The 72,089-nt window shown below is 41.1% G+C and overlaps 1 protein-coding gene across 2 annotated transcripts; it reads right to left on the reverse strand.

Annotated features, from left to right (window-relative positions):
- Positions 1-16,475: 16,475 nt before the first annotated feature.
- Positions 16,476-39,521, reverse strand: LOC110497545 (uncharacterized). Of its 2 annotated transcripts, XM_021573697.3 has the most exons (4): positions 39,438-39,521; positions 39,234-39,306; positions 20,216-20,953; positions 16,476-19,815 (listed from the first exon to the last, which is right to left on the reverse strand). In XM_021573697.3, the coding sequence occupies exons 3-4, from the start codon at positions 20,784-20,786 to the stop codon at positions 16,985-16,987; spliced, it is 3,402 nt and encodes a 1,133-aa protein (XP_021429372.3). In that variant the 5' UTR covers positions 20,787-20,953; positions 39,234-39,306; positions 39,438-39,521; the 3' UTR covers positions 16,476-16,984. The 2 variants fall into 2 exon arrangements, with proteins under 2 accessions (XP_021429372.3, XP_021429373.3); XM_021573698.3 differs by lacking the exon at positions 39,438-39,521 and having other exon boundaries at positions 20,888-20,953; positions 39,234-39,372.
- Between the last annotated feature and the right edge of the window lie 32,568 nt (positions 39,522-72,089).

Here is a 72,089-nt window from a genome sequence, read left to right on the forward strand (position 1 = left end):
TTTTTGATAAGGGGGGACTTTACCTAGCAGGGTCTTGTAGATGACCTGGAGCCAGTGGGTTTGGCGACGAGTATGAAGCGAGGGCCAGCCAACGAGAGCGTACAGGTTGCAGCGGTGGGTAGTATATGGGACTTTGGTGACAAAACGGATGGCACTGTGATAGACTGCATCCAATTTATTGAGTAGGGTATTGGAGGCCATTTTGTAAATGACATCGCCGAAGTCGAGGATCGGTAGGATGGTCAGTTTTCCAAGGGTATGTTTGGCAGCATGAGTGAAGGATGCTTTGTTGCGAAATAGGAAGCCAATTCTAGATTTAACTTTGGATTGGAGATGTTTGATGTGAGTCTGGAAGGAGAGTTTACAGTCTAACCAGACACCTAGGTATTTGTAGTTGTCCACATATTCTAAGTCAGAACCGTCCAGAGTACTGATGTTGGACGGGCGGGCAGATGCAGGCAGCGATCGGTTGAAGAGCATGCATTTAGTTTTACTTGTATTTAAGAGCAATTGGAGGCCACCGAAGGAGAGTTGTATGGCATTGTAGCTCGTCTGGAGGGTTGTTAACATTGTCCAAAGAAGGGCCAGAAGTATACAGAATGGTGTCGTCTGCATAGAGGTGGATCAGAGACTCACCAGCAGCAAGAGCGACATCATTGATGTATACAGAGAAAAGTCGGTCCAAGAATTGGACCCTGTATATAAAGTAAAGGTAAAATAAAGGTGAAATAAAACAAGACAAGAAAACGTATAATTGTCTGTGTTATTAGTTTAAGCAGACTGTGTTTGTCTATTGTTGTGACCTAGATGAAGATCAGATCAAATTTGATGCCCAATTTATGCAGAAATACAGCTATTTCTATTCCAGTCTAGTCAGCATGTTATACAGACGTGCACACACCAAGGGCCAAAATGACTGACGCACCTCCTAACCCATTCTTCAGGAGAAGCCAATATAAAGCAAATACTTGGCCTATATTTTCCCTTTCCGACAAAAGCCCCTCCAACGCTAAACCACTCCAGAGTTCATAAACACTTGACTGACATGCCAAAGAGAGAGAGGGTAAAAAAATAATGGATTTCTCCAGTTTAACAAGATAACTCTTCCTGAGCAGATCTGAATGTGGGAGGACGGGAGATAGAGTATGGAGTCAGAGGGGCATATTTAATAACCCAGTCAGTATAGAATCAGCCTGGTGAATGGTTATTTATGACTGGGTCCTGGTCTATCAAACCCAGACAGAGTACAATGCTGTCTACTGTATCTGGTCAGATATTCATCTTCTCCACTCCTCACTGGTCCCCCCTCTCTCATAACCATAATGGAGACGGGTCTGATCCAGAACATCCCACACATATACACACACAGGCAAGCATGTACGCACACACACCACAGTGGAAATCCAGTCTGGTCCTCCATCTTGCCATCTTTCTTGGGTAAAGCTTTTCTCCAGACACGGTTTGTCTGCCTGGGTCGAATGCTCTATAGGTCTGGAGAAGTCAATGCAGACTACAGGAATAAGCTAATGGAGGTTGAATACATTAGTCATTGGCATTGCCTTCATAGGTCATAAGTGTACCTTTCTGTCTTGTCTCTGATGAATCATTTGAAACTCACAAGTGAAAGTCTACTGACATAAGGATTCAAATATTAAAATAGCTGAAAACGGACACATGCAGGGAACTTCCTCTCTCTTCTCAACACTTCTACATATAAAAGAGTAGTCAGAGAATGAGGAAATCATGTATGAAACAATTTAGCTAAGTTGACTTGGAAGAATATCGGTTTTGTACTACCCAGCCGAAAACTGACATTTAAAAAAAAAAAAGGCAGTTTAGTCACTGCATTCTCCACGGCTGAGTTTCCTGTATCTGTGAGTCTGCTGTGGAAATTGAATACACTCCGGAAAAAAACTGTAAGTCTCAGGGTACCTTAGAAAACCACAACACAGTTTTGGAAAGAAATAAGACAGTTAAGTCGGTCACTGCCATCCACCGGAATGGTAGAAAAGTCGGAAGGCTGGACGGAAGGAAGGGTAAGTCCTGTTGGACATAATGCCATAGGGGTCTAATTACATAGAAAACAGAGTGAGCAGTGTGAGTGTGGGACTTCACTATGCCCTGGGTAGCAAAGGAGAAAGGGAGGAAGAGGAGGGGGGGAAAAGAAGACAAAAGGAAAGAGAGGGGGAGTGGAGAGTGAGACAAAATAAATAAAAAGAAAGCAAGAGTGGGAGAGAAAGGGAGAGATAGAGGCTAAGAGGCTAGGATAATCTGCTTTCCATTACATATCATCTCCCAGGTCAATATCCAACTCAATCATGCAAGCCTCCATTCATCAACACAATGGAACTCAAAATGAGCCTGAAACCCTGCCATAAGTACATCAATGGGGGAGTGTGTGTTAATATCTATGTGCAGGGTAATAAGTATGTGTGTGCAGGCTTGGGAACGGAGTGCATTTTGAGGAGTACAGGACCTATTCAGACCCCTTGACTTTTTCCATGTTACAACCTTATTCTAAAATTGATAAAGTCATTTTTTCCCCTCATCAATCTACACACAATAACCCATGATGACAAAGCAAGAACAGGTTTTTGCAAATATATTACAAATAAAAAACTGAAATATCACATTTACGGAAGTATTTAGACCATTTACTCAATACTTTGTTGCAATACCTTTGCAGTGATTACAGCATTGAGTCTTCTTGGGTATGACGCTACAAGCTTGGCACACTTCTATTTGGGGAGTTTATCCCATTGTTCTCTGCAGATCCTCTCAAGCTCTGTCAGTTTGGTCGGGCGGCCAGCTCTAGGAAGAGTCTTGGTGGTTACAATACTCTTCCATTTAAGAATGACGGAGGCCACTGTGTTCTTGGGGACCTTCAATGCTACAGAAATATTTTGGTACCCTTCCCCAAATATGTGCCTCGACACGATTCTTTCGATCTCATGGCTTGGTTTTTGCTCTGACATGCCCTGTCAACTGTGAGACCTTATATAGACAGGTATGTGCCTTTCCAAATCATGTCCAACAATTGAATTGATCACAGATGGTCTCCAATTAAGTTGTAAAAACATCTCAAGGATGATCAATGGAAACAGGGTGCATCTGAGCTCAATTTCGAGTCTCATAGCAAAGGGTCAGAATACCTATGTAAATATCTGTTAAAGTTCTGTTCTTCATTTTTAATAAATATGCCCCCCAAAATTTTTAAACTGTTTTTACATTGTGATTTTGGGGTATTGTGTGTAGAACAAGGCTGTAACATAATAAAATGTGGAAAAAGTCAACGGGTCTGAATAATTTCTGAAGGCACTGTATGGGTGGATGTGTGTGTGTAGTGTGCAAGTCGGCCATGTTTCCATCTACGTATCATTCCAGTTCTTCAGTGAAGGATACTTGGCTAACCACAACATGTTTTCAGGTATGGTATGACTGTTCTCTTCAATTAGAGAAGGTTCCTCCTTTACACCAGTGTTTTATTGTTTTATGTCACTATCAGAGCGGTATCAACAATCAGAGTTTTCTTTCCAGGACCCTGCTTTCCAGATTTTCTTTTTGGCTGTAGCTCACACACTCCATGCCATTGACAAGGTGAGGTGGGGAGGTGGAAGGAAACAAAGAAAGAATGAATGAAAGAAAGAAAAAGAGAGAAACAGGAGTGTAGTTTAAATAGAGTCCTCTTGGTGTGGGAGCGGAGGGATTTCCTCCACCCCTAAAAAATGGGAACACCAGGGAGAGTCAATGACATCATAGCCTTAGCGGTGGGTAGCCAAGCAGTTAAGAGTGTTGGGCCAGTAACTGAAAGGTCGCTGGTTTGAGAAAAACGTGGCAATGTTACTGTTATTAATTATAAAGTTTTTGCCAAGCTCTTATTCGCACAATTTTACATCTAACTAAGCTGTTGGGTGCTATATTTCTTAAGTGAAGAAAATGCCATGAAAACTAGTCGTCCAACTGTTTTGACTGGGAAGCATAAGGCAAACTTAAGTCTCACTGGATAAGAGCGTCTGCTAAATGACAAAAATGTTTTAAAAAAGAAGACAGAGAGAGAAGAACCTTCAGCTACGAGGCCTTGGCAGCATTCAGTCATCTAAGTTCACATGGGGGAGCTGACCAGGGCAAACATCATGGCTGAGGTGTTACAATATTCACTGCTCCGTCTACAGCATCCAGCAAAGGAAGCTTGATAAACACAGGCCAAGGGTCTCTGGGTCTGTAAATCACCTCTGTGTGTGTGTCTGGCATTTGGCAGTCCTATTAACCTTGACGCCTCAGCAGCTCGGTCCTCCTTGGGTTATGAGACCCACAAAACGGATACAGCAACATAACTTTGACTGTGTGCCATGTCAACATCTGCTAGAAGCTAGTGAACGGCAGCTGGAGGGTCTACCCTAGCATGACCTGTGATATGATTATGTTGTAATTGATGTCACATGGCCGAGCGGAACCAATCAATAATGCCTCTCGTTATAAACAGGAAGTGTTACGTTGTACACTGTATCCTGCCGGCAGTGTTCTACCAGATAAAACCTGGCTCAAAAACAGCATTATCTGGGTTTCATTCAAAATCACATGCAGTCTTCCTCCCTGCCCTGAAGGAACACGATACAGAGGAAACACACTTTGAGATCTCTTTTCTTGTTGTTAGGGCATCCTTTGACGTCCTCTCCCCCTTTCTCCTTTTTTTAACCCAAGGAAATTTTGGTTCAGGGCTGTTTCAGTGCCCGATGGAGTTCTGGGGAGTACGAACTGACCTGGATGTCTGTTCCCAGTGGTGTTGCCTCCCCACACTCCTGGCATCGTCAGGAAGGTCACCAAGGTTACCGCTCTGCAGAGAAGAATGTTGTGCATGTTTTACATCGCAGCAGCCATTGCTTCCAGAGTCCCCCTGGCAGGCAGCAGGAAGATCAATTTGTATTTTAGATCATAATGAATAAGATTATATGCACAGGGAGGTCCGGATCCTAGATCAGCACTCCAACTCCGAGCCACTGAATATGGGCCCAGAAAACTGAATAACACAATTCCAAATACCATCTATTGTTTACTGTATGACTTCTCAAAGACATTCCCAGCCCATTGAGAGAGCAATATGACAGTGATGATAAAGTTAATATTCACTTTACATATACATCATTTGTTAAAAAACAATTCATTTAGCACACTTATGCAGAGCGATTTATAGTTTGTGCATGAATCTTCAGCCTGGTCTCATAGACTAGACGTAACATAGTAAAAGTAAATCCGGGATAAAATTACTCAAATTAGTATGATATGTTATGTTTGGTATGGTTACATAAGACAGATGGTTACTTAAGGCAAAATCGAAAGTAGGGTTGTTGGCCAGAGTGGATAGGTTGGCATATAACCCGAATGTCTAGCAACCCAAAGGTTGCGAGTTCGAATCTCATCACGGACAACTTTTGAATTTTTGCTAATTAGCAACTTTAACTACTTACTACTTTTTAACTACTTTGCAACTACTTAGTATCCCTTCCCCAAATAATAGCCTTAACCCTTTTAGCTAACCCTTCAAATTGGAACTGACAGCATTTTAACTACTTTGCAGATATGAAAGAAACAATGATATATCTGTAACAAATATACAATCCCAGTTTATGCTACGAAACCAACTTTATAAGAGGTTTTAAAAGTAGGTTAAATTTGACTAAATATTCCATGGCGTACACTAAAACATTGTTGGCAGAACGGATGGATGCAGTTCAATGCATGATTAATATAATTCACCAATACATTTCTTGGTAGTACAAAAAAATATTTTTATCAGGTTGTAAATCATAGCTGGCCTGGTACATTGTCTGCTGCCTCCATTCAGGATGCACTGTTTCAGTTTCAATGCCTCAATATTTTTGAAAAAAACAGACGAATGTAACCAGGGCTGGGGATGTCAATTCAATCCAACTAGCAAGGGCATTGATCACAAGTCAGTCATAACTTGGCTAATATCTTAGCGCATCTAATTAGGTAGCAAGCTAAAAACACAGAGCCTAACGTTAGCTAGATAAGCTAGCTGCTACGAAGACATCATGTCATTGGATGAGTGGTTGAGTGACTGACTTTTTCCCCTCATATAATTTTTCAGTGGCTACACAGCTAGAGATGCACATGCCACTTGGGTAGCTAGCAAGAAATGTGAAACACTAGTTGAACGACTGTTATCCAGTTAGCATATCGCTTGCATTCGCAAATTCACTCTGGCTAGCTGTCTACTCTGATTTCAGAGCACTCTTGTCTGTGTGCCAGAGCGCAGAATAACTGATGAATTTACAAACGCACAACACCAACTGAATATGACCGGTGTCAGTAAACATAGGCAAAAAAAAAAAAAGTTAGTCACGAATGCTATATACAACATGTTAACAGCCTAACCAGCTCTGTTAGGGTGAGTAAAATGGTCAGTGAGGTGTTCTCTCATTTGTGTCTGGACGTAGCTGGCTAGCCAACTTTACCCAGTTAGCTTGGGTGCTTGGTTGGGACAGCGCATGCATTGGCAGGCAAGCTGCTGAAGGACGAGTAGGCTATTCCCCATAATTTATCAGTGCAATTTCGACAACCAACTAGCTGAAAATATTTGAGAGGGTTTATTTAATGTTTCTTTGTTAGATTTTAGCTCATTTTGCTCTGGCTAGCATTAGTTGTTGATCTGGTTGTTGATGTGCATATAGGGAAAGATATCCTACCTTATGGTTGTTTGATCAATAGGACTACAAATGTAAGAAGACTCCTGTGGTATTTAGCTGCATAGTTGCAGAAATCCATTCAAGTGTATTTTGTTGCTTTTGCCGAATGTGTTCTAATGATCTAAAGTTGCACTGTTGCAACTTCCTGTAAACACAGAGTCCAGTTCAAAGTGAATTATGGCAGGCCTTTGTGGTAAATGGCTTGTTTGTCTATAGGCCTACTGCTCCTCTGATTGGGAAAGACCCTGGTCAAGACATGTTTTATTAGGTTTTATTTACTGCAGTGTCTATTAATTGTCCAAACGCAGGCCACTTTCTCGCTCTATATTGCTTTATGCCTTAGTACACAAAATTCAAAGAATTTATGAAAATGTGAAAATGACCATGCTCACTTGTCAGAAAATGTAAAAAAAATTTTTTTTTTAATATTTAAAAAAATAATCCTGTCATATTCTTCCTGGGGGTATATGAACAGAATTAAATAAGATTTCATGTTGCTATAATACTTTCAGTTCCACTTTAAACAAACTCCTAAACTTAACCCCTAATCCCTAGCCTAGCTAACATTGGCCAGCTAGCTAACGTTAGCCACCTAGCTAGAATTCGTAACATCATACGTTTTTCAAATTCATAAGATTTTGTAAATTGTTAACATTCTCCATTTTGAAAATGTGGAACATATAATACAACTTGTAATTTGTAACATATATGAAATGGGTGATGGACATCCACAAATTAATATATATCATACAAAATATATCATACATATGAGTATCCAGTACCTCGGATTTCCGTAGAGAATAATAAGAAATGCTCTGAGACCAGGTTGGAATCATTTATTAGCTAGGTGAGACAACCACATATCACAGACATAGTAAGTACATGTTTCCCTCAATAAAGTAGCTATCAGCAAAGTCATTGCTAGTACAAAAATACAAGTACAAATTCAAGAAAGTCAAGGGGGTTACTTTAAACGCTCTCTCTGGTCCCTCTATGTCATGGCTGTGGGAGGTGGGAGAGTGTGTAGAAGTGTAATCACATGATATAGAGATTGAACCCAGTCTTGGCCTGACCTCATGGGTCAGGTTGGAGATTTCATGGTCGATAACTCAGGAAGTACAGTTAAAAATCCTATATAGGATTTTTTAACTATGTACGGGATTCTCCAACACTTTGGCCATCTGTTGTCCCCTGCACCATCGAAAGACAAGTCAAAAGACAAGTCAAAGTCCTACCAGACTTTAAAGCTGTTACTTTCCCCATTTTCTTTAAAATATGAGGAAACTCCCTGTAAAACAGCTGTGAAGAAATACCCTGGTTTTATCAAACGGCTCTCTGCTGTTTCAAGTGCATGTCCCGGCTCGGACAGCGTGGCGGTCCCGTCTGTTTGGATAGCGCTGAGTGTTTCCTGGTTGTGATTGGGACCAAACGGCTCAGGGTGAGAAACAGCAGCCATGGAAGGAGGAGGAGGGGATATGAGGGGAATGGGGGGGGAGAAGTGTGGAGATGACTGAGGCCTCTGGGGGTTTGGCAGGAGTAAGGGGGGGAGGCAGGTCCATCATCACTCTCAGAGCATCTAAATGGGTCACAATGTGTTTCTGTAGTACCTTATTTGAACAGTACCTACATAAAAATGGCCTTATAACACATTTATAAGCCACGCACAATCCTTGCATAAAGAGTTCTAGGTTGCTCAAGTAAACCTCCAACTAGACTGAAAAAGCAGTTAGTGGGGGAAGGGAGGGAGCAGTGTAGAGTTTTCTATACTTTTGCATATTTTATCAGATTTTCAACCAAAACCTAATATTTGATCACTCAGGTTACCTTTAATAACACAAGAATGACACTCTTATTTATTTAATAAACAAAGTTATGCAACACCCAATGCCCCTGTGTGAAAAGGTAATTGCCCTCTTACACTCAATAGCTGGTTGTGCCACCTGTAGTTGCAATGACTCCAACCCAACACTCCCTGTAGTTGATGATCAGTCTCTCACATTGCTATGGAGGAATTTTGGCCCTCTCTTCCTTGCAGAACTGCTTTAACTCAGCAACATTTGTGGGATTTTAAGCATGAACTGCTCATTTCAAGTCCTGCCAAAATATCTCAATTGGGATTAGATCTAGACTTTAACAAAACTTAACTCAAGTAAGGCCATTCCAAAACTTAAAATACAAAAAGTTACACTTTTAAATCATCTGTCCATAGAACATTCTTCCAAGAGTCTTGATGATCATCCAGGTGCTTCTTGGCAATCTTGAGGCACATTTTTGGACGACATGTGTCCCATTATGCCTGGCGAAAACCAAAGATTGCATTCCACAGTAAGAAACTCATACCAACAGTCCAGCATGGTGGTTTGGGGATGCTTTGCTGTCTCAGGACCTGGACGACTTGTCTTAATAGAAGGAACCATGAATTCCGCTTTGTATCAGAGAATTCTGCAGAAAACTGTCAGGCCATCCGTCTGTGAGCTGAAGCTACATGAAAATGGCTAAAAAGCAACACATTTGAAGTTTTAGAATAACCTAGTCAAAGTCCAGACCTAATCCCAAATGAGATGTTGTGGCAGGACTTGAAACGAGCAGTTCATGGGAGTCCCATAGGGCGGCGCACAATTGGCCCAGCGTCATCCGGGTTAGGGTTTGGCCGGGGTAGGCCTTCATTGTAAATAAGAATGGTGTTCTTTTAACTGACTTTCATAGTTAAATAAAGGTTTAAAAATCAATTGTTTTAAATAAAGTTGGGCAAATACTTTCACGGCACTGTACATTTCAGCAATTATATAAACATATGTTTTATAGAGCATCTACACCCATGATGGAAACAATTAGAAATGGTTTTCTCATCTGCCCATACATGAGCATTGAGGTCAAACAAACCCTGGATGCACTAGATCAGTCCAACAGGCCTGTCGTCAACAAAGCAAAGCCATTGTTTGGCTTGGCCGGTGTTTTTCCCTTGGATTTACCCTGAACAGCTCAGCAGCGAGGGGGAATAGAAAGCATCGTCTTTGCCAGAGAGGGTTATAGGCATAATTACTGTTGGATTGAAATACAAGTGATGATGGAAAATGTATCACGAACTGAGAATCTCAACATGGACACATTAAGAGCCATTCAATCCTGAGCATCTGTTAACGAAGCCACTTCTCTGAGTCATGATATTCCATGTGTTGTATTAACGAGGATATGCAGTGGCGAGCTTGTAGATAACGCCACATTCATTAGTCAGGACATGAAAAGAAGTGCAGTGAAACAACAAAGAAATGCTTCTTAAAGAGTTCTGTTTTAGATTCAAAACAATCTGGAAATATACTCTTAATTAAACTGTTGTTTACTGCGCTTCATGGTTTGACCTTATAAATTCAGATAAAGCACAGTACTGTAGAAAGATTAGGCATACACATGCTTTGTGGCTTTACTATGCCTCACCACCAGTTAGCAAACATATGCAATTTAAAGCTCAGCCATAGCCTTCAATCCCAGACAAACAACCATCACCATATGGTGTCCTAGAGAGGAGAGACTTTCACCATCTACTCCTTATGACAGTCTAAAGTGGAGTAGAGGTCAAGTCTCTGGGCTGTGTAAATATACCCCTGGCTTTGCCCCTTGAAAGGGCTTTATTATGGTCTCCCCTTAGCGAGTCTTGTTATGTCCCAAATGGCACCCTATTCTCTATATAGTGCACTACTTTTGATTAGTGACCTTCGGGCTCTGTTCAAAAGTAAAATAGGGTGCCATTTGGGATGCAGACACGGAGTCTCTTTGATGCACTTGTGCCAGAGTTTGTCTATCAACCCAGAAATCCCTCTGTTGCCCCAGCTGCTGGAATCTCATTATACTGAATTCCTTGCTTTTATTGTTTAGCACTTTACCCCACAACCTGGGGGAAGTGCATTAAGGTCAGAAACATTATTAGCCCGGGATGAGGAAGGTCACCGTGTGACCTCACAGTGGCACGGCCCCCCACGGTGTGTGACAATATGATGCGTAAATTGATGCGTTGAGGTCAAAATGAAAAGGACCTAACGTCACAGGTCTATGAGCTGAATACCTGAGATGGTCAAGGAACCCAAATCATCTGCAAGGGGTTGTCTGTGTCGTCTCTGCTGTTCTCAGATGATGAAAGACAACTGACCAATATATCTCTGGGGAATTTCGTCTACACTTTTAGTGAAATGTATGCCATGAGGCATAGAGACAGAGTTACGAATTCCAACACCTCTAAAGTATAATCAGCATTTCTGCATATCACGACCACAAGACAACACCCCCTGAGAAACTAGAGCGAAGGAGAAATAATACGCAACCAGTGGAGGCTGCTGAGAGGAGGACGGCTCATAATAATGGCTGGAATGAAGTCAATGGAATGGTATCAAACATGTGGCTTCCATGTGGTTGATACCATTCTACTGACTCCATTCCAGCCAATATTATGAGCCGTCCTCCTCTCAGCAACCTCCACTGGTTGCAGCTACCTCCACCTAGCAAGATACCTCACTTTCACCACCATGTTAAAGAGGAGAAACATAGGTTCCAGGATAATCAGAATTCCATTCATACTGAGACATATGACACAGGCTAAACAGTCCACATAAACCGAAGTGGAAATATTGGTAATGAATCGGATGTTACGAAAGCAGAACACTGGCTCGAATATAACCGATTGACACACTCTCAATGCCACTAGTCACAGAAATCTTGTCTCAGAGCATTTTGTATTACTCTGTACATCAATTCGAGACACTCCATTTAGTATGACATGATAATGTTTTGTATGGTATGTATTCATTTGTGGATGTCCATCATCTATTTCGTATATGTTAAGAATTGTAATTCGTATGATGTTACAAATTTGTTAAATGTATATGTTACAAATACCAATTTGTTGTGGCTAACGTTAGCTAGGTGGATAACACGAACATTAGCTAGTTGGCTAACATTCACTAGGCTAGGGGAAGGGTTAGCTAAAAGGGTTAAGGTCAGTGGTGTAAAATAATAGTTTTTTGGGGTATCTGTACTTCATTATTTATATTTTTTAGAACTTGTACTTTTAATTCAATACATTCATAAAGAAAACATTTTCCCTGACACCCAAAAGTACATTACAATTTCAATGCTTATAGCAGTATAGGAAAATGGTCCAATTCATGCACTCATTAAAATGTCCCTAGTCATCCCTACTGCCTCTGATCTGGCAGACTCACTAAACACAAATGCTTAGTTTCTAAATGACGTCTGAGTGTTGGAGTGTGCCCCTGGCTGTCAAAATGTAATTTTTTTAATTTAAAGGAAATCATGCTGTCTGGTTTGCTTAATATAAGTGCATTTAAAACCAGATCGTTTTAGACTTTTACTCAAGTAGTTTTTTTACTTTCTCTTTTACTTGAGTGATTTTATATTAAGGTTTCTATTAAGGTACTTTTTCCACTTCTGGTTAAGGTTACATGCTAAGTATTTACAAAGTTGCTAATTAGATACAATGCTAACGTTGTCCGGGATGAGATTCTAACATGCAACTTTGGGTTGCTAGACATTTGCGTTATACGCCCGACCAAACACCCTCTTTTCATTTTTGCCATAAGTAACCTTCTGTCTTATGTTATGTTCTGTCCCAGATTTACATTTACTATGTTACATCTAGTCTGAGACCAGTCTGGTCAAAGAGCCATCTCCTCGATGAGCTAAGAGGTTGGAGCTCACTGCTCATATCCAGATTGTATCACATTCGGCCGTGATTGGGAGTCCCATAGAGCGGCGCACAATTGGCCCAGCGTTGTCCGGGTTTGGCCCGGGGTAGGCCGTCATTGTAAATAAGAATTTGTTCTTAACCGACTTGCCTAGTTAAATAAATAAATAAATAAATATCTAGGCCAAAGTAGAGCCACAGCAAATGCTGGTAAAACATATCTGTTCCTCCCCTGCCAAAACATTTCCTCAATGATTCAAAAGCCATTGGCAGCGCTAGTGTAAAGGAAGCAGACAAACACAGTAAAATGTTGAAATAAAAATAATGTAAGAGTTTAGCCTTTCAAAGTCTCCATGCTTGACATCCACTGGTCAGTCAACCATGAATTACTGCACACATCAGCTTACACTGAGCAGCTTTAGCCCCATGATCACTGCAGTCTCACAATGCAGGATTAGTTCTCCACATCGGAGTAAGAATTTACACTGGTTACCACTTCAAAACAAAGTAGAAATACAAAAAACTCTTCGTTTCTACAGAAATTAAATCTGATTCATTATTTCATTTGGTATTTCTAATTCTGTAGCCATTGCACTCAAGGTAGAGGTTCATTTTAGTTGCCACAGATCTCCCTGGAGAAGTGGTAATTGTTATTGAGTGGAGGGAGAGTTGTTTTTGTTCTGCCCATTCTGCTTGTGCCATTTTGTATTTTGCTTGGTACATGTTGTATGTTTTGTTGTTTATATGTTAAAAAAGAAGCACAGTAATGTCTTGTACATATTTGAAGAAATAAATTAATCAATGTCCACCCAGTGAGCAAAGACGTTAGATTAATTTTCAGTTCTGAATCAAAAGTAGAAAATACTTTTTTTTCCGGACTTTGAAATCAGGTACATTTTCTGTTCTGAATCAAAGTTGAAAACATGTCATTTACGGACGTTGTAAATATGTATTTTTTTGGTCATTGATTCAATGGCCAAATTTCATCTGTACATACAATACATTCTCAATTAAGCATTATATCGTATATATTGTATCCATTTAATATAGGAAAGCGGAGCCAACTAAAGATCGCAACATAAAACATTTATTGCTCCCATCTGTTACATGCACTAATTAGTGATGGGTCGTTTGCAAACGAACGGCTCTTTTTGGTGAACGTCGGGAACCGAATCACTTCGGTGAAAGAGCTCCCTGATTTGCATACTGCTACTACTGCTTTTTGAGCTAAAAACAATGATTATCTGCAGTACAATTATTTTGCTAAAGCGTGTGAAAACTCTGCAGAAACAATAAATAGTGGGGAGATTGTTGCAGTGAGTTAAAAATAAACTTACTTTTTTTATTCAGGTGATCTGATAATTTGGCCAGGTAAAAATCTATTTGAATGCACATTTCACAATCTGACATGAGACTGCTTTTTGGGCTTTACATTGGAGATGAGCATTTTTTTTTCATGGCTCTAGGTACATTTTTAAGCATTTACAACACCGAGCCATTCAGGAGCCCAGAAAAAAACTCAATACCCATCACTAGAATTGATTTTATGGTTTCAAAAGCTTAAAAACTGTCACGAGTTCTATGGCAGTAGCGCCGAAACCAGCCGTTGGCTGATCTCGCAGTCCGTCGCCATCTAGCATTACCCTTAGAAGCTCCCCCCTACATTGTGGACGATTTAAACAAGGAAGTGAGTTTGGAAAATCTGAAAGTATGCATCTTAGAAATAGTTCTCGCATGTAAACGTTATATGTCCGAGCTCAGAGTCAAATTGGGCTTCCCAAAAATAATATGGTCAATGTGATAAATAAAATGTTCTAATTGCCGATTCTTGCCATTTTTCAAAGTCCTGATACAGCAGTAGCAAGCTCGCTTCCTCTCCCGCCTCGATTTTAACCACACCACTTTCAAGTCCCACTTTGTAGCAGTTTTACCAAGCTCTATGCGCCAGTAATTCGAGCCTGGGTACCATGTTAAATCTGAACCACATATGGGCCACATATAGGCCGGTCCGGACCGGATTTGAACCAAACATATGATTGGTTCAGATTTGGTTCAGACCAGATCAAATCAAGGCCAGTCAAGAGAGAAGAAGTGTCATCATCCTCATCCCAGTTTTTCTCCATGTGGGGCAGTGAGGTTTCCATGGAGATTTCCACAGCTCCAAAACTTAAAAATGTGAAAAACATGGGCCGTCCACTTCAAAACAGATTTGACATTTAACCAGAGGGACTCAAACTGACAAGATGATTTATTGTCTTGAAGGATCAGGACATCTCTTGCCTTCACCACACAATTTAAAGGCAAAACCAAACAAGGGCATTAAGCAAAAACAGAGATGGGCAACATGTGGAGTCAATGACAAAGAGACGGAACAGTAACTGTTATTATCTCCCATAGTCTAGTGTTTAGCCTGATTTTCATGAAGTGTAAGCCGGCTGAACTCACTACAACAGTGGCCTTATAGACTTTAACCAGTGTTTTTTCTGGTTAGGTCACATGATCAGGATAAACTCAGGAAACTGACCCAGTATTCACTTACTCAAGCATTATGGCGAGGTCACAGGCACAGCAGTTTCCACAGTGACCACACAACTGCCCAAAATGGCTGCCATGCACAATGCACCAGAGATGGGTGATACTACCGGGTGTGTCACCGTCTCCTCAGAGGTGTGGTTCAGTAAACGGCAGCAAATCTGTCAGCGCCGCCAGCCCTGTCCTGTTATTAGGGAAGCAGCTGCATCACACAGGAAAGTTGATCAGTCAATAGAGCCATTTACCAGAAATGTGAGCGATTCAAAACATTGGCGCAACTTTACTGTCCCTCATCATTCAATTCCCCTCATCTAGAGTATAAGCTTTCTGGTGCACGCAATACTTTCTATTATGTTTTCCCTTTGGTGTTACTAGTGCAGTTATTCCTTGTTTGGTAACTACTAATTCTCTGTGGACTCAGATAAGTTGCCTGGAGAATCGTTTTACAGCGTCCTTGTTTCATTTTCCTGACCTAGTAAACTACATTTTGTTTATGGAGAGTATATCAAGTTGATAATTTGAGCTCAACAACAACCCATGTCAACCTAGAGACAGAAATCTAGAACCTGGATCCTATCATCCATTGAGTAAAATGCTTGCAGCCCACACGGACCTGGCCTCTCTCTGAAACAGGGGCAAGTGTTATTGTGGAATGTTCTGTTTAAACGATCTCAAGGCCCTGTACTCAGCTGGAGGGCCCAGGCTCCAGGGTTAGTTAGGGCTTGTTCTACAATGGGTTTGAGGGAGAGAGGGGTGGATATTGATGAATGGGATAACAGGGGGTAGAGTTTTGACCCTGGCTGCTGTTCACTCACCTAAACCTTATTGAGCACTAATGAGTTCTGATGAGACGCAGACCCTACTGTACTACAGAGAAAGACTCCTCAATACTCCTCTTCTGAAAGTTGCCAGGCTGCTTTCAGGCATAATGTAAACATGATATATGAGACACAGGGCAACTGAAGCACAATGTATGGATTCCTGAGTGTTCCTGAGATTATTTGAACATGTTATGGACCCATAAAAAGTGACTGACTTGAACTGTACCATCTGAAGTTCAGGTAAATAAATGGTATTTCTCTGCTTATAAACCTATTGCTTAAAATAAACAAAATATAAAATATATAAAGTTATCAATATGATAGCAGTAAATGTGCAATCAATGAGCTTTAAACATAAATGGTTGGGTGTTTTTCAGTGAGGATGAGAGGATATGTTCAAATGTGGTCAAAGCCAACACTGCCATCTGCTGGTGAAATTAACAGTGTGCACAATTGAAACTTTCACAATCATTGATTGTGGGAGACTACATCCTTAGATCTGCCCCTATAATACAAGCATTCTAGGATAATATTTAGCTTTAGGATGAGCACACTAGAGCAGACCTGTACTGGCTCTGACATTTCATTTTCACAATCCTTTTTAGCACGGTTCCAGCAATTATGGATGTGTTACCAGAACAGTGCAACATGACTCGGCTCAGTAAAGGTACAATTATTACACTGTGTCCATGCAGTACATTTGAAAGGACTGGATGGGTGTCACAGGAAAAGTATCTTTATTATCTGACATCAGAATAATTGACCAAACAGACATTTAAACCACTTCAAGTTACAGTTGAGTAGGAGAATTGTAGCTTATCTAAACAAAACAGAAAAAAAAGGTACTTTAACTACCTTAAGGAATGCTTGGTCTCTGTCAAGATGTCCACTACCAGAATTACTGGTCAAATATTTGACAAGTCAGTACTAATTGAGTATGGCAATACCTAGCTTATCTATTGTGAACCTCTTATGCTAAGTAAACAGTATATTTACATGCCAACTACAAAAGGTGATCTAAGCATGGTAGCAAAGTAAAAGTCTAAATATGGTAACATAGTAATAATTAACACTCCTTTTCCATGTTCAGGCCATCATACTATTCAGATAGCTATTCAGATAGGACAATGATTGTGTTTTGTGACCTGGTGTCTCTTAAAAAGGTTCCCAATTGGGAAATGTTGATCCCATAGTCAAAGCAGTGGTATGGCTTCTCACAAGTTTAGATTTTACAGGTTTACAAAACTCTTTTCATATCCAGTACAGTCATAAAGAGATTCTCCAGTGTGGGTTTGCTGATGTGCTCTAAGGCCAGAAATCTGCCTGAAACACTTCCCACAGTCAGAGCAGCGATGGGGTTTATCTCCAGTAGAGCGCATGTGAGGAGGCATATGCGTAACCTGGTGTGTTTTTAGATAATCTACCCGGGTGAAACATTTCTCACAGTCAAGACATTGATACGGTTTTTCTCCAGTATGTTCACGCTGATGTATCTTTAAGTGTTTTCCGTGGCTAAACTGTTTCCCACACTCAGGGCAGACATAAGGCTTCTCCCCAGTATGCATTCGCTGGTGGTCTGTAAGGTTGCCTAGTTTACCAAAGCTCTTTCCACAGTCAGAGCAAAGGTATGGTTTTTCTTGTCTATGTATTATTTTCTGATGATTTTTCAATTGGGTGGAATTATTGTAGCTTTTCTCACATTCAGGACATTGGTATGGTTTCTCTCCATTATGCGACATAATATGAACTTTCAACCGATCTGATCTTGTGAACTTCTCATCACAATACGTACAATGAAAAGGCTTCTCTCCAGTATGTAACCGCTTGTGTTTTTTCAAATTACCTTCTGAAGATAATCCTTTCCCGCACTCAGAACAGTGGTGAGGCTTCTCTCCAGTGTGTATCCTTTCGTGTGCTTTTAGGTCTTCTTCTATAAGGAAGGTAAGACCACAGTTAGAGCACAGGTGAGGCTTCTCTCCAGTGTGTTGTTGTTTATGTCTCTTAAAAGGTCTCCAAGATGTAAAACTTTCGTTACAGTCTGGACAGTGGTGACGGGGCTTCTCTCCAGTGTGTGTGTACAGGTGATGGTTAAGACCTGTTTGTGTTGTGAAAGTCTTTTCACACTGAGAGCACTGGTAAGGTCTCTCACCAGTGTGTATACGCACATGTTCTTTAAGATGTGATCGTTTTGAGTATCTCTTTTCACAGATGGGGCACTGGTGAGGCTTTACCCCAGTGTGAGTTCGCTGGTGGGCATTAAGGTTGCCCAGTAGAGCAAAGCTCTTTCCACAGTCAGAGCAAATGTAAGAAGATGCTGTATGCACTGCTCTCTGGTGAACTTTTAATTTGCTAGAATCATGGAATTTCTTCTCACAAACAGGGCATTGGTAAGGCTTCTCTTCAGAATGTATTTTCATATGATCTTTTAACTGGTCAGCTCTGGTGTACCGCTTATCACACTGTGTGCAGTGGAAAGGTTTCTCTCCTGAATGTAACAGCTTGTGTTTCTTTAAACAACCTGCGGTAGAGAAATTTCGCCCGCAGTCAGAGCAGTGGTGAGGATTCTCTGTGTGAATCCTTTCATGTGCTTTTAGATCTTCTAATACAGGGAAACTAACACTACAGACAGAGCATTGGTGAGGCTTCTTTCCAGTGTGCTTGTGTCTTTTCAATTCCAATGCATTTGAGAAATATAAATTGCAATTTTCACAATGGTAAAGTTTCTCTCCAGAGTGTGAGGACAGATGCCGCTTAAGATGTATTTGTTTTGTGAAAGTCTTCTCACACTGGGAACACTGGTAAGGTCTCTCACCAGTGTGTGAACGCAGGTGTTCTTTGAAATGTGAAGCGCTATGGTATTTTTTCCCACATTCAGGGCAATGGTGAGACTTTCTCCCAGTGTGTGTTTGCTGGTGTTCTGTCAGGTTGTCTTGTTGAGCGAAATCTGTTCCATAGTCAGGGCTACGGTCAGGTTTTTTGACAGTATGGGCCATCTCTTGACATTGGTTTTCTACACTTCTGGTAATTGATCTATTCTCAGAACCAGGCTGAGAATCAGGCAGCTCCTCAGCATGAGTCTTCATATGTTCTTTCAACTCCTCTGAAGTACTGTACCTATTCTCGCAATGCAGACAGTGGAATGGCTTTTCTCCAGAATTTACTTGCAGGTGTTGAATAAGATCAGAACTTTTTTTGACAGCAAGTGACATTTCCTGACATTCTTGTTCTTCATGTCTGGAACTTGGTGACCTATTAGCAGAACTAGGCTGAGAATCAGGCTGCTCCTCATGAGTCATCATATGATCTTTTAACTCATTTGACCTCTTGTCGCATTGCAGACAGTGGAAAGGTTTCTCTCCCGTGTGTAACAGCATGTGTTCCTTTAAAGTTTCCTCAGTGGAGAAACTTTGATCACAGTCAGGGCTGTGGTGAGACATCTCCACCTTGTGTAATAACAGGTGGTCTTTAAGATTTGACTTCATTTTAAAACTCTTCTCACACTGACCACATTGATAAGGCCGCTCCCCAGTATGTGCCATCATATGGACTTTTAACTGGTCTGATCTGATGAACCTCTTGTCACACTGATGGCAACAGAAAGGCTTAATCCCTGAATGTAGCCGCTTGTGTTTCGTTAAATACCGCACTGTAGAGAAAGTTCGCCCACAGTCAGAGCAGTGGTGAGGCTTCTCTCCAGAGTGCACTGGCAGGTGTTGATAAAGATTTGAACTATTAATGAAACTCTTGTCACACTGTGAGCACTGGAAAGGCCTCTCACCACTATGTATTCGCATGTGTTTTTGAAGACCTGCATTGCTAGAGAATCTCTTCTTACATTCAGGGCATTGGTAAGAACTCACAGAAGAGAAACATTCATCGCTATCTGAACAGTGGGAAGACGTCTTTCTAGAATGTGCCTGCAGGTGTCGTTGAGGGTGTGATAGTTTTGTGGAGCTCTTCTTACGTTGAAGGCTCTTTCCTTTGTCAACTTCCTGGTGTTGCATGCCTGATGTAGACAATGCCTCCACTGATGAGTCTGAGGACTCAGGAGGACACACTCCTGTACGAATGACAACAGAAAAACGTGTCAGTAGCTGCAACAAGTTACACTATATCAACTTCGGAAAGGAAGAGGTGCAAAGCTCGCTCACCATTAATTTTTCATTTAATTAAACAACTATTCAAAGATTGATGTTTTAGCCTTATTAAATTAACTTCATCTGAACATCAAACTTTAACTGTTAAATAAAATATGTTAATGATGAGCGAGAGTGTGCACTTTTTCCCATTTCAATGCACATTTTTTGGGGGGGGGTCGCACCTCAACTTACATTGGTTAAGTGCCCTCCACTTCTTTCCACAATATCAACTTTGCATGATAATATCAATTGTGCTCTCAAGTCCAATGTGACGTCATTACCACTTTTAGTGGATCTTTAATACAATCTGTCTGTTCATACCTGCATTAGCAAAGACTGAAATCATATCCTCCTCCTTTTCCACTTTGATGTTGAATCTCTGCCCCAGCATAAACCTGCAGTCCTCCAGCAGCACTGTTGCATCCTGCTGTAACGACTGGGCTCCACTGTCACAACCAGGAACCAGTGACTCCCTCTGCTGGGGTATAATGAGCCACTCTGGAGCTGGATCTGCCAACTGCCTGTTGTTGGGTAGCCAAACCCCTCCCTCATTCGGTTCACCATCGCAGCTTGCTTGTGAGCTGTCCACCTCTACAGTCGCTGACTGGCTGGGACTTGTTGGCACATTGCTAGCATCTTTCTGTATTCCTTTGATGTCTTCTTTCAGTTGGAGTAACTGAGAGATTCCCTGGTCCTCTGAATCCATTAGGATTACATTTTCACAATACTCCCCTACTATACGACGCAATGAGCGTTGACTCTTTCCTTTGACTTCTGATCCATCCTTGCCCCCTATTCCACAACGGTCGCACAAGTAATGTAGATTGTCCTCAGATAAAGTATATAAACTCAGTTCAATTTCGTCCAACAACGTTTCCCTCTCCCGACTCATATTGCCCTACTCACGTCACAACCACGACCGGTTAGACAGCAAGCTTTTGCAATGTCTCGGACATTTTGCCCACTTCCCGTGTGATATGTGCTGATGCTCACATGAAAATAAAGCTGAGTGTTGCCTCCAGGATGCCGAGAATTTATCTAGGACATGTCCTCGCTCTCCTGAAATAAAATCACACACAGAAGGGGAATGAAAATCAGCCTGCCTCCACTTGTTCCCCACTGACACTGTATGAGCTTAAGGTAAACTAATACTAAATGTTTACTGAATGGCACCACAAGCATTTCCACCGAAACATTAACATTGTTTAAAACAATATTTATTGGACTTGTTCCTGGAGTGCCACAGGTAGGCAACTGTAGGGTTGTGTCAACCATCACATCTGATTTAATCACATCATCAAACAGTGGGCTAATTGGCGAAATTCAAAACACCAGTGCCCAGTTTCCCGAAAAAGATTGAACATACCAGTACTTTCCGATTTGGTATACCCCAACAGAATGCTGTTGGTCATTAAAATTATTAAATGTCAGTAGACCTCTGATTGGCCTGCTCATCCAATGAGCCAACATTACATAGTGTTCTATAAGGAAATGGCAAGCATTTTTGAAACTATGATACAAGTTTGAGGTGGGGTTTTTTGTTTCTCCAATTTAAGCTTTGGCTACAAAGAGTATACTGTAGGATGAGTCAAAAACCTTATTTGGGTAAGAGTTAAAAGAAAATTAACTTTTAAAAGTGAGATTTTCACTGGACAGTTACTTTAAGCTTATGAATGCTTTAAATTATGTATTGTTCCTATAAAAAAGATGTCACATGCATTTCCCAATACTTTCTTTATATTTTACCTTTATTTAACCAGGTAGGCCAGTTGAGAACAAGTTCTCATTTACAACCTGGCCAAGATAAAGCAAAGCAGTGTGACAAACAACAGTTAAACAAATGTAGTCAATAACACAATAGAAAAATCTATGTACAGTTTGTGAAAATGTAGAAGAGTAGGGAGGTAGGCCTGAGGTGAAATAATTACAATTTAGCATTAACACTGGAGTGATAGATGTGCAGATGATGTGCAAGTAGAGATACTGGGGTGCAAAAGAGCAAGAGGGTAAGTAATAATATGGGGATGAGGTAGTTGGGTGTGCTATTTACAGATTGGCTATGTACAGGTAGAGTGATTGGTAAACTGCTCTGACAGCTGATGCTTAAAGTTAGAGAGGGAAATATAAAAGTCTCTAGCTTCAGCGATTTTTGCAATTCGTTCCAGTGGCAGCAGAGAACTGGAAGGAAAGGCAGCCAAAGAAAGTGTTGGCTTTGGGGATGACCACTGAAATATACCTGCTGGAGCGTGTGCGTGTTGCTATGGTGACCAGTGAGCTGAGATAAGGCGGGGCTTTAACTAGCAAAGACTTATAGATGACCTGGAGCCAGTGGGTTTGGCAACGAATATGTAGCGAGGGCCAGCCAACGAGAGCTTACAGGTCGCAGTGATGGGTAGTAAATGGGGCTTTGGTGACAAAACGGATGGCAATGTGATAGACTACATCCATTTTGCTGAGTAGAGTGTTGGGGACTATTTTGTAAATGACATCGCCGAAGTCAAGGATCGGTAGGATAGTCAGTTTTACGAGGGTATGTTAGGCAGCATGAGTGATGGAGGCTTTGTTGTGAAATAGGAAGCCGATTCTAGATTGAATTTCAGATTGGAGATGCTTAATGTGAGTCTGGATGGAGAGTCTAACCAGTCACCTAGGTATTTGTAGTTGTCCACATATTCTGATGCTGGGAGGGTGCGGGCAACGATCGGTTGAAGAGCATGCACTTAGTTTTACTAGCATTTAAAAGCAGTTGGAAGCCACGGAAGGAGTGTTATGGCGTTAAAGCTCATTTGGAGGTTTGTTAGCACAGTGTCCAAAGAAAGGTCAGAGGTATACAGAATGGTGTCGTCTGTGTAGATGTGGATCAGAGAATCACCAGCAGCAAGAGCGACATCATTGATATATACAGAGAAAAGAGTTGGCCCGAGAATTGAACCCTGTGGCACCCCCATAGAGACTGCCAGAGGTCCGGACAACAGGCCCTCCGATTTGACACATTGAACTCTGAGAAGTAGTTAGTGAACCAAGCGAGGTAGTCATTTGAGAAACCAAGGCTGTTGAGTCTGCAGATAAGAACGCAGTGATTGAGAGTCGAAAGCCTTGGCCAGGTTGATGAAGAGGGCTGCACAGCACTGTCTTTTATCATTATATTATATGATATTGTTTAGGACCTTTGGCGTGGGTGAGGTGCACCCATGACCAGCTCAGAAACCAGATTGCATAGTGGAGAAGGTACAGTGGGATTCGAAATGGTCGGTGATCTGTTAACTTAGCATTCGAAGATTTTAGAAAAGGCAGGGCAGGATGGATATAGGTCTATTACAGTTTGGGTCTATAGTGTCTCCCCTTTGAAGAGTGGGATGACCACGGCAGCTTTCCAATCTTTGGGAATCACAGACGATATGAGATGTTGAATAGGCTAGTAATAGTTATATATAACAGTTATAATAGGGGTTGCAACAATTTCAGCAGATAATTTTAGAGAGGGTCCAGACTGTCTAGCCTGGCTGATTTGTAGGGATCCAGATTTTGGAGCTCTTTCAGAACATCAGCTGTCTGGATTTGGGTGAAGGAGAAGCTGGGGGGGATTGGGCAAGTTGCAGCAGGGGGTGCTGAGATGTTGGCAGGGGTAGCCAGGTGGAAAGCATGGCCAGCCAAAGAAAAATGCATATTGAAATTATCGATTATCGTAGATTTATCGGTGGTGACAGTGTTTCCTATCCTCAGTGCAGTGGGCAGCTGGGAGGAGGTGCTCTTTTTCTCCATGGCCTTTACAGTGTCCCAAAACTTTTTAGAATTAGTGCTAGAATCAAATTTCTGTTTGAAAAAGCTAGCCTTAGCTTTTTAACTGACTGAGTATATTGGTTCCTGACTTCCCTGAAAAGTTTTCATATCGCAGGGGCTATTCAATGCTAAATTCACCATGTAGAGAGATCGTTCATAAGTGCGTCATTGGTGCATGTGTTGATACAGAGAGGACTGAAAAGCAAAGCTGCTCTCGGAACAGCTTTCTCCTTTAAAATCGTACCTTTACAATTATTTCACAATAATGACAAAGAATCAGCTCCAAGAGAGATGTTACAACCTTTAGTTGCAAATATTGAGGCAGCTTCAAGGGGAACAGAAGTAAAGCTAAGCAAAGAGATGCACTAATCCACTAATACTAAAAACACGCATTTAAGATAAACATAAATATGTGTAGTACTTTGAACAACGTTTATTTGAGGATGTTTGAGGTATGGTCAGCATTGTAAAACAGTCAATTCTGGGACATCGACATGTCTTAAAATAGGCAGAAAGCTTGAATTCTTGTTAATCTAACTGCAGTGTCCTATTTACAATAGCTATTAGAGCAAAAAAAGACTATGCTATTGTTTGAGGATAGTGCACAACAATAAAACACTTATCACAGCAACTGGTTTGATACATTCACTTCTGAAGGTAAATAACATACTTACATTCAGTAATCTTGCTCTGATTTGTCATCCTGAGGGTCACAAATAAAATGGAGCATAGTTTTGATTGTTAAAATCCATTTTTATATTAAAATGTAGGAAACGTAGTTACTGGGTTCTACAGTTTGAACCCCCTGCTGTCTCTGGCTCCACCCCGGCCATCTAGATGCGGGAAGGTTAATGTATATTCTGTAGTGAAGCTAACAATCCATCATGTATGACATTCCTGGGAGTGTGTAAACTATAATTTTTTATTACCATAGCATGTTTGTATGTTCTCTATAGTTATGTACTTGAAAATGTATAAATTGACCAATTCGGCACATTTGGGCAAACTCCTGGCAGACCTGATACAAAATATTGTGCAATGAAGTAATTCTTCACTGGATCAGTCAAAAACTTTACACACCCACTGCTGATAACTTGTGGACAACATCTAAATTACACCTAGAATCCTCTCTCAATGTATGGCTTTTCTCTTGCATTTCGAAGATGAAAAGGCATGTTTTTTTGTTGGTATTATCTTTTACCAGATCTTATGTGTTATATTCTCCTACATTAATTTCACATTTCCACAAACTGTTTCCTTTGAAATGTTGAAGTGTTTCCTTTGAAATGGTATCAAGCATGTCCTTGCTTCAGGTACTGAATAATTTTGCACGCCCAATTTTTCAGTTTTTGATGTTAAAAAAGTTTGAAATATCCAATAAATGTCGTTCCACTTCATGATTGTGTCCCACTTGTTGTTGATTCTTCACAAAAAAATACAGTTTTATATCTTTATGTTTGAAGCCTGAAATGTGGCAAAAGGTCGCAAAGTTCAAGTTTACTTTCGCAAGGCACTGTATATATATATTTTTTAAAGGGGCCGATCCTTAAATGGGAAATTTCAAAATTGTTCAACATTTTCATCTCCAGCACCAGACCAACACCAACATATGTGAAAATGGTGTGTTTCTATGTTTGATGTAAAAAATACATTTAAAAAAGTGTTTCAAATGACAACCAAATAGTAGGCAATGCCTACTCACAAATTTGTCAAAATCACACAATGCACACCAGGGTCACTGGAAACACTCATCTTCCTCTATCTTTTTTACAACTAAAAATAGAAATACACAATTTTCACATATGTTGATGTTGGGCGATGCTGGAGATGATGAGTATGAAGTAGAACAATTGTGAAGTTTCCCTTTAAGGTATGAAACTTTATACAATTTGTTTTCATGTTTGTTATTATTTTTCCGATTGAATAATTAAGATGACTCAGAAAATGAACTTTTGACACCTGGTGAGAGAGCTAGCTATCTAACATTGTTAACTAACAGATAGGGTTTGTGTCCAATCAAAAATACAATTTGACCACTGGGTAAAATAATTGTGCAGATGATCTAAGAAAATTAATGGTCCAAACCTCATGTCTCGATCATAAGCCAATCAAAAGTTTTTGGATGTCCAGAATTAGGGTGACTAAATTAATGGAGAAAAAGTGGTCAAAAATCTGGAAAATTGTAAAGCGTATGCTTGACTCTGTGCAAGAATTAAGGCTACTGGCTAACTGATGGGCTCACTTTCCCATTGAATATGTCATCTTCTCGAATCCGCAAGACATAAAACAATAGAGGTAAGATGGATAGTTTGAGACATGTAGTATTTTCATATACACTTCATATTAATTTGAAATTCCCTTTCTGAGATTTCTCACAAAAACAAGCGTATCGCTTGGATATGTCAGAGCACTGAGCGTATAAAAATGTGTATTTTATTTTTTCAAAGCCTTACATTTAATTCAACTAATGCCATGCTAATTTAGGTTTTTGAGACCCGCCGAAACAACTTTGAAGAAGACAACCACTAAATGTAAAATCCTCAAAAGCTGTTAAAATAAACCTGCAATGTAGGCTTGGGAACACAAGGGGTGTTGTTTTCAAATCCCACTGATACTCTGTAATTCAAAGGCTAACAAAACGCAAGTTACATTGCTATAATGCTAACAAGTACATGTAACATCTCATAGAGAATGCTAACTAAATGCTAATGAGCACCATGAACATTTTCTGAACAAACTATACAAGTAACTAAAAAAATGCTACTCAGTTTGCTGCAGCACAATACAAATATTAGCCAGCAAGGCTCTTGACACAGGAGGGGATGCTCTGCAGTTGTTACCAAGCGAAAGCTTGATTTTGGAAGGAGCCAACCCCTTAGCTAGATAGCTAACTTGCTACTAAATTAGCTAACCAAATGCAAGGCAAAGCATTTAGCACATTTTAAACAAACATTTTGTTGCGAATTCCATACTGTAATTAGATCAGTTTATAGCAGCATGTGCAAGGTGGTAACCAACTTAATTAGAAGAGTAAAACTTATTTTTGTCATACCCGTGGTAAACCGTCTGATATACCATGGCTGTAAACCAATCAGCATTCAGGGCCCGAACCACCCAGTTTATAATTAGACAGGACAGGCAAGTGACAATTTTCTGACAATTGTGCTGTTTATTAAATGTGCCAGATGTTAAGAATAGAGGTAAGAGGACACACAGTGTACAGGCAAGTGAACGTTGCCTGCTAGAGACATTTGGCTTGCCTGGGCCCAGATATGTTTATGATGACTTGCAAACTCCTACTGTACTCTTGTAGTCATGCCATGTTACTTTAAGAGTTGGCTGCATATAGGAGTTGGCTATACAAACAGATCAAAAAACCAGGCTAACATTTGCCTGATTGTCAGAGCAGAAAGAAACTTCAAGGTACTGGAGGACTACTCTCAAAATGATTTGCTTTATTAGAGGAATGATAGAAAGAAGAATGACAGTTTGTTTATTATATTTTGTAACTCCAGATAAATCATGACAGTATCTCAGATGAATGTTGTAATCTCAGGGTTATTATAGCAATGTAACTTGCATTTTGTTTTCAGGTTTGAATGAGAATGTACTCCCCTAACCTTTCAGTAAAGTTCAGGGTGTATTCATATTATTTGTGTATGTCTTTCCCTATATGCAAGACTAACTGCCATGTGTACTTTGTTTTGGTGCAGATATGCCTTTAATATATTGTGGAGTGGGTAACAAGTGCGGTCTAACTTTATTAGCTGGGTGCTCTGCCATATGTGACTGTAACCAAGTTTCCATCCAAGTTTTTTATGCTGAGTAAAGTAGCTTGGATAAAACATGTCGTTACGACAGGCTTGATGGAAACAGAAAATGGGTTGGTAAACTTAACAAACGTCGACAAAACAAAATATTCTAGACACGTGGTATCTTTTTGTGTCAGTAAAATAAATGCTTGAGATTGCAGTGGATCATTTTTTTTATGCACAGATATGGAAATTAAAAAAACAAAATTGACAGTTAAAGTCGGACGTTTACATACACCTTAGCCAAATACATTTAAACTCAGTTTCACAATTCCTGACATTTAATCCTAGTAAAAATTCACTGTCTTAGGTCAGTTAGGATCACCACGTTATTTTAAGAATGTGACATGTCAGAATAGTAGAGAGAATGATTTATTTAATCTTTCATTTCTTTCATCACATTCCCAGTGGGTCAGAAGTTTACATACACTCAATTAGTACTTGGTAGCATTGCCTTTAAATTGTTTAACTTGGGTCAAACGTTCCTGTAGCCTTCCACAAGCTTCCCACAATAAGTTGGGTGAATTTTGTCCCCATTCCTCCTGTCAGAGCTGGTGTAACTGAGTCAGGTTTGTAGGCCTCCTTGCTCGCACACGCTTTTTCAGTTCTGCCCACAAATTTTCTAAATCGGATTGAGGTCAGGGCTTTGTGATGGCCACTCCAATACCTTGACTTTGTTGTCCTTAAGCCATTTTGCTACAACTTTGGAAGTATGCTTGGGGGTCATTGTCCATTTGGAAGACCAATTTGCAAACAAGCTTTAACTTCCTGACTTACATCTTGAGATGTTGCTTCAAAACATCCACATAATTTTAATCCCTCATGATGCTATCTATTTTGTGAAGTGCAAAGCACTTTATTTTCGGGCTGGTAGGCTAAAGCGTTTGGCAGTTATGCCTTCATCAGAGCATCCTCTGCTAAATAGAACTCGATTGAACATAAAACTGATTTCAATATGATGGCAATATATAGGCCTATGTAGCCTATACTGTAGTAGACTATTTATCTTTAGGGCAGCTATCCATTTTCATTTCAAGCACCTTTCTATCATTTGCTTGTTTGTAACAATTGCAAAGACATTGGGACATTGTATTTGTAGTGAACTTTGTTCTTAAGTTATCAGCAGTCACAGAGAGACAAATAAGCATCTTGATTCTATACCGAATTTAAAAAAAGAAAAAATGCAACATGTAAAGTGTTGGTCCCATGTTTCATGAGCTGACAAAGGATCACAGAAATGTTCCATATGCACAAAAAGCTTATTTCTCTCGAATTTTGTGCACAAATTTGTTTACATCCCTGTTACTGAGCATTTCTCCTTTGCCAAGATAATCCAGCCACCTGACACGTATTGCGTCAGATAACAACATTGACGAATACGCTGATTCGGTGTGCGAGTTCATTAGAACGTGCGTTGAAGATGTCGTTCCCATAGCAACGATTAAAACATTCCCTAACCAGAAACCGTGGATTGATGGCAGCATTCGTGTGAAACTGAAAGCGCGAACCACTGCTTTTAATCAGGGCAAGGTGTCTGGTAACATGACCGAATACAAACAGTGCAGCTATTCCCTCCGCAAGGCTATCAAACAAGCTAAGCGCCAGTACAGAGACAAAGTAGAATCTCAATTCAACGGCTCAGACACAAGAGGCATGTGGCAGGGTCTACAGTCAATCACGGACTACAGGAAGAAACCCAGCCCAGTCACGGACCAGGATGTCTTGCTCCCAGGCAGACTAAATAACTTTTTTGCCCGCTTTGAGGACAATACAGTGCCACTGACACGGCCTGCAACGAAAACATGCGGTCTCTCCTTCACTGCAGCCGAGGTGAGTAAGACATTTAAACGTGTTAACCCTCGCAAGGCTGCAGGCCCAGATGGCATCCCCAGCCGCGCCCTCAGAGCATGCGCAGACCAGCTGGCCGGTGTGTTTACGGACATATTCAATCAATCCCTATACCAGTCTGCTGTTCCCACATGCTTCAAGAGGTCCACCATTGTTCCTGTTCCCAAGAAAGCTAAGGTAACTGAGCTAAATGACTACCGCCCCGTAGCACTCACATCCGTCATCATGAAGTGCTTTGAGAGACTAGTCAAGGACCATATCACCTCCACCCTACCTGACACCCTAGACCCACTCCAATTTGCTTACCGCCCAAATAGGTCCACAGACGATGCAATCTCAACCACACTGCACACTGCCCTAACCCATCTGGACAAGAGGAATACCTATGTGAGAATGCTGTTCATCGACTACAGCTCGGCATTCAACACCATAGTACCCTCCAAGCTCGTCATTAAGCTCGAGACCCTGGGTCTCGACCCCGCCCTGTGCAACTGGGTACTGGACTTCCTGACGGGCCGCCCCCAGGTGGTGAGGGTAGGCAACAACATCTCCTCCCCGCTGATCCTCAACACTGGGGCCCCACAAGGTTGCGTTCTGAGCCCTCTCCTGTACTCCCTGTTCACCCACGACTGCGTGGCCACGCACGCCTCCAACTCAATCATCAAGTTTGCGGACGACACAACAGTGGTAGGCTTGATTACCAACAACGATGAGACGGCCTACAGGGAGGAGGTGAGGGCCCTCGGAGTGTGGTGTCAGGAAAACAACCTCACACTCAACGTCAACAAAACTAAGGAGATGATTGTGGACTTCAGGAAACAGCAGAGGGAACACCCCCCTATCCACATCGATGGAACAGTAGTGGAGAGGGTAGCAAGTTTTAAGTTCCTCGGCATACACATCACAGACAAACTGAATTGGTCCACTCACACAGACAGCATCGTGAAGAAGGCGCAGCAGCGCCTCTTCAACCTCAGGAGGCTGAAGAAATTCGGCTTGTCACCAAAAGCACTCACAAACTTCTACAGATGCACAATCGAGAGCATCCTGGCGGGCTGTATCACCGCCTGGTATGGCAACTGCACCGCCCTCAACCGTAAGGCTCTCCAGAGGGTAGTGAGGTCTGCACAACGCATCACCGGGGGCAAACTACCTGCCCTCCAGGACACCTACACCACCCGATGTCACAGGAAGGCCATAAAGATCATCAAGGACATCAACCACCCGAGCCACTGCCTGTTCACCCCGCTATCATCCAGAAGGCGAGGTCAGTACAGGTGCATCAAAGCTGGGACCGAGAGACTGAAAAACAGCTTCTATCTCAAGGCCATCAGACTGTTAAACAGCCACCACTAACACTGAGTGGCTGCTGCCAACACACTGACACTGACTCAACTCCAGCCACTTTAATAATGGGAATTGATGGGAAATGATGTAAATATATCACTAGCCACTTTAAACAATGCTACCTTATATAAATGTTACTTACCCTACATTATTCATCTCATATGCATACGTATATACTGTACTCTATATCATCGACGGTATCCTTATGTAATACATGTATCACTAGCCACTTTATACTATACTATGCCACTTTGTTTACATACTCATCTCATTTGTACATACTGTACCCGATACCATCTACTGTATCTTGCTTATGCTGCTCTGTACCATCACTCATTCATATATCCTTATGTACATATTCTTTATCCCCTTACACTGTGTACAAGACAGTAGTTTTGGAATTGTTAGTTAGATTACTTGTTATTACTGCATTGTCGGAACTAGAAGCACAAGCATTTCGCTACACTCGCATTAACATCTGCTAACCATGTGTATGTGACAAATAAAATTTGATTTGATTTGATGTGGCATATCAAGAAGCTGATTAACACTAGAACCGCCATAGACCTATGACATTTGTAAAAACATTTTTCTTTGTAATTAAAAAAAAATTAAAAGCCATGTCCTGCTCCTTCCCTGACTTTTCCTAAATGTTTGTATGTCAGAATTTTGAAAATCACAGACAGAAAAGTATTAGCGGTCACACTTATTCCCAACTTAACCCACTGAGAAAATGTGCTGTAGGACGTTGGTACCCAGCCAGGCGCATCTTTCTCCTCACTGAATGACACATGGATGAATGGGCAATAATTGTGCACCTTACTTCACAACAATAAGGAGGGTGAAGAGGTTTGTTTAAATTAGAAAGACAAGTGTAATGATTAGTTTGTGTTATGCCTATATCAGCAGCAAATCATTTGACCGCTCTGTAAAAAGAAGCTGTTAACCTCTTGAAGCTAGGGGGCACTATTTTTATTTTTGGAAAAAGAACGTCTCCAAAGTAAACTGCCTATTTCTCAGGACTAGATGCTAGAAAACACTAAAGTTTCCAAAACTGTAAAAAATATTGTCTGTGATTATAACAGAACTGATATTGCAGGCGAAATCCTGAGAAAAATCCAATCAGGAAGTGACTCTTATTTTGAAACCCCTGTCTTTCTATGCATCCCTATTGCCCATTGAAAGGAATATATTTTATTTATTTATTTTACCTTTATTTAACCAGGTAGGCTAGTTGAGAACAAGTTCTCATTTGCAACTGCGACCTGGCCAAGACAAAGCGTAGCAATTTGACACATATTAACCAGATTCCTTTTTCTGTGGCTTCCCTAAGGTGTCTACAGCCTTTAGACATAGTTTCAGGCCTTTATTTAGAAGAATAAGCGTAAACGTCCACATTGCGTAAGTGGTCAGTTGTTGGCTCTCAGTGTGATTTTTGCGCTAAACAGAGAGGTAGCCATTTTTCCTCCCGGTCCCAGTGAAAAGCCAACTCTCCCGGTTGATATAGTATCAAATAGATATTTGAAAAACACCTTGAGGATTGATTAGAAAAAATGTTTGCCATGTTTCTGTCGATATTATGGATATCATTTGGAATTTGTGTCTGCGTTGTCGTGACCGCTATTTCCGGTGGATTCCTATGCATAACGCATCAAGCTAACGGAGGTATTTGGATATAAAAAAATATCTTTATTGAACAAAAGGAACATTTGTTGTCTAACTGGGAGTCTCGTGAGTGAAAATATCCAAAGATCAAAGGTAAATGATTAATTTGATTGCTTTCCTGATTTTCGTGACCAAGTTACCTGATGCTAAGTGTACTTATTGTTTTGTCGAGCGATCGATATACTTACAAACGCTTGTATTGCTTTCGCTGTAAAGCATAATTTCAAAACCTGAGATGACTGGGTGTTTTGCAATATTGCACTTGTGATTTCATGAATATTTTCTAGTAATGTTATTTGTCTGTGGCGCTATGCTATTCAGTGTTGCTGATGACAATTATCCCGGATCCGGTATGGGTGGTTCAGAGAGGTTAAAAGTTGTCGTCACGGCAAAGGGTGGCTATTTGAAGAATCTCAAATATATTTTGATTTGTTTAACACTTTTTTGGTTACTACATGATTCCATATGTGCTATTTCATAGTTTGATGTCTTCACTATTATTCTACAATTTAGAAAACAGTAAAAATAAAGAAACACATCAATGAGTAGGTGTCCTAAAAAAAACTTTGGACCGGTAGTGTGTACACACACACACATATGTGGACACCCCTTGAAATGTATGGATGTGAGCCACACCCATTGCTGACAGGTGTATAAAACAGAGCACACAGACATGCAATCCCCATAGACAAACATTGGCAGTAGAACGGCCTTACTGAAGTGCTCGGTATCTTTCAATGTGGCACAATCATAAAATACCATCTTTCCAACAAGTCAGTTCCTCAAATTTCTGCCCTGCTAGAGTAGTCCCAAGCAACTGTAAGCGCTGTTATTGTGAAGTGGAAACGTCTAGAAGCAACAACAGCACAGCCACAAAGTGGTAGGCCACACAAGCTCACAGAATGGGACCGCCGAGTGCTGAAGCACGTAAAAAAATAGTCTGTCCTCGGTTGCAACACTCACTAGAGTTCCAAACTGCCTCTGGAAGCAACGTCAGCACAAGAAGTGTTCGTCTGAAGCTTTATGAAAAGCCTAAGATCACGATGGGATATGCCAAGCGTCAGCTGGGAGTGGTATAAAGCTCGCCACCATCGGAATCTGGAAGAGCTGAAACGCAGTCTCTGGAGTGATGAATCACACTTCACCATCTGGCAGCCGAAGGACAAATCTGGGTTTAGCGGATGCCAGGAGAAGACTACCTGCCCCAATGCATTGCGCCAACTGTAAAGTTTGGTGGAGGAGGAATAAGGGTGGAAGTGGAATCTTAACGCTAGGGCATACAATGCCATTCCAGACAAGTATGTGCTTCCAACTTTGTGGCAACAGTTTGGGGAAGGCCCTTTCCTGTTTCAGCATGACAATGCCCCTGTGCATAAAGTAAGGTCCATACAGAAATGTTCTTTGAGATCGGTGTAGAATAACTTTACCGACCTGCAGAGCCCTGACTTCAAGCCCATTGAGCACATTTGGGATGAATTGTAATGTTGACCGAGAGCCAGGACTAATCGCCCAACATCAGTGTCCGACCTCCCTAATGCTCCTGGGTGAATGGAAGCAAGTCCCCGCAGGAATGTTCCAACATCTAGTGAAAAGTCTTCCCAGAAGAGTGGAGGCCCATGATTTTGAAAAGAGGAATGAGAACCGGAATGGGAACTGATACTTAGTTGACATGGACCGTTGGGAGTTGGGAACCAACGGCTTACAGTATAATGGCATTAGGTATATGGGCATTCGCAATGCACACCTTGGCATTGTGCATCTGAAGTAGAGAATAGCTTAACTCACACTATTTACATATCATTTTTAAATTGAGAACATATGGCTCAACAATAATAGTAGACAATGTAAACTCAGAAACAAAAAAGAAACGTCCTCTCACTGTGAACTGCGTTTATTTTCAGCAAACTTAACATGTGTAAATATTTGTATGAACATAAGATTCAACAACAGACAAACTGAACAAGTTCCACAGACACGTGACCAACAGAAATTGAATAATGTATCCCTGAACAAAGGTGGGGGTCAAAAACAAAATTAACATTCAGTATCTGGTGTGGCCACCAGCTACATTAAGTACTGCAATGCATCTCCTCCTCATGGACTGCACCAGATTTGCCAGTTCTTGCTGTGAGATGTTACCCCACTATTCTACCAAGGCACCTGCAAATTCCCAGACATTTCTGGGGAGAATGGCCCTAGCCCTCACCCTCCGATCCAACAGGTCCCAGACGTGCTCAATGGGATTGAGATCCGGGCTCTTCGCTGGCCATGGCAGAACACTAACATTCCAGGAAATCACACACAGAACGAGCAGTATGGCTGGTGGCATAGTCATGCTTGAGGGTCATGTCAGGATGAGCCTGCAGGAAGGGTACCACATGAGGGAGCAGGATATCTTCCCTGTAACATACAGCGTTGAGATTGCCTGCAATGACAACAAGCTCAGTTTGATGATGCTGCGACACACCTCCCCAGATAATGACGGACCCTCCACATCAATCCCGCTTCAGAGTACAGGCCTCGGCTCATTCCTTCGACGATAAACGCAAACCGATAAACGCAAAGCCAACTATCACCCCTGGTGAGACAAAACCGTGACTCGTCAGTGAAGAACACTTTTTGCCAGTACTGTCTGGTCCAGCAACAGTGGGTTTGAGTCCATAGGCGACGTTATTGCCGGTGATGTCTGGTGAGGACCTGCCTTACAACAGGCCTACAAGCCCTCAGTCCAGCCTCTTGCTAATTGCGGACAGTCTGAGCACTGATGGCGTGATTGTGCGTTCTTGGTGTAACTCGGGCAGTTGTTGTTGCCATCCTGTACCTGTCCCGCAGGTGTGATGTTCAGATGTACCGATCCTATGCAGGTGTTGTTACACGTGGTCTGCCACTGCGATGACAATCAGCTGTCCATCCTGTCTCCCTGTAGCGCTGTCTTAGGCGTTTTACAGTAAGGACATTGCAATGTATTTCCCTGGCCACATCTGCAGTCCTCATGCCTCCTTGCAGCATGCCTAAGGCACGTTCACACAGATGAGCAGGGACCCTGGGCATCTTTCTTTTGGTGTTTCTTTTGGTCAGTAGAAAGGCCTCTAGTGTCCTAAGTTTTCATAACTGCTTGTTCATTAATTGTTTATGGTTAATTGAACAAGCATGGGAAACAGTGTTTAAACCCTTTACAATGAAGACCTGTGAAGTTATTTGGATTTTTACGAATTATCTTTGAAAGGCAGGGTCCTGAAAAAGGGACGTTTCTTTTTTTTGCTGAGTTTATATGAGGCTAATCATTACACAAAATTTTGTACATGCCTTGTGCTGCCATGAAATGTTTTATTGCAAATCCAAACCTTGTAATCTAGGTGTGGAAATTTCTGGAAGCAGAAGATGGGACCCTTAGCTTAAAACATACATACAACTACAACCAAGTTCCATGCCAGATAGACCATCTGGGAGAAAAGTGAGTGGCACTTGGAGACGCCACTGCGATAATGAAGATGGTTTGCCTAAGACTACCACAACAATTACATTGTCTATGCTAAACGTGTTTTAATTGTAAAGAAATAAAGTAGTTGGGCTATAAGAAATACTTTTTTTTCAATGGGGATGGGCAAAGCAGAGAAGACAAAATATTTGGTCAATTTCACCCATACAACAATATCGCCTATTAAAGTACATTATTTTTACAAAATCATAAACAATGGTCTAACTTACATTTTAAATATTCATACGGTTTAAGGGGGGCGGCAGGTAGCCTAGTGGTTTGAGCGTTGGGCCAGTAACTGAAAGGTTGCTAGAATCCCGGAGCGGACAAGGTAAAAAATCTGTAATTCTGCCCCTGAACAAGGCAGTTAACCCACTGTTCCTAGGCCTTCATTGTAAATAAGAATTTGTTCTTTAACTGACTTGCCAAGTTGAACAAAAAATAAAAAGGGGGCACTGTTGTTATGACAAGGTGAAGGTGCTCAACCCAAACGGAATCATTCAGATCAACCAAAGCACAGCATATAAAAATCATATCACCGCCTGGTACGGCAACTGCACTGCCCACAACTGCAAGGCTCTCCAGAGGGTGTCACAGTCTGCCAACGCATCACCATGGGCAAACTACCTGCCCTCCAGGATTGCCTACCCTTTGGTTTTGAACTACTATAGCTAGCTAACTAACTTAGTATGTCAGTATGTTATATATAAATCGAGACAACACTGGAACTAGATATGGAACGCCGTTTGGGTATTTCAGTGTCAAAAAACATACACATCACTATTTGAAATGTCAAATAAGCTTGTTTACCAATCAGGACCCAAATATGACATCACATAATAATTTATCACATTCATTCATTTTTTACGTAGTTATTACTCCCTCACTCATATGTCACAACGATTCACCGATATGTATGCTATGATGCTGGTAAAATTGTCTGGCGCTGGACACTTCTGCAAGCTTTGGACAGTGCTGGTCGTAAAAAAGCTAGCTAGCTGATGGATGCAAGCAATGTTCTTCCCCTAAAACATAGCAAAACGACATATGTTTCAGTAGCTATAGTTAGCTAGCTATCTAGTTAAGTGTCATCATCTAAAATACTCTAATTTATAACTCCGTTCTTATTTGATTAATGGTGGTCAGACCCACCTATGTGGAGCTAGCCACAATAAGGATTAGCCACAATAGTGGAATTTGCGATTTGCCTTCAAAATAAGTCTCAATGAAAGTCATGCAAATAACACAAACAGTGGAATCATGCCATAATGGAAAAGATCATGCTAAACGAGGTTGGAATGTTCTTATATAAATTCAACAAAAGACAATTTGTTATTTTGACAAAAATCAGTTGAAATCACACTGAAGACTTTAGAATTGAATTGGGGGCATACTTATTTCACTGTATAACCTTACATATGGATTGTGGATCAATGACATGGGGCATCAGTCTATTCAATGACACCGAGAGAACATTAGCGTTGTAGCTCTTATCGCGGGACTATGAAATCACCGGGGGCAAACTACCTGCCCCCCAGGACACCTACAGCACCCGATGTCACAGGAAGGCCATATAGATCCTCAAGGACAACAACCACCCGAGCCACTGCCTGTTCACCCCGCTACCATCCAGAAGGCGAGGTCAGTACAGGTTCATCAAAGCTGGGACCGAGAGACTGAAAAACAGCTTCTATCTCAAGGCCATCATACTGTTAAACAGCCATCACTAACACAGAGAGACTGCTGCCTACACACAGACTCAAAATCATAGGCCACTTTAATAAATGGATCACTAGTCACTTTAATAATGTTTACATATCTTGCATTACTCATCTTATATGGATATACTGTATTTTATACCATATATTGCATCTTGCCTATGCTGCTCTGTCATTGCTCATCCATATATTTATATATTCTTATTCCTTTACTTAGATTTCTGTGTATTAGGGATTATTATGTAGTTGAAGAATTGTTTGATTCCTTGTTAGATATTGCTGCACTGTCAGAACTAGCAGCACAAGCATTTCACTACACTCGCAATAACATCTGCGTGTGACCAAAACATTTTTAATTTAGCCACACTTATTGTACCAGTCAACCTACCGTGTGTATTGAACACTATTCCAGAGGAAAAAAACAATACAACGTGGATGGTTTGAGCCTGATAACTCAAGGACTTTGGGGAAAAAAGCACTAGGGTACTGTGTAGGCTGATACCTAACGATTGGAGATCAATGAGATGGGGTAAGGCTGTACAGTGCAATATGAATGTCAATATGCACAATAAACTGACTGTGGAGGTGATTTCCCACAAAGTCCCGCAATAACCTACGATGCTAATATTTCCGTGAACTCTTCACAGTTGTGTTCTCTGGGTGTCACCAAGTAGACCGATACCCCTATTTCATTGCTCCACATTCCAACCATGTTTAACATGATCAAGTCTAAATATGGCCTGATTTCACCAATTGTAACCGTATGCATCAATTTCAAAGAGGGACTTTTATTTTAAAGGTCAACTGCAAATTCCACTATTGTGGCTAATCCTTATTGTGGCTAGCGTCACAACATAATTCGGTCCAGTCAAACCATTGAATAGTAGTCAAATGACGCTAGCTGGCTGCTTGTAAAGTTAGTTTTGGGCATCAGGGTTAAATGTCGGACTAGCTAGTTATTTCAATAGGAGAACAACAAGTGACTACCTAGCTAATACTTACTCATATGGATTCCTAAATCATTGCTAAGAATATAGAAAATGATTGCAGTTTCTACTGTTTGTTTTCAGGCTGGTTGCTTATAACATCTGTATCGTTTGATCCTAATCTAATTTCAAATGCTCACACAGACGAACAAATAATGCCTTATTACCAACGCGGTATTGTACAGCTTTGACATTGATCGTAATGGTGGCGCTTGGCTTGCACATGCAAATTCAGCACAAACAACATTCTATTCTATAATAATACAATTGTGTTATTTGACTTGTCAAATAAATTAAGCTTATTTGACACGTGAAATAGTGTTTTGACACACAAAGACCCAAACGGCGTTCCATAACGAGACGCTAAGTAGGTTAATTTCACTCACAAGCTTGACGATTTGAGAATGTGTAACGCTACCATGCTGAAAAGTAAAATATTTGTAATCATTCTGACTTTTCAAGGTTCAATTGCCTAGCTGTTTAGAAATACTGGCTAACTAGCGATATAGTTCGTTTGGCGTTCTCTTGCTAGCTAACGTTACCGTAGCTAGCTGCAAGTGATTCGAACAATGCACATACTTTGACCGCGTGCGCGCGTTTCTCATTGGTAGGTACATTTCAGGACTAAGACATTCGACTTCTCCTGACAAAGCAACATTAGCAATGTATTTAAAAGGTGAACCAAAATCGGACCTTTTTACATACCTGCTTCTCCAAGAAAACTGCCTTCTCTCTGAAGACGCTGGCCTGGATGCGGTTGCCACCAAGTCAACATTGGCTATACGTAAAAATTATTGAAAACAATTACTTGTTTTTTAGTCTTAATTCAAGGTTAGTCATAATGTTAGCAGTGTGATTGCGTTTAAATAATTTTAAGATGAGAAATGGTAATACTGGTGAGGTTATTACTCTGTGGTAGTTAGTGGCGATATCTATACGGGATCCTTGGGACGTAACTGCACTTCTTCTATGAGATGTAACGGCAGTTGGCATCCAATTAGTTGCATTACCGCCACCTACTAGACTGGAGTACAACTCCCTTCTACTTTACTTGAAAAATCAAATCAAAGTTTATTTGTCACGTGCGCTGAATACAACAGTGAAATGCTTACTTACAGGCTCTAACCAATAGTGCAAAAAAGGTATTAGGTGAACAATACTAAATAAATACCCTATCATCTAGCACTATACTCACTAATTTCAAAATTATATAAAATAAAATGAACACCCCCCCCTTCTCCACTAATTACATGTATTTATTCCTACCTAATGCCATCACACTGACATCACCACTTAACACATCCTGTAACTCTTCTGCTGTCAAGTCCCGCACACCCAAATACCTCCCTGCAGCTGCCACCACAACCTCAATTTTCGGTGACTTCCAATCCATCCCTGCAGTACAATTAATAACCATTGCTATAAATGCTAAAAACCCATTCTTACTGAAACTTATTTCACTTTTTGGCCTATCCCTCTGTACTGGAATATATCTCTACTACTCCCACCACTCCTCCCCCTTGGCCCATCTTCCTCTACTTTCTTCACTGCCTCAGCATATGACAACTTCTGCTCTACTCTAACCCTGGAAACCTCAACCAGCCTCTCTCACACGGGACATTTCTGATCCCCAGCTACATTGCTGCCACATGCCCATAAGCTTAACAACTGTAACACCTTATTGTATTGGGCACATACGCTCATACAGGATAACTTATATATCCTAACTTCACTTTGTCAGGCAAAGACTAAACTTCAAAACTCAAAAGATCAGACAATGACTCTTCTGTTTCCCCACTCTCACCACCCTGTCTGCATTGCATCAAACGACGAGCATCACATACACCGGGAATCTTTGCCCTCAGCTGGTCAACGTTTATATCTACTGCTACTCCAGCTATCACTCCTTTCATTGGTGCCCTTTTCTTGAGAATGAAACAATTAACTTCTCTTGCCCCCATTCATTTTACTTCGAGCGCATTCTTCCTCTGCCCAACAGAAACACAAACAATTATCACTAGACCACATGATCCAACTATTTTTTCACCCACCGTGAAACCACAAATGGATCAGCCAAAAGGCAAGAGTCCACTTTTTCCATACACTTCACTCCTACTGTCACAGACTCTTCTTCATCCTGATCCTCGGTCTCAGATAACTTTACTGCACCTACCACCTCCGATTCTTCACCCTCATTCACTTCTATTTCTCCTCCTGTCTTCAGCTCCCTCTGCTTACACTTTCTACCATTCTTTTTTTACAAACCATCTCCCTTTTTCCCACCATTTTTATCTGACTCAAGATCACCCTCTTCTACCCTCACTCTCTTAGACCTCTTCTCCCTCTCATTTTCCCTCCATTTCTTCTCCGTTTACCAAGTACACGTCTCATTATGATAATATTGCCCCTTCATCCCTGACACCCATCTTGTACTTGCTTTCTCTAGGGACTCCATTTTCCCCTTCCGGATTTCTGCTCAACAACCCAAATGGTTACAAATGTCGTTGACACACGTCTTGGCTCGGGCATGAAAGAAAGCCAATGTAATCATGCAGCGCCTGAGCGTCAGTATCAGATCCCCCATCCCTACACCATTGAAGTTGACGTCTAAAATGGTAAAGGTTAGGGACATCCCAAGGATCACAGATACCACTGACTGGGCTGCAGTGCCATCTGTGGTGCCATCACATCCTTGATGGATGATGAATGGACTCGCTGGCGCCACCCCGGAGTGTAAGTCACCTTAAATAATTCGTGTTTTTAGTCTTTGCAATTGCAAAATTGTGTTTGATCAATATTGCAGTTAGAGCCTGGCGACCTAACCTGAGGGCTTTTTGCGCTATCATGTCAACCAACTTAGCACAAGGGCTACCAAGAACGTGTCTGCATCCGATTTGTTGATAAGTGATGTTATTGCTGAGGATTTAATAAAAAATAAAAAAGAGAGAGAGTTAATTGCTGTTATTGATGCCGTGTTAATGTGCTAGTCAGAACTAAGAAACTCTGAAATGTCCAACTTGATAACTGGATGAAAGCGGCACATGTATAACTACAAACAGTATCGGTGTGTGGGTAAAATCACTGGGAAGCAAAGCCAGGAAAAGTATTACAACATATGGTGTGATAATTGTATTGTTTGTTCTATAACCCATTTGTTCATACGCCACTGTGATATATAATTAAGGTTGAGACAACAAAAAGACAACAGTCACACAGTGGCGGAATATATTCAACCTCGCATACGTTTGTTTCAACACAAAACCGGAGAGCAACATCTGTCCGTTGAAGTCTGCAAAGCAAATATTGCATGTAACAAACAAACAATTTAGTTAAACTACTGATTTAGAACCACAGAGAGTTACTGCAAGTCAGCACAAAGACAAGAGGAGCACTGCCTCCGCTATTCCAGCACCATTTCAACTTAAACATTATCAAATCAACTAAACTATAAATGCTTAGTTTAATACTGTGAAAGCAAACTTAATTAAAGATACCAATCACTGTTGCTAAATATCCATTGTATGTGTGTGTGCTTGGGCAAGTAAAAAAAAGTTGACTCACCCTACTTGTAGACTAGAGAATGCCATGAGTGTGCAAAGCTGTCATCAAGGAAAAGGGTGGCTACTTTTTTGTTTACTACATGATTCCATGTATCATTTCAAAGTTTTCTACAATGTAGAAAATAATTTAAAAAAAAGAAAAACCCTTGAATGAGTAGGTGTGTCCAAACTTTTGACTGGTACTTCCATACATTTTTTAAACTGGTACCGGGCCACCTGTAGTACCGAGGCGTGTGTCCTAGAGCATTCTTGAACGTGGGGTGAGACATTCTCACTAATCTGCTAGAGAACCAGTTGGGATTTAAGTATAACCTTTGTATGATTGAAGCCTTTAGTGAGAGGTCTGATGCTTTAATATTTAATAATTTCTGCCCTCAGAATTCATATTCATTATATAAATAGGCCCGTTTAATTTTGTCTGGCTTGTTGTTCCAAATTAAATGTCATATTTTTTGCTCACATAATTTAAAAAACAAGTTGCTAGGTGTAGGCAAGGCCATAAGCAATAAGTAAACTGGGATATGACTAATCAGGGTGATTTTTCCACAAATAGACAGTTATATCCCTTTCCATGGTATCAAGAGCTTATCTCTTTTTGCTAACTTTCTATTAAAATGCATTGTAGTGTATTTAGATAATTTCTTTCTTTCAGGATATGAATACAGAGTATGTCCACTTGACCATCACACTATTTTATTGGTAAACTACACGGTAATGAAAAGGTTGTATTTTATAGTGATCCAACACATAATATTGAACACATCATTTGGTTGTAATCTAGAGAGGTTAGAAAAAATATCTAGATCCTCTATGAGGCTGTAGAAGGATCCAAACTGTGGATTTAAAAGAACATGAACATACAATGACACCTTTGTTTTTAAGCCCTGAATTTCTAGCCCCTTGATATTATTGTTGGATCTGATTTTAATAGCTAACATTTCGATGGCCATAATAAATAGATATGCCGATAGTGGACAACCTTGTTTTACTCCTCTTGACAGTTTATAACTTTCTGAGATGTTGCCATTATTTACTATTTTACATCTAGGGATACTTTAACCCATTTTACAAGTGATTCTCCAAAATTGAAATATCCCAGCATTTATATATAAATTCCAGTCGTACTTTATCAAAAGCCTTTTTAAAGTCAGCTAGGAATACCAAGCCTGGTTTTCATAGAGTTAAATTGTTCCCATTATTTGTCTTATATTATCTCCAATGTGTCGTCCATGTAAAAAACCTGTCTGATTAAGACAAATAATATCTGACATATTTAACACGTATTGCTTGTTACAGAAGACTACTGTTGTACATTGAATATCCATTCATCCCTGTTACACCTTTATGTGTTGGCTCTCTATGTCTGTACATAGTTTGAAATGCAGTTTCCCTAAAGTTATTACACCCTAAACCTGAATCTGAAATTACCTTTAGGATATTTCTATTACTATTACTTTGGGGTTTACTTTGGGGTTCTAATCTCCCCGGTGTACATGCACCGAACATCCATAGGCTGGAGTTCAACCAGGTCCCTACACATCAATCATCATGACTACTTCAAAGGAATAGATACAATATATACATCATTTCACACACCCTAAGGCGTGAGAACAGGAACAGGATGTCCTGACCGGATGCCCAAATATGGGCACTCCCTAGAGCACGTGATCCTGACATAGGGTCATAAATCATACGGGGTGGCAGGGTAGCCTAGTGGTTAGAGCGTTGGACTAGTAACCGGAAGGTTGCAAGTTCAAACCCCCGAGCTGACAAGGTACAAATCTGTCGTTCTGCCCCTGAACAGTTAACCCACTGTTCCTAGGCCGTCATTGAAAATAAGAATTTGTTCTTACATGACTTGCCTAGTTAAATAAAGGTAAAAAAAAATATGTTTGACACTCCCTCTAAGGCGTGAGAACAGGATGTCCTGACCGGATGCCCAAATATGGGCGTGCACACGTCATCCTGACATAGGGTCATAAATCATACGTTTGATGTGTGCCGTCTACTTTATTCTCTCTCTCATGGTTCTCACTCCCTTCCATAGATTTGCACAGTAATTATGACAACTTCCGGATGATGTCCACCAACCTATCTTGCAGCATGAACTGACATGTTGTTCACCCAATCATTGGATCAGATAATGAATCTTGTACTGAAAGCATAAACTACATCTAGCTAGCACTGCAGTTCATAAAGTGTAAAGAGAGAGAAAGAACAGTTTATAATATATATATATATATATATATATATATATATATATATATATATTCCAAAATGAAGGAGAAGCAGTAGAGAGAGAGCAAGAAAGATTTTGTCTTTTTTTTTCACTTTAATTTCACTGCAGCTAGCTAGTTTAGCTTACTCAAGCACCCTGCTCAAACAGAGGGATGCTATGTTAACTAGATGGCTATGACTATCCAACACAACACTGGAACTCATCAAAGTCAAGGTAAGCTTTTGGTTTTACTAATGTATTGACACCAGGGCCCGCCGGTGTAACTGCTATACTGCTTTCTTACTGTACACTGTACTGCATGATTGTACCTGAATTTGTCCAATAGAAACTCTTGTTTGCAACTGTTGGACTAATGATTAAACACCCTAGATCAGATAGATACAGGCAAGAGTGTGCAAAGAGGTATTGAGTGTGTCACTGCCTGTCACCTCAATTTTCTCTCGACCTGTGTGCACCTAAGTTATAAACTTCCATTCATAGGCTTGGTAGTAGCAACCTCATGATGGGTATAGGGCAAATTCGAGTATCATGTAGTGGTCTAAACCTATCGATGTTACATTGAGCTGGGTGAATGAAATATGACAGTCATCCAATATGCTGTAATAGAAATAAGGCCATGCTCGTAAAAAAAATAATGCGTCCCCCATCTCCACTGGTACAGTCATTATTACTCATCTTTATCAGGGGGTCAATCATTTCGGACCCCACTGTATGTTATGGAGTTGTGTTGAGTAGGAGGAGACTTTTAGCTAATCTATTGTCACATGCGCATCCTCCTTATAAGGCCCACACAGACTGTACAATTTTAGCCATCTTATTCCACAATGTTGCCAACCCAGACAGAATGTCCACATCGTGGGAAAATTCTGAGCATGCACTACACATTTCCAATTTCCTTGTCCTAAATGTTTCATTCTGTCCATCCTCAACCCCAGGACATGGGTGCTCACATTGCATGATGATTCTCTAGTTGATCCTGCCCTGCGTATCTCGGTTGTTGTAGGAAAAAAAATGGCAACACGCTAAAAGCAATCTGCTTTATTAGTGTGCACAATTATTATGTTCAGAATCATCAAAAAAGAGACGGAGGCGCAGAATATGGACCCGCAAATGGTTGGTCAGACATGGAACATATGGACTTTCTATTCTACACAATATAACTTTTAATATTGAAAAGGCAGCTGAGTTCTCTCCACAGCTCCACTAGTCAGCCTGGTCTCATAGACTAGAAGTAACATAGTAAACTTAAATCTGGGTACACTGAAATTAGGATGATATGGTACATTTGGTATGGTTACATAAGACAGATGGTTACTTGAGGCAAAAACTTAAGTAAGGTGGCTTGGTGTGTGTAACCCAAACATCTAGCAACCCAAAGGTTGCGTGTTTAAATCTCATCACGGACAACTTTAGCATTTTAGCTGATTAGCAATGTTCAACTACTTGCTACTTTGTAACTACTTAGCATGTTAGCTAACTCTTCCCCTAACCCTAACCCTTTAACCTAACTCCTAAACTATACCTTAACCCAGCCCAGCTAATGTTATCCAGCTAGCTAATGTTAGATACCAAGATAGAATTCTTAATATGTAGTACATTTTTCAAATTGTTAACATATTGTACGCTTTGCAAATTCATAACATACAGTATAATATGTGTAACGGATCTCTTCGTCGTCTGATGACGAGTATCAAATATCGGACCAATGCGCAGCGTGGTAAGTGTCCATGTTAATTTATTAACTGAACACACAAAACAAAATAACGAAGTGAATGGAAGAAACGAAAAGTTCTGCAAGGTGACACACTCAACAGAAAACAACCACCCACAAACAAGAGTGGGAAAACAGGCTACCTACAGTGCCTTGCGAAAGTATTCGGCCCCCTTGAACTTTGCGACCTTTTGCCACATTTCAGGCTTCAAACATTAAGATATAAAACTGTATTTTTTTGTGAAGAATCAACAACAAGTGGGACACAATCATGAAGTGGAACGACATTTATTGGATATTTCAAACTTTTTTAACAAATCAAAAACTGAAAAATTGGGCGTGCAAAATTATTCAGCCCCTTTACTTTCAGTGCCGCAAACTCTCTCCAGAAGTTCAGTGAGGATCTCTAAATGATCCAATGTTGACCTAAATGACTAATGATGATAAATACAATCCACCTGTGTGTAATCAAGTCTCCGTATAAATGCACCTGCACTGTGATAGTCTCAGAGGTCCGTTAAATGCGCAGAGAGCATCATGAAGAACAAGGAACACACCAGGCAGGTCCGAGATACTGTTGTGAAGAAGTTTAAAGCCGGATTTGGATACAAAAATATTTCCCAAGCTTTAAACATCCCAAGGAGCACTGTGCAAGCGATAATATTGCAATGGAAGGAGTATCAGACCACTGCAAATCTACCAAGACCTGGCCGTCCCTCTAAACTTTCAGCTCATACAAGGAGAAGACTGATCAGAGATGCAGCCAAGAGGCCCATGATCACTCTGGATGAACTGCAGAGATCTACAGCTGAGGTGGGAGACTCTGTCCATAGGACAATAATCATTCGTATATTGCACAAATCTGGCCTTTATGGAAGAGTGGCAAGAAGAAAGGCATTTCTTAAAGATATCCATAAAAAGTGTAGCTTAAAGTTTGCCACAAGTCACCTGGGAGACACACCAAACATGTGGAAGAAGGTGCTCTGGTCAGATGAAACCAAAATTGAACTTTTTGGCAACAATGCAAAACGTTATGTTTGGCGTAAAAGCAACACAGCTCATCACCTTGAACACACCATCCCCACTGTCAAACATGGTGGTGGCAGCATCATGGTTTGGGCCTGCTTTTCTTCAGCAGGGACAGGGAAGATGGTTAAAATTGATGGGAAGATGGATGAAGCCAAATACAGGACCATTCTGGAAGAAAACTTGATGGAGTCTGCAAAAGACCTGAGACTGGGACGGAGATTTGTCTTCCAACAAGACAATGATCCAAAACATAAAGCAAAATCTACAATGGAATGGTTCAAAAATAAACATATCCAGGTGTTAGAATGGCCAAGTCAAAGTCCAGACCTGAATCCAATCGAGAATCTGTGAAAAGAACTGAAAACTGCTGTTCACAAATGCTCTCCATCCAACCTCACTGAGCTCGAGCTGTTTTGCAAGGAGGAATGGGAAAAAATTTCAGTCTCTCGATGTGCAAAACTGATAGAGACATACCCCAAGCGACTTACAGCTGTAATCACAGCAAAAGGTGGCGCTACAAAGTATTAACTTAAGGGGGCTGAATAATTTTGCACGCCCAATTTTTCAGTTTTTGATTTGTTAAAAAAGTTTGAAATATCCAATAAATGTCGTTCCACTTCATGATTGTGTCCCACTTGTTGTTGATTTTTCACAAAAAAATACAGTTTTATATCTTTATCTTTGAAGCCTGAAATGTGGCAAAGTTCAAGGGGGCCGAATACTTTCGCAAGGCACTGTAAGTATGGTTCTCAATCAGAGACAACGATTGACAGCTGCCTCTGATTGGGAACCATTCCAGGCCAAACATATAGAAATATAAACACAAGAACAAAACATAAGAATGCCCACTCCAACTCACGCCCTGACCAACCTAAAATAGAAACATACAAAAGGAACTAAGATCAGGACGTGACCATATAAAATGGGGGAGGGATATCCACAAATTATTACATACCATACGAAATGTAACATATTATACTAAATGTAGTATCTTAGATTTACATACAGAAGAATACGAAATGCTCTGAGACCAGGTTGCAGCATCCCAGACAGAGTAGGCCTACCAAAGCAGAAAAATGTAAGCTTTAATTGCTGGCTAATCTTCTTCCATGGCTTAACCCAATGAGAGAAGGTCACAAGTGTTTCCCTAAAAGCTCTCTGGGTTTAAACATCTTCTATTGTACAAAAAGTGAAAAGCTTAATTAATATGATAGTGACAGAATTAGATTACTTCCCAAGCAAAGTCAATTTTTTTGTCTCCTCGGCTACTGAAGGTTGTAGCTAAGCGAGGATATCCCTATATGCATCAGTCATGTCTTTCCTGGGTATTTTGCAGCTTGTTTCTAGCATAAAGCATCACGGACCAAAGCGCTGTTATAGATCACTATATATAATCGGTTCTGTTTTATTTTCTTACGAATCATAAGCTAACAAGGGGTAGGCCTGTGCTTTCTGCCATTTTCTATAATACCCTCTCGTACATCCATGCCGAAACGTTGGTACATACCCATTAAATTGCTGGGAGTTTATATATGGAGTGTGCAACTTTCTTTATTTTAATAGTTTGTAGGAATTGACTGACAAATCTATGGATACAGTGGCCTATAGCCTAATTTCATCTGTCAAACAGGTAGACCTAGCTCTTATTTCTTAAATAGGAAGAAATAGGCTCCATCATAAATCCCTCTTGTTAGTAAAGTCTAATTAAAATGAACATGGTTGAAATGAATTATGCCTTCTTGAATTTGCCTACTTTCAGTATCATGAGCTGTCCCGATTGAATACTCCCGGCTGCTGCTTCAAGTTTCAGCAGCGCAATATAAGTTCCTCGAATCTGGCTTATTGTGAGGTCAATAACACTGACAAATGATTTTAAGGTTTTACTGCTAACCTACAAAGCATTACATGGGCTTGCTCCTACCTATCTCTCTGATTTGGTCCTGCCGTACATACCTACACGTACGCTACGGTCACAAGACGCAGGCCTCCTAATTGTCCCTAGAATTTCTAAGCAAACAGCTGGAGGCAGGGCTTTCTCCTATAGAGCTCAATTTTTATGGAATGGTCTGCCTACCCATGTGAGAAACGCAAACTCGGTCTCAACCTTTAAGTCTTTACTGAAGACTCATCTCTTCAGTGGGTCATATAATTGAGTGTAGTCTGGCCCAGGAGTGTGAAGGTGAACGGAAAGGCTCTGGAGCAACTAACCACCCTTGCTGTCTCTGCCTGACCGGTTCCCCTCTTTCCACTGGGATTCTCTGCCTCTAACCCTATTACAGGGGCTGAGTCACTGGCTTACTAGGGCTCTTTCATACCGTCCCTAGGAGGGGTGTGTCACTTGAGTGGGTTGAGTCACTGATGTGATCTTCCTGTCTGGGTTGGCACCCCCCCTTGGGTTGTGTCGTGCCGGAGATCTTTGTGGGCTATACTCGGCCTTGTCTCAGGATGGTAAGTTGGTGGTTGAAGATATCCCTCTAGTGGTGTGGGGGCTGTGCTTTGGCAAAGTGGGTGGGGTTATATCCTTCCTGTTTGGCCCTGTCCGGGGGTGTCCTCACATGGGGCCACAGTGTCTCCTGACCCCTCCTGTCTCAGCCTCCAGTATTTATGCTGCAGTAGTTTATGTGTCGGGGGGCTAGGGTCAGTTTGTTAAATCTGGAGTACTTCTCCTGTCCTATCCGGTGTCCTGTGTGAATTTAAGTATGCTCTCCCTAATTCTCTCTTTCTCTCTTTCTTTCTCTCTCTCGGAGGACCTGAGCCCTAGGACCATGCCTCAGGACTACCTGACATGACGACTCCTTGCTGTCCCCAGTCCACCTGGCCGTGCTGCTGCTCCAGTTCCAGTTTCAACTGTTCTGCCTGTGATTATTATTATTTGACCATGCTGGTCATTTATGAACATTTGAACATCTTGGCCATGTTCTGTTATAATCTCCACCCGGCACAGCTAGAAGAGGACTGGCCACCCCACATAGCCTGGTTCCTCTCTAGGTTTCTTCCTAGGTTTTGGCCTTTCTAGGGAGTTTTTCCTAGCCACCGTGCTTCTACACCTGCATTGCTTGCTGTTTGGGGTTTTAGGCTGGGTTTCTGTACAGCACTTTGAGATTTCAGCTGATGTACGAAGGGCTATATAAATAAATTTGATTTGATTTGAAATACATCATGGGCTAAAAAACATACAGTTTTTAATAAAATCAATTATAGTAGTAGCAAGCTATCAAAGTTGACCTCCAGTCCATCTTTGCGCTCTCCTTCTCAAACTGAACAGAACATAGGCTATAGGAAACTCCATGGGGCATTTTTTGGACTAGAACTAATAAAAAAGTATTTTTGTGAAGAAGCCTTTGACAATACCTCACCTCAAACACAGTAGCCAGTGAAGTGAATCATGTGCCTATGTGTATTACGTTTTTCTTCCATTACACACCGCACTGATTTCTGACAGAATTTATTCCTTACCAAAGATTTAGAACGACAGGATTCTAAATGATTTGCCCAACCACCAGTCTCATTCACACCAATTCAAAATTAATTTGGTATAGTCAGACTTCCAATGTAATGGCATGGGATTTATTTTAGTTGTCTAATCCAATAGTTTAGTTACAAAACAAAAAAATATAGGCACATCAAATTGTTTACCCTGATAAAAGCCTTTAAATACAAAGGCTACTTAATGACTTTCTTTTAAATGAGAGGGCAAACATCAAAAGGTACAGACAGTTCTGTGAAACTCACTATTGATTTCAACACTATTACTTTCATAAATATTTTTTATTCTCCTGATTTTAGTCATTGTAATGCTTTAAGTAATTATAAGTATTGATCTAGGGTATTATCCAGAGGCACAATTTTGGTTTTAGATGTAGGAGGCCATTATTTTTTTTATCAGTACGGATAAACACTCCAAACAACCTACCGACCGCTTGGAGGCGTCCGCATGGTCCTAAAGCACACTGTTGCCTCGTTTTATATCACAATCCAATGATAAAACTGGGGGGGACCTAAATGCAATTTCAGACTGTGGGGGGGGACATGTCCCCTCTGTCCCCAGTGAAAGTTACACCCCTGGTTTTATCTATTATACTGCATGTGTTTATAAAGGGAAAGGAACTGGAAATGGGGATACCTAGTCCGTTGTACAACTGAATTCATTCAACTGAAATGTGCGGAAGGCATTGAACCCAACCCCTCTGAATCAGAGAGTTGCAAGGGGCTGCCTTAATATCTACACTATAAAATGTTACAGACTTGACCAAACTTTACAGAGTTCCATATAGCAAATATCAATCAATACTGTTGATAAATGTATTTTACTCTTGCCCTTTTACACACTGTCAGCAACTCACTCAGTTACCCCTGGATTTTTTCTGTGAAGTTTTTCTATTTTGATTTTATGTCCTTAAATCACCCTAAGCTATCGATGGAGAGAAACGTAAGCACCACTGATTATGTTTTAAGTTGCTCAGGGTAGCTGGCGGGTAGGAGCATTGGGCCAGTAACGGGAAGGTGGCTGGATAAAAATATGTCATTCTGCCCATTCTTCCCCGGGCGCTGATGACGTGGATGTCAATTAAGGCACCTCCCTGATTCAGAAGAGTTGGGTTAAATGCGGAAGACACATTTCAGTTGAGTGCATTCACTTGTACAACTGACTAGGTATTTTCCTTGGAAAGAGGGAAACTCTCCACAATCTGGGCAGGAGTGAGGCTTCTCACCATTATATGTCCGCTGGTGACATTTTAAGTCACTCGGGCTAAATAAATTCTCCCCACAGACAGAACAGTGGTAAGGCTCCGCTCCTGTTTGCACTCCCTGGTGACTGATGAATTACAATCAAAGAAACCAGGAAATACAGTAATTACATTGTTTACTCACGTGGATAGTGAGTGGGATAACATAATAAAGTACAGTGAGGTAGCAGCATAGAATTATAGAGTAAAAATGAGTATTTGTAGGAGTTAAGGAAATAGTATACAGTACCAGTCTAAAGTTTGGATACACCTAATCGTTCCAGGGTTTTCCATCATTTTTACTATTTGATACATTGTAGAACATCAAAACTATTAAATAACACACGTGGAATCATGTAGTGTCCAAAAAAGTGTTAAACAAATCAAAATATATTTTAATTTAGATTCTTCAAAGTAGCCACCCTTTGCCTTGATGACAGCTTTGCACACTTTTGGCATTCTGTCAACCAGCTTCATGAGGAATGCTTTTCCAACAATATTGAAGGAGTTCCCACATATGCTGAGCACTTGTTGGCTGCTTTTTCTTCATTCTGCAGTCCAACTCATCCCTAACCATCTCAACTGGGTTGAGGTCAGGTGATTGTGGAGGCCAGGTCATCTGATTTAGCACTCAATCACTCTCCTTGGTCAAATAGCCCTTACACAGCCTGCAGGTGTGTTTTGGGTCATTGTCCTTTTGAAAAAGAAATGATAGTCCCATTAAGCTCAAATCAGATGGGATGGCGTATCACTGCAGAATGCTGTGGTAGCCATGCTGGTTAAGTGTGCCGAGTGGCGCAGCGGAACCTGGTTTGATTTCAGGCTGTATCACAACTGGCCAAAATTGGGATTCCAATAGGGTGGCGCACAATTGGCCCAGCATCATTCGGGTTAGGGTTTGGCCAGGGAAGACACGTAGAGTGGAACCAAACACCTCAAATTTGGACTCATCAGACCAAAGGACAGATTTACACTCAAAAAGAAAGGCACTCTTCATATAATTAATTAAAATGACTTTATTAGTATGGCATGTTCAATAGAAACGTTTTTTTTTAAACCGACGCGTTTTGGCTACATGGCCTTCGTCTTTACACTGGTCTACATCTCCATTGCTCGTGTTTCTTAGCCCAAGCAAGTCTCTTCTTATTATTGGTGTCCTTTAGCAATGGTTTCTTTGCAGCAATTCAACCATGAAGGCCTGTTTCACACAGTCTCCTCTGAACAGTTGATGTTGAGAAGTGTCTGTGACTTGAACACTGTGAAGCATTTATTTGGGCTGCAATCGGAGGTGCAGTTAACGCTAATGAACTTGTCCTCTGCAGCAGAGGTAACTCTGGGCCTTCCGTCGGTCCTCATGAGAGTCAGTTTCATCATAGCGCTTGATGGTTTTTGCGACTGTATTTGAAGAAACTTTCAAAGTTCTTGACATTTTCCAGATTGAATGACCTTCATTTCTAAAAGTAATGATGGACTGTCATTTCTCTTTGCTTGTTTGAGCTGTTCTTGCCATAATATGGACTTTTACCAAATAGTGCTATCTGCTTTATATCACCCCTGCCTTGTCACAACACAATTAACTGGCTCAAGCGCATTAAGAAGGAGAGAAATTCCACAAATTAACTTTTAACAAGGCACAGCAGTTAATTGAAATGCATTCCAGGTGACTACCACATGAAGCTGGTTGAGAGAATGCCAAGAGTGTGCAAAGCTGTCCTCAAGGCAAAGGGTTATATATTTTGATTTGTTTAACACTTTTTTGCTTTCTACATGATTCCATATGTGTTATTTCATAGTTTTGATGGCTTCACTATTATTCTACAGTGTAGAACATGGTAAATAAAGAAAAACCCTGGAATGAGTAGGTGTGTCCAACTTTTTGAATGGTACTGTATACTTAGCCTTTTTTTTATGTGCTGAAGGGTCATCCCAGAGGAAGGCCTGCAGGATGAGGTGGACCATGAGAACATTTACTTTTTGGAGGAAGATGCTCTTGATGTGGAGCTACCTGGTGAAGATGAGAATGAAGAGGATGGGATTGAAACAGAGGAGTGTTGAGTCAGTAACCAAAAAGTTTCTGGTTCGGATACCCGAGTCGACAAGGTGAAAGATCTACCGATATGCCCTTGAGCAAGGCACTTAACCCTCATTTGTTCCATGGGTGCCTTACTACTATGGCTGAACCTGTGAAACAACACAAAAAAACATTAGGAACACCTGCTCTTTCTTTCCATGACTGACTAGGTGAATCCGGATGAAAGTTATGATCCCTTGTTGATGCCACTTGTTATATCCACTTCAATCAGTGTAGATGAAGGGAAGGAGACAGATTAAACAAGGCTTTTTAAGACTTGAGACATTTGAGACATGGATTGTGCCTTTCAGAGGGTGAATGGACAAGCCAAAAGATTTAAATGCCTTTGAAAGGGGTAAGGTAGTAGGTGCCAGGAGCACCGGTTTGAGTGTGTAAAGAACTGCAATGCTGCTGGGTTTTCACCACTCTCAACAGTTTCCTATGTGTATTAAGAATGGTCCACCATCCAAAGTACATCCAGCCAACGGCAGGCCAGTGGTAGAAAACGGGTCATTGATGAAAGAGGACAAAAGAGGCTGACACGAATTGTGCAGAGCAACAGACGGGCTACAGTTAGTCAACTGACAGAACAGTACAACCTTGGTGCTCAAAAACCCATAAAAGAATGCACAACTCGTCGTACCTTGATTTGAATGGGGTATGACAACCTTACAGAGTTCTTTCAGCGGAAAACAAGAAACTGTGGTTGCAGTGGACTAAGGAATGAAAACACTGGACAATTGGAAAAACATTTCCTGGTCTGATGAATCCCGGTTGCTTCTGTTTTACTCTGCTGGAAGGACTAGTGTATGGAGAAAACATGCATCCATAATGCCGCGTCTCAACATTGCAGGCTGGTGGTGATGGTGTGGGGTGTGTTTTCATTCCATACATTGGGCCCCTTGATAAAAGTGTAGCAACGTTTGAATGTCACAGGATATCTGAACATCATTGTGAATCAGGTGCATCCCTTCATGGCAGCAGTGTATCCATCTGTAAATATATTTTTTTTTCAGCAGGATAATGCCCCATGCCATACGTTTTGGATTGTCCAGGAATGGTTCCACAGACATGACAGTGAATTAAGCTTACTACAGTGGCCTGCACCAGATCTCAATCCAATTGAGCATCTGTGGGATGAGATGGAACGAGCAATTCAGAGTAGAGATCCACTACCAGCCAACTTGACACAACTTTGGGAAGCATTAGAGTCAACATAGGACAGCATCCCTATGGAAAACTTTGGACACCTTGTTGAGTCCATACCCTGACGAACTGAGGCGGTTCAGAGGGTAAACGGGGGCGCAACTCAATATTAGAAAGGTGTTCCTGATGTTTCGTATACACAATGTATATTAAATGGTATGTTTGTGGTAATGTGCTGTCGTCAGCCCGGGGTTCAGCTATTGAACAGTCTTATGGCTTGGGGGTAGAAGCTAGCTTTGAGACTGGTGGTCAGAGACATTGACCCTTACTGTGGCTCCCTCTCCCTGCACACCGCCTTCTTTTGCCTTCTTGATCGGAGGTCCCTTTCAGGTAACAGGTGTCCTGAACCTGGAAAACCTCATCCGTGGCATACCGGGTTGCAGGGTTTCTCGAAATTGCTCCTATACACAAAGAACATAAAGTTACATTTGAATTGCACGTGGTCTTACATGTGATCTTAAAAGTCGAGAAAACAAGTGTAACACATTTAACAATAGCCTGTAAGCAAGTCAAATAGCCTTGTATAATAGCCCAATCAAAATTTACTGTAACGAATAGTCTTCTCCAACGGACCTATTGCCCTCAAGATAGGCTAATACGGTAGCAACTTTGTTATCCATCTCAAGTGTTCATTCCTCCGGTGTTCTAAGATGACATTGCAGCAAAGGTGTACTATGCAGACCTATAGAAATAAGGAGCATTTTAAAGGTCACTCACAGTCAATCTATTTCCTAAGTAAAAATAGCATTTGAATGAGCAAAACATCACCCATAATATTTTTACACTATTAAAATACTCAGATTTCTTTTATTTGACCTTTTATCTCATATTTAACAATCAGGAGGCCTGAAAGAGCAGGCTGAGTGTGCGTGGAGCTTATATTCATGAGCTCATGCCTGAGAACCCAATAATTATTGTGTGACAACTCCCTACAGGGCCTCTTCTTTGCCAGCATGGGAGAGATCGCATTTGTAGAATGCACAGATTGTAGAGTTGGGGTTGTATAAACCTATCTGTCTAACTGTTGCAAACCAAATGGTAGAAAACTTCTGTGTAAATGTGTAGATTATGTTTATGAATTTCCTGCCTGGGCTGCGGGACAGTGGATTATGAGATTAACACATAATGTTTTTTGCAGAAGTTGTTGTCCCACAACTCTCACATATCAACCAATCAGCCTCCAGGATCCAAACCTGTTTAATAATGGACCACATGTCTTTGACGACCAGGTAAACAATGGGCCACATGTCATTCCAAGCCTAAATAGTACACCTCACCCCATTTTCTGTGCAAAATGCACTCATTGTCAACAGAGCTGATCATAGACTGTTGGATATCAGACAAACAGCAGAAATTCACAATTGCATTTCTATTGTTTTGTTACTAATTACAGGATACAGTTCAATGATACACTTCTTAACAATAATGAGTAAAGCCTGAGTCACCTTAGAAGCTTAGACATAAGGGAATGTACATGAAAACAGCATACAATAAGTGTAGTGGACAATTAATTAGTGCCTCTGCATTAGCATTATAAATGACAATATGTTTAAAATAGGCAAGCATAGGCAAAATATTGATTTAACATGAACACTCATCATGAGTAATAAAGGTGAGATATAATGGTGCTTTTTATTAGCGCCATAAGCCTAATATAGGCACCCGGCCACCCTACAGTGTGCAGGACTGTTCTGAGTTATGATGCTAATGTATTTATGTAGCGGTCTACATATTCTACAATGTGTTTTCTGGGATGTTTATACTCAATTTGAAACATGCAATATTTGGTCATGCACTTTTTGGTGAAACTTTTCAACATTTGTATTTGGAATGTGTGTGCTTGAAATAACTATGACTTACAGTGTGTTGGGTCTTTCTTCACAGCATTCCTGCTATGGTGGTTGCCTGGCAAGCTGTGCAGACAGAGTAGATGTAGAATTTTCTAAAATGTACATCATGACAGCTTGGTAATAGTGGAAAGACAAAAGGAGATGGGAAGTGAAATAATAACCCACCCCCTAATCATGATTAGCGTTCGACACGATTAGCCCCAATGACACAAGCTACATAAACTGTAAGACAACCCACACAATAGAATGACAAAATATGATTTTCAGGGGTAAATTAAAAATACTATACACATGCAACTCCTTTTGTGGACAACATTCCTTAGGGCTTAGGGATGGAAGAACGAAAGCCATATAGTGACTATCAGGTGTGTTACAGAAAATATGCAGTTCACAAGTCAAAGCAGTCTCAGTTAAAGCCACCATGTCAGACTCATCAAATTCTGATACTTACATTATGGTCACATCCACTGATACAGCAGCAGCAGTCTTCAGAATTAGCTTCCTGGAAAGACTCATCGAATGATCTCCCCTATTAATTGATAAACTTCGCTTGAAATGTGCGCTGCATACGTGTGACATGATCATAATTTCGGGTTTGGCCAGGGTAGGCCGTCATTGTAAATAAGAATTTGTTCTTAACTGATTTGCCTAGTTAAATAAATGTTAAATAAAAATAAAATAATAATAATTGGGGAAAAAATGGTGCATCCTGTCCACCCAAAATGAAAAGCAGCCACTCTGTCCTGTCTTCATTTATTTTTATTTTTATAGTGTAACGTTAAATTAACACTGTGGCATCCAGTCACAACAGTATGCTTTTTCTGGCTTGCTGGTAAGTAGCTTGCTAGCTAAAAGTCACAACACAAATTAAAAGTGATTAGTTACCAGTATCATTCTGCTTGTGCGATCTTACGGTTTGTAAACAAAGCCGTATGATGTGCACATGTGATGACGGTTTTAATGCGTTACAGATTTAACTTAGTTAAGTTAAGACGATACCGTTGGCATATAAAATGTCCGGGCATGACTTGATGTTGCAGAATGCCGTACTCCTGAATCCAAGCATTTGACATAGGGTGAGGGGACCAGTAACTTTATGATCAACTTTGTCACTGTACCAGCTGCAGTCATTTTTCAAGCTTGGGTCAACCTCCTACATGATTTTCACTGTTCGGGACCTTTAATCACTGTAACACTCCTGAAAACAATTACATACCATGATGTTTAAGGCTTGTGATGTGCAAGTTGTTATATTACCTGCTTGCCCACTTACAAGCTGGGTCGTTAGTAACCTGCTATGTTTGTTGCTCCAGTGACCTGAGACCACCAACAACCTGCGTCCATAGCATGGTAGCAACCTGGGTCACATGTTTCTCCAGTGATCAGAGGGAAGATCTCAATTGCAAAATCCGTGTGTCCTCGCTCCTTGTTTCCTTCTAAAAAACCTATTGGAGGAGGTCAGAGGGGCGGGACCTCTGGCTTTCTCATCCAATGGGCTTTGAGAAGGAGATGAGTAGAGAAGACGCGAGGAGTATGCAATTGAGATATCCCCTGAGACTTCCAGCAAACTGGGTCCTTAGCTTTAGGTTTTCCTCATCCAGTGGTCTAATTTTCTTTTGGATACTTTGCATTTCTACTCGCTGTTGTGTCTCGTTGTTGTTGGTATTCGTGTTTGTGTTCTGCAAACTTGATGATTGAGTTCAAAGCGTGCATGGCCACGCAGTCATAGGTGAACAGGGAGTACAGGAGAGTGCTGAGAACGCACCCTTGTGGGGCCCCAGTGTTGAGGATCAGCGGGCTGGAGAAGTTGTTTCCTACCTTCACCACTTGGGGGCGGCCCTTCAGGAAGTCCAGGACCCAGTTGCACAGGGTGGGGTCGAGACCCAGGGTCTCGAGATTATTGACGAGTTTGGAGTGTTATGGTGTTTACTATGGTGTTTAATACCTTTAACTAGGCAAACTAGGCAAATTTAACTAGGTTAAGAACAAATTCTTATTTTCAATGACGGCCTAGGAACAGTGGGTTAACTGCCTTGCTCAGGGGCAGAACGACAGATTTGTACCTTGTCAGCTCGGGGATTTGAACTTGCAACCTTTCGGTTACAAATCCAATGCTCTAACCACTAGGCTACACTGCCACCCCATAGGAATACATAGGTATTCCTCTTGTCCAGATGGGATTGTGCAGTGTGATGGCGATTGCATCGTCAGTGGACGTATTGGAGCTGAAACCAAATTGGAGTTGGTCTAGTGTATCAGGTAGGGTGGAGGTGATATGATCCTTGACTAGCCTCTCAAAGCACTTCATGATGACAGAAGTGAGTGCAATGGGGTAATAGTCATTTAGTTCATTTACTTTTTTGGGAACAATGGTGGCCATCTTGAAGCATGTGGGGATAGGGATTGGATGAATATGTCCGTAAACACACCAACCAGCTGGTCTGTGCATGCTCTGAGGACACGGCTAGGGATGCCGTCTGGGCCAGCAGCCTTGCGAGGGTTAACACGTTTAAATGTTTTACTCACGTTGGCCATGGAGAAGGAGAGCCCACAGGCTTTGGTAGCGGGCCGTGTCAGTGGCACTGTTTTGCCCACAAATTGAGCAAAGAATTTGTTTCATTTGTCTGGGAGCAAGACCTCGATGTCCGCGACGGGGCTGCTTTTCTTTTTGTAATACGTGATTGACTGACTGATTGCCACATAGAGTTGAAGTCAGAAGTTTACTTACACTTAGGTTGGAGTCATTAAAACTAGTTTTTCAACCTCTTGTTATCAAACTATTGTTTTGGCAAGTCGGTTAGGACATCTACTTTGTGCATGACACAAGCAGCTTTTCCAACAATTGTTTACAGACAGATTATTTCACTTATAATTCACTGTCTCACAATTCCAGTGGGTCAGAAGGTTACGTACACTAAGTTGAATGTGCCTTTAAACAGCTTGGAAAATTCAAAAAAATGATGTCATGGCTTTAGAAGCTTCTGATAGGCTAATTGACATCATTTGAGTCAATTGGAGGTGTACCTGTGGATGCATTTCAAGGCCTACCTTCAAACTCACTGCCTCTGCTTGACATCATGGGAAATCAGCCATGACCTCAGAAACAAAATTGTAGACCTCCACAAGTCTGGTTCATCCTTGGGAGCAATTTCAAAATGCCGGAAGGTACCACGTTCATCTGTACAAACAATAGTACGCAAGTATAAACACCATGGGACCACACAGCCGTCATACCACTCAGGAAAGAGACGTGTACTGTCTCGTAGAGATGAACATACTTTGGTGCGAAAAGTGCAAATCAATCCAGCAAAGGACCTTGTGAAGTAGCTGGAGGAAACGGGTACAAAAGTATCTATATCCACAGTAAAACAAGTCCTATACGGTACCGAAATGGCATCAGTATATGGCATTTCATGAGGTAGCTAAGGTGTGAGTGATAATTCTTCACATTTTACAGTTTAAACTTAATTTGCATGCCAATAATTTGATTTATCTCAATCAGTTTCATGAGACTAGCTTATGTATTCTGATCTTCTTGAATTGCTGTTTCATGAATGAATTAGAGCAAATGGTGTTAAACTATTAGCCTTTCTTGTATTTTGTTGCAATCAAAGCATATATCCTGCCTAGTGGCTCTGTTGAGTTTTGGCACATGATCGTTTTGGGGGGACTACTCAGCTTCAGCTAACAATCCTAAAATCTCATTAGAAACGAGGTGTTTTTTGTGTAACAGCAATGCTGTAGGCCTACTGTGCTATTATATTCGCTTTTGTTATGTAAACTATTTGTTCATCATTATGTGATCTTGAGAGACATTGATTCAGCTTTGATCTAACTTTACTAAATGAGCACCATTGTGAGAAGTGATCATCTCCTATCTGTAATAATTCGTGATGAGTAGGACTATTAGGCAGGCATAGGCACCAGATCTTGATGAGTGTTATTTTAAACGATTGGAGTTGTCACGCTCGTCGTATGATGGAGACCAAGGTGCAGCGTGGTATGTGTACATTCTTCTTTATTAAAAGAATGAAAAAACTAACAAAAACTAACCTTGAAGCTAATATGAATAGTGCAGACAGGCAACTAAACATAAAACAAGATCCCACAAACACCAAAAGGGAAATGACTACCTAAATATGATCCCCCAATCAGAGACAACGATAAACAGCTGCCTCTGATTGGGAACCATATCAGGCCACCATAAACATACAAATACCTAGACCTACAAAACTCTAGACATACAAAACCCCTAGACAATACAAAAACTAGCGTCTCCACCCTAGTCACGCCCTGACCTAACCAACATATAAAGAAAACAGAGATATCTCAGGTCAGGGCATGACAGGAGTGCCCTCCGTGGTTCTAAAAGGACTGCGCTAAAATAACTGATCTGATTAGCTTGAACACAAGGTTACAATATACCTTATTATAGAATCAAATAAAACAGAGGTGAACTATCAATTCATATAATTGATTTGCATAGATTAGTGTACATAATAATAATAAGAAGAAGAATTGCAAAGTAGAATTGCTGGAAATTAGTTTTAAAACAGCCATAAAATCAAGCTTTTGGTGTGGTGTATTCATGCTCTTGTAACGGCTGTCGTCGGTGGAAGAAGGTGAGGACCAAGGTGCAGCGTGCTAAGTGTTCATGATTTTTAATAATAACACTGAATAACAAAACAACAAAGAAACAACCGAAACAGTTCTGTCTGGTACAAACACCCCCGAAACCCAGGTGGAAAAAGGCTACCTAAGTATGATTCTCAATCGGAGACAACTAACGACACCTGCCTCTGATTGAGAACCATACCAGGCCAAACTCAAAAACCAACATAGAAAAACAAACAGACTGCCCACCCCAACTCATGCCCTGACCATACTAAAACAAAGACAAAAACAAAGGAACTAAGGTCAGAATGTGACAGCTCTCAATAAACGAAAACGAAACTTCCAGGGGGTCAGGCTCTTGGGCTTTGCAGCAGCCACTCTGGTTTGGGTGTCCTCAGAACAACAGTGTGGCTGTAACGGAGTAGTGCAGCTATTCCCTCCGCAAGGCAATCAAACAATCAAAGCGTCAGTATAGAGACAAAGTAGAGTCGCAATTCAACGGCTCAAACATGAGACGTACAGTTGAAGTTGGAAGTTTACATACACCTTAGCCAAATACAATACAATATCATGATTTATTTCAGCTTTTATTTCTTTCATCACATTCCCAGTGGGTCAGAAGTTTCCATACACTCAATTAGTAATTGGTAGCATTGCCTTTAAATTGTTTAACTTGGGTCAAACGTTTTGGGTAGCCATCCACAAGCTTCCCATAATAAGTTTGGTTAATTTTGGCCCATTCTTCCTGACAGAGCTGGTGTAACTGAGTCCGGTTTGTAGGCTTCCTTGCTCGCACACGCTTTTTCAGTTTTCGGTACTGTATAGGACTTGTTTTACTGTGGTATAGATACTTTTGTACCTGTTTCCTCCAGCTACTTCACATGGTCTTTTGCTGTTGTTCTGGGATTGATTTGCACTTTTCGCACCAAAGTGTGTTCATCTCTATGAGACAGTACGCGTCTCCTTCCTGAGCGGTATGATGGCTGCGTGGTCCCATGGGGTTTATACTTGCATACTATTGTTTGTACAGATGAACGTGGTACCTTCAGGCATTTGAAAATTGCTACCAAGGATGAACCAGACTTGTAGAGGTCTACAATTTTGTTTCTGAGGTCTTGGCTGATGATGTCAAGCAAAGAGGCAGTGAGTTTGAAGGTAGGCCTTGAAATGCATCCACAGGTATACCTCCAATTGGCTCAAATTATGTCAATTACCCTATCAGAAGCTTATAAACCCATGACATCATTTTCTGGAATTTTCCAAGCTGTTTAAAGGCACAGTCAACTTAGTGTATGTACATTTCTGAACCACTGGAATTGTGAGACAGTGAATTATAAGTTAAATAATCTGTCTGTAAACAATTGTTGGAAAAACTGCTTGTGTCAAGCACAAAGTAGATGTCGTAACCGACTTGCCAAAACTATAGATGGTTAGCAAGACATTTGTGGCGTGGTTGAAAAACAAATGTTTATAATGACTCCAACCTAAGTGTATGCGAACTTCCGACTTCAACTGTATATGAAGAATTGGATCAAGTGATTGGTGCACAATGACAGACCCGCATGGTAGATGGAGTGAGAAGCCCACCCCATCCATTCTATTGTTTGTTTTATGAAAAGTCTCTCCCTTCTCACGTTTATCTGGGTTATATGAAACTCCCTGTGAGAGCCTTCGTGTCCAAACCCATGCAGTGTGATAAATGTCAAATATTTGGTGTATGTAGATGGGAGGAGTACTATATGCGAGCAGAGCCTAAATGCTGCAATTGTGGTGGTGAACATGCACCCAAATTTCTGAATTGTCCTGTTAGGGTGAAGAATGGCAAGAATAAGGGCTGGCCAGAATGTCCCCTATCCGGAGACGTTGAGAAGAATGGAAGTGAGGAGTGAAGTGGCACAGAATCCTCTATCTGTTTCTATGTTGTTCACACGCATATTTGCCCTCTCATCCACTAGAATGGTCCCACCTGATCTCACCTCCTCCCGTTTACCCTCCATCTTTGAGGGCATGTATTTCCATTGTTAGAGTGGTCACTTATCTTGTCAATATAATAGACCATCTTTGCCTCTAGTTTCTGTGTGCCAAATTTGGTGAAAAAAAGTTATGAATCTATGCTTGAGTTAGTTGATCATGTCAAGGAAATGATAATCTAAGAATAACAAAATGTTTCACAGCTTTTCTACGAACCCCTAAACATTGCATGAAGTTGTGTTGTCAACTGGATGAAGCTCATTATTTATGTATCTACATGTTTTTGATATATACGAAAATGAAAAAATAGGCACTTGACGATCCAAGACAGAACACATGCTTTCTGTCTTCATTGGTTGTGTTTGGTAACCAACTGTGAGTGTATACTGCCACCTTTGGTCCGGGAGTGTAATGTGGGTAAGTGACCAGTTCCAAATCATACCACCAGAGAGCAATAGGCCCATTTTCTGCTGAGTACACGTTGATGGCAATTTCTTCCATTGCCATTAACGTTTCATTCTTCCGTTCTGTGCATAATAAATTAGAATTCAAGGTATATTATTTTCTTGAAATTATAGTGTAGTTTAACATCAGTTCATTGTGCAAGACAGTCATTTCTGCCTTAGGCCAGCGATTTTTACTCAGTAAAAAAAAAATACCATTATTGGTGACATCCTCCTGTCCTATATGATTAGACGGGGCAGGAGTCTCCCCTATTCAGCTCAGGTAACAGCAGGAGGAACCATATCCTCTGAAGCATGTGTAATTAACGCTTCATAAAGATATTATTCATGTTTAATAAGACATCAAAGATTTAATTAATGTTTGATAAGGATGTTATTAATGTTTAATGTAGTCTACTTCACAGATGGCACTGCATTAGCTCACATGGTCACAGTCATGTCTGGTAATGGCAGAAAGGTTTTTTCCTGCCACTGTTGCTGAAAAGTTCAGTCCAACCAAAGACTGAGCCTTGTGGGTGAAAGAGATACAGAGCACATTGTTCTTATGGATATGCATAAGAATAACAAATTATTTCTTACAAGCTTTGATCCCTTAAAAAAACGGAAAAAAATAATAAAAAGGAAAAGGGTATACCTAGTCAGTTGCACAACTGAATGCATTCAATCTAAATCAGAGTGTTGCTGCAAAAGATAATGCATTGTCAATTGTTCACACACACACACACACACACACACACACACACACACACACACACACACACACACACACACACACACACACACACACACACACAGAGAGAGAGAGAAAACACAGCATACCATCTGGGTATACGGCTTGTGGTTTGCAGTAGTGGGTTCCTCTGTTCTCCTGCCATGGGTTCTGGGCCCCTGAAAGGCCATGTCAGCGAAACCTTGGAACCTGAACCCATTTCACTCCTCTCTCCTGATATCAGTCAGGGCCCAGGGAGAACCCTAATAAGCCTGATTAGGCATGGCTAACGAGTCTCCCTCTCTCTCTCTATCACTCACTCACTAACTCTCTCTCTCTAGCAAGCTTTAAGTAGAGCACTTACCTGAACAAATACCTTTTCCTCCACCGCTTTGATTTGTTCCCACCTCTCCTTTCCTCCATCCCCCTCTCTGCTTTTCTCATTCTTGGAACAATAAGAGATGGGGGTTCCCTCCCTCATCTTCATCCTCCCTCCCTTGCTCCTCTTCCTTCTCCTCTTCTCTACCTCCCTCCCCCTCCCCCTCATTTCTCCTACTCCCACCCTTGTCCTGCACCCCTTCTTTCTTCCTCTTCTCTCTTACAGAGCCTGATTGCACCGAACTCCCTTCCATATCCAATTACTCAAGCAAACAGCAAAATTACCTTTAAAAAATGTATAAAACAACATCTCATGACACAATAGGGACTGTGAAATGGCACACACAGACACCCAAACTACACACACATTATTCTTTAGTTGTGATGGCGCCAGAGGACCTGGCTGACATTTTACGGTCTCCTAACCACTTGTGCTATTGTGTGTGTTTTTTCACATTATTTGTAACTTATTTTGTACATAATGTTTCTGCCATCGTCTCTTATGACCGAAAAGATCTTCTAGATATCAGGACAGCGATTACTCACCCCATACTGTCGGACACAAAGGATTTACTCCAGACCCCCGACAAGGCCCTCATCTCCGTCATTCGCAGGAGAAAGAGACAGAGATATCTGGGACGTAGGTCTGGGTGCCCTGTAAGTATCTGATGGCAAGTGGGTAATCTGCCTTTACCATCGATCCTATTAGCCAATGTACAATCACGTGATAACAAAGTAGACTAACTACGAGCACGTATATCCTATCAACGGGACATTATGTTATGTTTCACCGAATTGTGGCTGAACGACGACATGAATAACTTAAAGCTGGCGGGTTTTACACATTTTCAGCAGGATAGAATAGCAGCGTAAGGTAAGACAGGGGGTGGTGGTCTATGTATATATGTAAACAACAGCTGGTGCACGATATCTGAGGAAGTCTCAAGGTTTTGCTCGCCTGAGGTAGAGTATCTAACGATAAGCAGTAGACCACACTATTTGCCAAGAGAGTTTTCATCTATATTCTTCGTACCTTTCTATTTACCAACACAAATCGATGCTGGCCCTAAGACCGCACTCAATGAGCTGTATACGGCAATAAGCAAACAGGAAGACGCTCATCCAGAGGCGGTTCTCCTAGTGGCTGGGGACTTTAATGCAGGGAAACTTAAATCAGTTTTTCCTAATTTCTACCAGCATGTTAAATGTGCAACCAGAGAGAAGAAAACTCTAGACCACCTTTACTCCACACACAGAGAGGCATACAAAGCTCTCTGGAAGCTTATAAGAAATCCCACTATGCCCTCTGACGAATCAAACAGGCAAAGCATAAATACAGGACTAAGATTGAATGGCAGGGCTTGCAAACTATCACAGACTACAAAGGGAAGCACACCCGCGAGCTGCTCATTGACATGAGCCTACCAGACGAGCTAAATTACTTCTATGCTCGCTTCGAGGCAAGTAACACCGAAACATGCATGAGAACATCAGCCGTTCTCGACGACTGTGTGATCACGCTCTCCATAGCCAATGTGAGTAAGACCTTTAAACAGGTCAGCATTCACAAGGCCGCAGAACCAGATTAACTACCAGGGCGTGTACTCTGAGCATGCACTGACCAACTGGTAAGTGACTTCACTAACATTTTCAATCTGTCCTTGTCTGCATCTGTAGTACCAACATGTTTCAAGCAGACCACCATAGTCCCTGTGCTCAAGAACATTACGGTAACCTGCCTAAATGACTACTGACCCATAGCACGCACAACGGTAGCCATGAAGTGCATTGAAAGGCTGGTTATGGCGCTCATCAACACCATTATCCCAGAAACCCTAGACCCACTCCAATTCTCATACCGCCCCAACAGATCCACAGATTATGCAATCTCTATTGCACCCCACACTGCCCTTTCCTACCTGGACAAAAGGAACACCTATGTGAGAATGCTATTCATTGACCACAGCTTATTGTTCAACACCATAGTGCCCTCAAAGCTTAGGACACTGGGGCTAAACACCTCCCTCTGCAACTGGATCCTGGACTTCCTGATAGTCTCCAGTTGGTAAGGGTAAATAACAACACATCCGCAATGCTGATCCTCATTACGGGGCCCTCCTGGGGTGCGTGCTCAGTCCCCTCGTGTACGGCATGGTCAAGCACAACTCCAACACCATCATTAAGTTAGCAGATGATGAAATAGTGATCACCGACCACGATGAAACAGCCTATAGGGAGGAGGTTAGACACCTGGCCGTATGGTGCCAGGAAAACAACCTCTCCCTCAACGCGATCAAGACAAATGAGATGCTTGTGGACTACAGGAAAAGGAGGACCGAGCACGCCCCATTCTCATTGTCGGAGCTGTAGTGGAGCAGGTTGAGAGCTTCAAGTTCCTTGGTGTCCACATCACCAACAAACTATCATGGTCCAAACACACCAAGACAGCTGTGAAGAGGGCACGACAAAGCCAATTCCCCCTCAGGATCCTGAAAAGATTTGTCATGGGTCCTCACATCCTCAAAGTTCTACTGCTGCACCATCGAGAGCATCCCTACTGGTTGCATCACTGCCTGGTATGGTAACTGCTCGGCCTCCGGCCGCAAGGCGCTACAGAGGGTGGTGCGCACAGCCCAGTACATCGTTGGGGCCAAGCTTCCTGCCAACCAGACCTCTGTACTAAAAACTCCAGCCACTTTAGTCATAGACTGTTCTCTCTGCTACCACATGGCAAGCGGTACCGCAGTGCCAAGTCTAGGTACAAAAGACTTCTTAACAGCTTCTACCCCCCCAAGCCATAAGACTCCTGAACAGCTAATCAAATGGCTACCCAGACTATTTGCATTGCCCACCCCCCCCCCCCCCCCCTATTTTAAGGTGCTGCTACTCTCTGTTTATTATCTATGCATAGTCACTTTAACTCTACCTACATGTACATATTTCCTCAATTAACCAGTGCCCCCACGCATTGACTCTGTACCGGTACCCCTGTATATAGCCTGTATATTGATATTTTACTGCTGCTCTTTAATTATTTGTTTCTGTTATTTATTTATTAGTTTTATTATTAACTGCATTGTTGGTTAAGGGCTTGTAAGCAAGCTTTTCACTTTAAAGTCTACAGCTGTTGTATTCGGTTCATGTGACAAATACAATTTGATTTGATGTCTTTGTATTTAACATTTGTGTGATTGTTCTTGTCTCAGTATCATGTTTATGTTTTTGTGTGGACCCCAGGAAGAATAGCTGGTGCTTCGGCAAAAGCTCATTTGAATCTGAATGAATTCTCCCTCTTCCCTCCTCCCTCCCTTCTGCTTGACGAAATAGTGTAATAATGGAGAATCTAGTATAATAATTCTAGGTGCACTATAGCATGTGAGTACTTAGCACCAACAACACTATTCCATCTCCTCTGCTAGTATAGCCTGGTCATCATATTATTTTTGGCTTCAACCAATACCTCTGATGTTCACTGTCTTGCTAATGCTAACTCTATTACATGCTGCTTTGGGGTTTCTGACACCATATTAACTTACGCATGCCTCTCACAGCACATTTCTCTCACATTCTCTCACATCTCTCAGTTGTCTCCATGTTGTCGCGTTCAATCTTTTAATAGGAGGGGATAGAGGTTGGTTGTGGTGGGGTAGAGGGGGCACAGACACACACGGGTCAGCGAAGGGGGTCTGAGACTGGCTCCAACCAGACCCCTCCACATGCGTGCACGCAGATATATATACACACACACTCGCAATTTCCAACTAGCCGTTCTCCCAGACAGCTGTTTACTCACTGCTTGGTGTCATCCAACACCACCCCTCCTGACCACACACACACACACACACACACACACACACACACACACTCTCACACACACACACACACACACACAGTAATATCACTTAACCCAGAATATAATCTGTTCCAATCTAAACCCTTCAGTGTGATCGTTTGGTTGAAAAGTACAATACTGTGCCAATCACATAGGGGGAATTCGTAAATGGAACAGAAATCCCTTTTTATGCACTTTTCTCTCTATGCATATTCGGACCTTGAATTTAAGTCAAATCAATGTTTAATGGTCGCTTACATATTTTACCAGGTGTTAGAGCGAAAATGCTTATTTTCTATTTTCTAAATGCTAGCTCCTAACAATGAAGTCAAATGTCAAACCATTAAAATGAATAAAAAACAAATAATAATAATGCAAGAAATCAGGAATGGTGGGACGAATCCAACTTGTTAGGGCTAGGGGTTCCGCTAGCGGACAACATCCGCTGAAAAGGCGAAATTCAAAAATATTTTTTATAAATATTTAACTTTCATACAATTGCAATACACCAAATTAAAGCTTAACTTCTTGTTAATCTACCCATCGTGACCGATTCCAAAAAGGCTTTACAGCGAAAGCACAACATATGATTATATTAGGTCAGAGCCATGTCACAAAAACACATACAGCCATTTTCCAGCCAAAGAGAGGAGTCACAAAAAGCAGAAATAGAGATAAAATTAATCACTAACCTTTAATGATCTTCATCAGATGGCACTCATAGGACTTCATGTTACACAATACATGTATGTTTTGTTCAATAAAGTTCATATTTATATTAAAAAATCTCAATTTACATTGGCACGTTATGTTCAGTAATGTTGTACCTCGAAAACATCCGGGGAATCTGCAGAGAGCCACATCAATTTACAGAAATATTCATCATAAACTTTGATAAAAGATACAAGTGTTATGCACAGAATTATAAATATACTTCTCCTTAATGCAACCGCTGTGTCAGATTTCAAAAAAGCTTTACGAAAAAATCAAACCATGCAATAATCTGAGTACGGTGCTCAGACACAAAAACAAGCCATACAGATACAAGTCAGATACATACAAGTCAGTAAAGGTCAGAAATAGCGTTATAAATATGAATTTACCTTTGATGATCTTCATCAGAATGCACTCCCAGGAATCCCAGGTCCACAATAAATGTTTGTTTTGTTCGATAAAGTCCATCATTTATGTCCAAATACCTCCTTTTGTTAGCTTGTTTAGTTCACAAATCCAAACTCACAAGGCGCGGGCAAGTCCAGGCAAAAGTTCAGACGAAAAGTTCCAAAAGTTATATTACAGTTTGTAGAAACATGTCAAACGATGTATAGAATCAATATTTAGGATGTTTTTAACATGAATCTTCAATAATGTTCCAACCGGAGAATTCCTTTGTCTTTAGAAATTCAATGGAACGCAGGTCGCTCTCACGGGTGCACGCCTGATCAGCTCATGGCCTTACGAGTGATCAGCTCATGGCCTTCTGCCAGACCTCTGGTTGAAACAGCTCTCATTCTTTCCCCCTTCACAGTAGAAGCCTGAAACAATGTGCTAAAGACTGTTGACATCTAGTGGAAGCCTTATGAAGTGCAATATGACCCCATAGACAGTATATATATTCGATAGGCAATGAGTTGAAAAACTACAAACCTCAGATTTCCCACTTCCTGGTTGGATTTTTCTCAGGTTTTCGCCTGCCATATGAGTTCTGTTATACTCACAGACATCATTCAAATAGTTTTAGAAACTGAGTGTTTTCTATCCAAATCTACTAATAATTTGCATATCTTAGCTTCTGGGCCTGAGTAGCAGGCAGTTTACTCTGGGCACGCTTTTCATCCGAATGTGAAAATGCTGCGTTTGTGTTTATCTTCATTTATTTGGTCAGGCCAGGGTGTGGCATGGGTTTTTGTATGTGGTGTGTTGGTATTGGGATTGTAGCTTAGTGGGGTGTTCTAGTTAAGTCTATGGCTGTCTGAAGTGGTTCTCAATCAGAGGCAGGTGTTTATCATTGTCTCTGTTTGGGAACCATATTTAGGCAGCCATATTCTTTGAGTGTTTGGTGGGTGATTGTCCTTAGTGTCCTGATGTTTGTGTTCTGTGTTTATGTGCACGAGTATTAGGCTGTTTCGGTTTTCGTTACGTTTATTGTTTTGTAGTGTTTGTATTTAGATTCGTGTTGGTTCAGTTTAATAAACATGGATCGCAATCTACACACCGCATTTTGGTCCGACTCTCCTTCACCCGTAGAAAGCTGTTACACAACAAAATATATTGAAATGACGTCTGTGCCCAGTGGGAAGGCTCTCCAAGCCGTTTCTTGTTATTATTCATAAATACTTTCCTAACCCTAACTAATATACCAATTGTTTCTGAAAAGGAAACACATATGTGTGTATTTAGGCCTACATGGCTTTCTTTGATCCATAATATTCTAAACCCTTCTCTCCATATATTCTAGTGAGTCTGCCGAGAAAATTCTAATTAAAGGTACACCAAATTCCAAGGGATGGCTTTGGTTTTGTTTTTATTGAATATTTTAAACATACAATATACTTGCAAAACTTGCAAGATACTTACTGAAACCCTTATTGAATAAAAACTCCATTCGAAAATCTGTTGGCCAGCAAGTGGGGGGGGTTTTCAGCAGTTATATTATATTTATTCAACGCGTGCAAGGGAACCATGCCTGCAAAGCCCGTTATGCACTTGCATGAGGTAAGTCTGAATACCAACTGCTGAGAAGTGTGTAGGAACAGTGTGAGTAAGAAAGGTGTATATTTCCTAAGTCTGAATCGGGCCCATATAGCCCCACTCCCCACCAAAGACAGGGGTTCAAAAACTGTGTACCCCCTTCCTACTGTATTCCCACTTGTTTGTCTCTCTCTGTTTCCAAGTCAAATCACATTTGATTGGACGCGTACACATATTTAGCAGATGTTATTGCAGGTGTAGTGAAATGCTTGTGTTCCTGGCTCCAACAGTAATACAGTATCTAACATTGCACAATAAGTAATACACATCTAAAAAGTAAAATTATTGAATTAATACGAAATATATAAACACAACATGCAAATTGTTGGTTTCATGAGTTGAAATAGATCCCAGAAATTGTCCATACCCACCAAAAAAGCTTATTTCACTCAAATTCTGTGCACAAATTTGTTTACGTCCCTCTTCTTATTTCTTATTTGGCAATATAA

Source organism: Oncorhynchus mykiss, chromosome 19 (assembly GCF_057628025.1).
Source record: "Oncorhynchus mykiss isolate SJ-2025 chromosome 19, ASM5762802v1, whole genome shotgun sequence".
Taxonomy (NCBI): domain Eukaryota; kingdom Metazoa; phylum Chordata; class Actinopteri; order Salmoniformes; family Salmonidae; genus Oncorhynchus; species Oncorhynchus mykiss.

Excerpts from the sequence above, each read along its gene's own strand:
- LOC110497545 (XM_021573697.3), bottom strand. The coding sequence starts at position 20,786 with ATGAGTCGGGAGAGGGAAACGTTGTTGGACGAAATTGAACTGAGTTTA. Across the intron at positions 19,816-20,215 it reads TTCAGTCTTTGCTAATGCAG|GAGTGTGTCCTCCTGAGTCC; the intron begins GTATGAACAGAC and ends TCATTCGTACAG.